Source organism: Aspergillus viridinutans (genome assembly GCF_018404265.1).
Source record: "Aspergillus viridinutans IFM 47045 DNA, scaffold_8, whole genome shotgun sequence".
Taxonomy (NCBI): Eukaryota; Fungi; Ascomycota; class Eurotiomycetes; order Eurotiales; family Aspergillaceae; genus Aspergillus; species Aspergillus viridinutans.
Window position 1 is genome coordinate 1153813 of NW_025091224.1, and position 70157 is coordinate 1223969.

General features: G+C 36.0%; 13 protein-coding genes across 13 annotated transcripts; 6 read left to right on the forward strand and 7 right to left on the reverse strand.

The window, feature by feature from the left end:
- Positions 1–10932: 10932 nt before the first annotated feature.
- On the forward strand, positions 10933–12319 carry Aspvir_009438 (fatty acid desaturase; the record flags this gene model as incomplete). The annotated part of the gene is made up of 3 exons (XM_043272582.1): positions 10933–11040; positions 11090–11953; positions 11999–12319. The coding sequence occupies 3 exons, from the start codon at positions 10933–10935 to the stop codon at positions 12317–12319; spliced, it is 1293 nt and encodes a 430-aa protein (XP_043128517.1).
- Positions 12320–12935: 616 nt separating this feature from the next.
- Positions 12936–13898, reverse strand: Aspvir_009439 (uncharacterized protein; the record flags this gene model as incomplete). Its single annotated transcript, XM_043272583.1, has 1 exon — positions 12936–13898. The coding sequence occupies one exon, from the start codon at positions 13896–13898 to the stop codon at positions 12936–12938; it is 963 nt and encodes a 320-aa protein (XP_043128518.1).
- Positions 13899–16902: 3004 nt separating this feature from the next.
- Positions 16903–18900, forward strand: Aspvir_009440 (putative transcription factor; the record flags this gene model as incomplete). The annotated part of the gene is made up of 4 exons (XM_043272584.1): positions 16903–17305; positions 17381–17808; positions 17893–18227; positions 18339–18900. The coding sequence occupies 4 exons, from the start codon at positions 16903–16905 to the stop codon at positions 18898–18900; spliced, it is 1728 nt and encodes a 575-aa protein (XP_043128519.1).
- Positions 18901–19319: 419 nt separating this feature from the next.
- Positions 19320–21797, forward strand: Aspvir_009441 (Ankyrin and HET domain protein; the record flags this gene model as incomplete). The annotated part of the gene is made up of 1 exon (XM_043272585.1): positions 19320–21797. The coding sequence occupies one exon, from the start codon at positions 19320–19322 to the stop codon at positions 21795–21797; it is 2478 nt and encodes an 825-aa protein (XP_043128520.1).
- A 141-nt stretch (positions 21798–21938) lies between these two features.
- On the reverse strand, positions 21939–22279 carry Aspvir_009442 (uncharacterized protein; the record flags this gene model as incomplete). The annotated part of the gene is made up of 2 exons (XM_043272586.1): positions 21939–22124; positions 22181–22279. 2 exons carry the CDS (start codon positions 22277–22279, stop codon positions 21939–21941), a joined length of 285 nt encoding a protein of 94 aa, XP_043128521.1.
- Positions 22280–22309: 30 nt separating this feature from the next.
- Positions 22310–22954, reverse strand: Aspvir_009443 (uncharacterized protein; the record flags this gene model as incomplete). The annotated part of the gene is made up of 2 exons (XM_043272587.1): positions 22310–22725; positions 22789–22954. The coding sequence occupies 2 exons, from the start codon at positions 22952–22954 to the stop codon at positions 22310–22312; spliced, it is 582 nt and encodes a 193-aa protein (XP_043128522.1).
- Positions 22955–23851: 897 nt separating this feature from the next.
- Aspvir_009444 (uncharacterized protein) lies at positions 23852–25069 on the forward strand (the record flags this gene model as incomplete). Its single annotated transcript, XM_043272588.1, has 2 exons — positions 23852–24415; positions 24476–25069. 2 exons carry the CDS (start codon positions 23852–23854, stop codon positions 25067–25069), a joined length of 1158 nt encoding a protein of 385 aa, XP_043128523.1.
- A 1814-nt stretch (positions 25070–26883) lies between these two features.
- Aspvir_009445 (aminoglycoside phosphotransferase family protein) lies at positions 26884–28646 on the forward strand (the record flags this gene model as incomplete). Its single annotated transcript, XM_043272589.1, has 5 exons — positions 26884–27189; positions 27255–27472; positions 27545–27705; positions 27757–28354; positions 28412–28646. The coding sequence occupies 5 exons, from the start codon at positions 26884–26886 to the stop codon at positions 28644–28646; spliced, it is 1518 nt and encodes a 505-aa protein (XP_043128524.1).
- A 446-nt stretch (positions 28647–29092) lies between these two features.
- Aspvir_009446 (uncharacterized protein) lies at positions 29093–29576 on the reverse strand (the record flags this gene model as incomplete). The annotated part of the gene is made up of 2 exons (XM_043272590.1): positions 29093–29503; positions 29559–29576. The coding sequence occupies 2 exons, from the start codon at positions 29574–29576 to the stop codon at positions 29093–29095; spliced, it is 429 nt and encodes a 142-aa protein (XP_043128525.1).
- Positions 29577–31765: 2189 nt separating this feature from the next.
- On the reverse strand, positions 31766–32801 carry Aspvir_009447 (glycoside hydrolase family 43 protein; the record flags this gene model as incomplete). Its single annotated transcript, XM_043272591.1, has 2 exons — positions 31766–32394; positions 32441–32801. 2 exons carry the CDS (start codon positions 32799–32801, stop codon positions 31766–31768), a joined length of 990 nt encoding a protein of 329 aa, XP_043128526.1.
- A 748-nt stretch (positions 32802–33549) lies between these two features.
- On the reverse strand, positions 33550–33849 carry Aspvir_009448 (uncharacterized protein; the record flags this gene model as incomplete). The annotated part of the gene is made up of 1 exon (XM_043272592.1): positions 33550–33849. One exon carries the CDS (start codon positions 33847–33849, stop codon positions 33550–33552), a length of 300 nt encoding a protein of 99 aa, XP_043128527.1.
- Positions 33850–35029: 1180 nt separating this feature from the next.
- Positions 35030–36845, reverse strand: Aspvir_009449 (putative MFS hexose transporter; the record flags this gene model as incomplete). Its single annotated transcript, XM_043272593.1, has 5 exons — positions 35030–35526; positions 35577–36011; positions 36071–36432; positions 36486–36617; positions 36673–36845. The coding sequence occupies 5 exons, from the start codon at positions 36843–36845 to the stop codon at positions 35030–35032; spliced, it is 1599 nt and encodes a 532-aa protein (XP_043128528.1).
- A 10895-nt stretch (positions 36846–47740) lies between these two features.
- Positions 47741–49155, forward strand: Aspvir_009450 (phosphotransferase enzyme family protein; the record flags this gene model as incomplete). The annotated part of the gene is made up of 2 exons (XM_043272594.1): positions 47741–48188; positions 48248–49155. 2 exons carry the CDS (start codon positions 47741–47743, stop codon positions 49153–49155), a joined length of 1356 nt encoding a protein of 451 aa, XP_043128529.1.
- Between the last annotated feature and the right edge of the window lie 21002 nt (positions 49156–70157).

The following is a 70157-nucleotide window of genomic DNA, read 5'->3' on the forward strand; positions in this document are numbered from 1 at the left end:
CTAGCCTACCCCCTACCCTTATACTCTTTAAAGACTCTACATCCTTAATAATAATAAATATCCTATCTAGTAGTATATCTAGATTAAGTAAATATATAATACTTAATTTCTAGGAAGGTTTAAAACCTCTTATAAAGAATTAATCTAAATTATAATAGCTTTAGTCTACTAACCCTTAGGAATATTATTAATAATTTAACTTTAATAAAATCTCTTATATTAATCATCCTTAATTTAATAGAAAATACCTTAGATTAATAGTTTTTAATCTTCTTAGACTAATTAAGATATCTAAGAGAGTAATAATTTACTATTAAAATATCTTTATTAACTCTTCCCTATAGTAATATTATAAGTTATGAATATTATAGGCTATTAGAGTCTTTTAAAATAATAATAGATATAGGATTAATACTTTAACCTTAAAGAAAGATAAATTAGAAGTTATTAAAGTTATTTTAATAAGTTTAAATTAATATTAATAATTATTAATCTAACTTCTACTCTTAATTAGATATTATTCTTTACTTAATAAAATAGATAATATTAAATCTATATCTTTTAGTATAGAGACCTCTTAAACCTAGGCTACTAATTATAGTAATAGCTTTAAGATAGAATATCTTTAACTCTAATAATAGTTTACTCTTACTACCTAGGGTATAAATAAAGATACCTAGACTAAACTAATCTAGCTATATAAGTAGTTAGTTAAACTTCTCTAAGATTAGTATAACTAGCTAGATTATATCTATTTAAATAAGGCTATAGAAGCTATAGCTATTACTTCTAACCCTAATCCTCTCTCTACTATTATCCCTAAAGTACTTAAATTATATTAAAAGGTTTCTAACCTTAAACTAATCTCTATATATAATAGTAAGTATAGTAAGGATGCTATAGTAAAGTAGCTCTAATAGATTAATAAATATTTTTATAATAAGTAAACTCTTACTTAGAAGAAAGCTACTAAACTTAAAAAGATTATAGTAATTAAGTATTACCTTATAGGCTAGGCTAAAGAGTAGTAAGATACTTATAAGTAGAAGGCTAAATATAATCTAATAGCTACTATAACTATCTTAGATACTTTTAAATAGTAGATCTAAGATTATTTTAGAGAAATTAGAGGAGAGAATAAATATTAGAAAGAGTATAAAAGATATATTTAAGAAAATTAAACTATATAATCTTATACTACTTCTCTAATTAAAGCTGCTAAATATATTAAATCTAGAATTCTAGATAATATATTAATCTAGAAGTTTATTACTAATTTAAAGCCTGTTCTATATACTTATTAGGTAGAAGATTATAATAAGCTAACTACTTTTAATAATATAGTTTATTATTTTATTAAGTATAAATAGGGAGTGGCTCTATATACTTAGGTATAGCTTTAATCCTTTAAGGAGATTAATAATTATTAAATAGACCTAATAGATATTAATTTAAACACTATTATAGCATCCCTTAATTAACCTAAGAAGGGAATATATAAATAAAAGGTATAGTATTAAATTAATTAAGCTTACTTTAATTATAGATAGAAAGGCTATAATATTTAAGCTTATACTATACTAAACTAGCTATAATTAAATTATAAAAAGTAGTTAGGAAAAGTAATAGACTACTAGATATAAAAGTACTAGTTAGTTAACTATTATAGATTTCTAAAGTTAAGGAATATAAAGTATTTAATAATCTTAAACTACTAAAGGATTATAATAATTCTAATAAGAATAGTAATAAGGAAAATTAGCTACTATAAGAAGGACTATTTAATATAATAGARRTAGAYTTAGARYWAGAAGAYTATAATARTATTAAKRCTTATYTAAATACCCTTARATCTAATATTCTCTATTTCTCTACTATACTTAAAGCTTCTTAGATAATAGTCTATCTCTAAGCACTATTAGACTATAGCTTTAGTTATATATTTATATTAAAATATCTAGCTAATTCATTACCTTCTTTATAATTTTAATTTTAATAAATATCTAAATAACTATGGGTTTATCTACTAAATAGTAGATTTATATATATATTATATTAAGTTTAAATTCTACTTAAGTTAAATAATTAGTGCTATATTATCACTCCCTAGGTCTTTAAAATAATAGAGTATAATATTATCTTAGGTTAAGACTAGCTAAAATACTTTAACCCTAATATTAATTAGGTTATAGGATAGATAGTTATTAAAGGATATAGAATAAAATATATAACTATTTACCCTATTAATCTAAGAACTTAAATTAAGATTAATAAAAAAATATCTCTTAATCTTATCTCTATAAAATAGCTTTAATATACTCTCTAAAAGGGTTAATAAAAAGCTTAGTTATATATTATTTAAGAATAAGAGAGGAGTAAAGAAGTATTAACTAATTTATAATAGTTAAATCCTCTTCTAGCATAGTATAAAGATATATTTAGAGAAAAGTTAGTTATAGGAATACCTCTAGTTTAATTATTAGAATATTATATTAATATAGGAGATTTATTACTAATTAATATTAACTCTTACCTATAGTTACTAGAGAAATTTAGTAAGATAAAGAGGTAAGTTAAAGAGCTTTTAAAGAAAGTAGTTATTTATTTATTAGCTAATACCTAGGACTTTCCTATTATAATTATCCTAAAGCTAGATAAAAAGTAGTAATTTTATATTAACTACTACTTACTTAATAAGGTAACTATTAAGAATACTTATTTACTACTAAWAATTTAAGAACTTCTAGATTAAGTAGATTAAGCTAAGTATCTTTTAAAGCTTAATCTCCTCTTAGATTATTAGTAGTTATAAATAGGTAAATTATTAATTCTAAAGATAGCTTTTAATATATTATTTAGTAAATTTAAGTAGTTAGTAATACTATTTAGACTTTATAATACTTTTATAATATTCTAGATAATAATAAATAGTATTATATAGGATCTTAACTTTATAGTAGTATATCTTAATAATATCTTAATTTTCTTAGACTTAGAAGAGGAATATTAGAAGCATGTTTAATAGGTACTTAACTAACTCTAAGAATATTAGTTATATATAAAACTCTCTAAGTGTATATTTACTAAGAGAGAAATATAATTTTATAGTTATATTATTAGTAATAGACTAGTTTAACTAATGCCTGTAAAAATAGAGATTATAAAGATATAGCTAAAACTAATAAATATTTATAAAGTTTAATAATTCTTAGGACTAGCTATATACTATTACTAATTTATATATAAGTTTATAAGGATTATAGCTTCTTTTTATAAGCTTCTAAAGAAATTAGATATTTTACTTTATAAGAAGAAGTTTTAACCTATAGTCTAGAATACTTAATATTAGTAAGTATTTATAATACTAAAGAATATAATAGTTTATATACCTATTCTTAAGATTACTAATCCCTTACTACTATATTAAATTAAGACTAATGCATCTAAATAGGCTCTTAATATAGTATTATTATAATAAAATAAAAAGGGATAGTAGTATCCTATAGTATTTAATAGGTAAAAGCTTAATAATACTAAAAAGAACTATCCTATATATAAGAAGGAACTTCTTATAATTAAGGAAGTACTCTAATAATAGGACTACTATATTAATAATAGTTAGCCTATTATAATTATAATAGATTATAAAAGCCTTTAATATCTCACCTATATAAAGATATATTTAAAATATCTTRTATATTAGATTAAAGAGTTTTAAATATATAATCTAGTTATTAAGTATTATAAGGGAACCAAGGCAGTTATTCTTAATATAATAAGTTATTAACTAGACTTTATTAAAGAAGGTCTAGTAAATCAAGTATAAATACCTACTTTTAGTCTATCTATAATATAGTTATAGTAGATAACTAGTAAAGAATATCTTTATATATTATTATATCTCTATAAATTAGAATAGCATCTATTAATGGTCTTATTCTTAAAAGGTAATAATTTAGATGTATCTAATAATATTAAAATAAAAATTAAGATATTAGTACTAAACTTTTAACTAAAGGTAGAGTATATTAATAGATAACCTACTAATTAACTATATTATATTAATAAAGGTACTAAAATACTATATCTTAAAATTCCCTTTTAAAAGGACTTTATATTATAGCTTTATAACTAGTTTAGCTATCTAGCTTATCTAGCCTTACTTAGAGTAATTTATACCCATGCCTAGTAGTCTATAATATAAAAGGATATCTAAGATATTACTAAGAGCTATCTAAATTATTAAATAGTAAAGCCTTTAAGACTAAATCTTAAATATAAAGTTATACAGTACTTAGTGAAGAAGGGTATTTATCTATTTAAATATTAGGGAATTAATCTTATTAGATATCTATCTATAATACTAAATAGTAATTAATAGATTATTATAGCTATTAATTATATAACTAGTTAGGTTATAGTAAAAGCTATACCTAATATAAAAGAGGATATATTAGCCTATTTTCTCTATAAAGATATCTTTATTAATTATAGAGTATTTAAGGAACTACTCTTAGATAATAGTTTAAATCTTCTATCCTAAGTTATAGCAGTATACCTTAAGATTCTTAAAGTAAAATATTATATAATAACTCTAAACCATCCTAGAACTAATAGCAAGAATAAAAACATGAATAGCTTACTAGGTAAGATATTAATAAAGTATTTTATAGGTAAACTAATATATCTATAAGATAAATACCTATCTCTAGCTATCTTTATTACTTAAGTATATATCTATACCTAGATAAAGTTATTACTATTCTACCTTCTCTATAGCATATATCCTTTGTTACCTAGTTATCTATGAACTAATTAACTAACTATCTAAGATATTAAAACTTAATTATAATATATTAACCATGTGTAATCCCTAGCTAATAAGAAGCTATTAGCACATGTGATTAAATAAAACTTAATTTAAGATAGTAATATAAAGAAATCTTATCCTATAAAAGATTAATAGGTCCTTATTTAGAATAAATCCCCTTAGAAGTTCTAATATAAATAGTTTAGTCTATATAAGATTAAATAATTATACCTACTTAGTATATAYACTATTTYAGAACCTAATAGATATATAGTAGAGAACTTAATTAATAGCTAATAATTAGTAGAAGCTAATTTTAATAGTAAGCTAGAGAAACTATAGATATTAGCTATACTAATATAATAACTATAGAAGATAGGATTATTACTTTATATACTAATTAAAGTATATAAGATGCTTAAAGAGGTTAAAGAACCCTTATTCTTATATAATAAATTTTTAAGAATAACTTAAAAGAATTAAGAATCTACTAAATATCTAGAAGTATATTTAAAGCAGGCAGAGGAGGGTATCTTAATAAAATAATATACTTAATAAGTAAAGATTTAAGAATATATTAATAATATACTAATAGGAACTAGCTAACCTATATATTATTAAAAGGAGTTAACTCTAGGAAGTAACTAGAGTAAAATTAACTTAACTTCTTTAGATAATAAGTTAAATAGGGGAATACTATATAATTTATTAAGGAATAATTAAACCTAATAAGATACTAGAGGAAGAGATATAGACTTTAATAAACCCTTTATAGTAGTAGTTCTAACTTATTAGGAGTAATTAGAGAAGGATAAGTTATCTAGTATTATAAGAATATTAAGATAGAAGAAAGAAGACCTATTTAAATTAAGTTAAACTACTTAAAATAGTTAAGTATAAAAGAAACTAATTCTAAAAAGATATTAATAAAATAACCTAGCTTCTTTAACTTTATTAATTTTATTAATAGAAGCTATACTTAACTATCTTAGTCTTTATCTTAGTCTAAAGGTTATTAAGATTATCTTTAATATTCTTTTTAATAGTAGAAGTAACCTTACTCTAAAGGGCTATATTAAGATTATCTAACTTTTCTTTATTCTTATTAAGAGTAGCTTACTTTAAAGCCTCTATCTTAATAAGAACCCTAATCTACTTTTTAAATATCTTTTTAAAATAAATTAGATTATAGTATACTGCCTGGAGCTTATATAAATTATTCTAAATATCTCTAGTAATTAGCTAGGGCAGGATATTACTATTAAGAGGATTATTCTTTTAATATTTAATTAGAGTAGATAAAGAATATATAGATAAAAGGTAATACTTTCCCTTATTTATTAAAGGAGTTAGAGGTATAATATTTAAAGTAAAAGGATAATTATTCTTTACTATACTTAAAATTAAAGTAATAGAGAGAGTATAAATTACTTCTAGAGTAAGCTTAATAGTAGAAGAATCTTACTCTACTTCCTTATTAGAAATAAAAGAATTATTAGAAGAAGTAGGCTAGGGCTAGAGACTATATCCTATAAAGAATATAAGATTCTCCTATATCTAAGCCTTCTTAATACTAGTTTAGTAGTATTTAGTACTAGATAAAGGGGTTAAAGTAGGTATTATATAATAACTAGACTAATAGAGAGTAGGCTTCTTAGAAGCTTCTTTATTTATAGTAAGAGAGAATACTATAATTATAGGCTCTAATCTCTTAGGAGAGGTAGTTAAAGAAGCTATAGACTTTCTAAAGAATCTTTAATTTAAGGAAATTAGCTAATTCTAAACTAGTTCTCTATTATTAATTACTTTAAGACCACCTTATTATAAAATAGGACTATATATATTAGCTATACCTAATATTAATTAGGAGAAGGAGAGATATATATCTAGTTTAGTATCTTAGAGAGATACTTTACCTAGGTAGAAAGTATATTATAATTCTTTATTATATTATATATAATTCCTATATATACTAGTATATAGTGCTTATAATTTATTATTTTTATTAGTAAATTCTAGAGATAAAATATAGATCTAGAAGGTGCCTTAACTATTCTTATATTAATTATAAGATAAATACTCTTTACTATAAACTTAGAGGATTATAGTATCCTAATTATTATATAACTTAATTAGTTTCTACATTTCCTTGCCATTTTGAGTTAACTAGTTAAGGAGATAGATAGGATCTAAAAGGATTATATATAATTACTATATACTAGTTAAGGACTAACTAATCTTAGCTTTAGTAGTATAAACTATACCTACTCTATCTATAATATTAACTATAGTAAAATTAATAGGATTAGTATTACTTTCTAATAACTAGAGGAGATAAATATAATAGAGGAATAAAAGAGATTATAAAAGTTCTTTTATCTATATAAAGAGTAATAGGGCTAAGGAATAATATATTAAGGCTTACTCTATAAAATATTATATATAATAAGTATAAAAAGTTAAGGGTATTTATACCTAGATTATATATACTAGTAATAAATACTTACTTATTTATCTATACTTATTAGTTAATTCTACCTTTATTAATTTAATTATTTATATATATATATAAATAGTAATATTTACTATAATTCTTTATATACTACTTAAAGATTATTAATTACTTAGATAACTTACTTATTAATATTACTAAGTAAGATAATCTAATTACACCTCTTATATTATAAATAAAGAATATACTCAGCCACCACTATAGTAATTTTAAAATAATAATATAAAGAATAATTTAGTTAATTCCATGGATTATTAATAAAGAAATAATAATATCTAATACTAGATCTGGAAATTAATATATCTTAGTAACAGTTATATCTATATAGTTAAATTACTAGGTGCTAATAAATTTCCTATAATATTAGTTAACTAAGAACTCTACAGACAAAGTTTAATTTAAGCAGGGGAGGATATGATATTAACTATAGGTATATAGCTTCTAAGAAGCTATATTAGGTATGTAATAATATCTAGTAACTAATATTACTATTTTATAGTTAGTTAGACCTTATATTTATTCTTAGCTTAGATTAAACTATAAAAGACAGCTGGAATCCCTTAAAGTAAAGGAGGTATATATAGGGCAGCTACTGGCCTACCCCCTACCCTCATACTCTTTAAAGACTCCACATCCTTAACAATAACAAATATCCCACTACTCTAGGATTATAGTAAGATTATATATATTTCCTAATATACCCTCTAAAGTCTAGCTAGTTAGTATACTTATAAAATATAAGGAAGGGATATATATAATTAAGTAAGTTATATAATATTTAGAATATTACTTATATAGTATTAACTTAATAGTATTAAGGGTGTAAGGAATCTTAAATAATTCTTTATTATTAATATTAAAATTATTTACTATAGTATATAAATACTTTAGGTACTATATAAATAATAGCTTTATAGATATTATATATATAGTATATACTAGAATATATAGTAGCATGATATTAATAAGTAGTCTTAATAAAATAACTATAAGAGTAATAAAGTCTAATAAAATAAAGATAGAAACCTTAAGAAATAAGGCTAGAATAAAGGTGTAAGATAAATAAAGTATTAAATATAGAAAAAAAAGAGAGAAGAAAGAAAATAAAGAACTAAACTACTATATAAAATAAAGAAGTAATATACTTTAGTTATTTATAATAATTATATTATTTATATTAATATTATTAATTATATAATAAAGAGCATACCATAACAAAGGCTTTATACTAATATAATAATATTATATTAATAGTAATTCTATAATATTACTATACCCTTAATATGCCATACTAATAGTTATTACTATTTTAAGAAATCTTAAAGCTATATATAACTATGGATAGTTATTATAGTAAGAAGGGGTATAATTTATAATAGATTAAGTATAGCTTCTATATTATTTTTCCTTAATTTATATTATACTTATAGATAGCTATATTAAGTATACTATTTTTAATTACCTATTTTCATACCTTAAGATGCTTATAAAAGACTACTATAAATATAATATATTATTAATAAAGATATATATAGACCCCCTTATCTGATAGGTTAGGAAGATAAGAATTAGTCTTATTATTAACTAATATACTATTCTACCATACTATTCTAACTAAGTACCCTATCCTTTATCATTTCTAAGAGGCTTACCTAGTTAACAGGCTTATCTACCCTGTCTAGTGGATTATCCTTACACTAAGATAGTTTAATTTTATTAAATATATTTTTTTTCTTTCTTTTCTTCTTTAGAGTAGAGTTATTAATAATATCTTTATAATAATATTTTTCTTTTAAGTCTAAAGGACTAATAAAAAAAGACTTAATCTTCTTAAAAGTAAGAGAAATAATATTAAGATAATAATAAATTATATCTAGCTTATTAGCTATAAAGTAACTAAACTAAAGAAGATTAAAGATATTATAATTATTATTAAAAAATATATTTATCTTTAATATAAATAGAAAAGAAGTAAAGTTTATTATAATCTTATTAATTTTTAAATATATTATAGTAGTAGGGCTAGAATTACTAGGTAAGAATTCTATAATCTTTTTATAAAATATTTTTAAAGATATTAACTTAGACTTAATAACTTCTCTATTAATAAAAAACTAATTAAGAATTAGACTTCCTTCTTTAAAAATTATAAGTAGATTATCTTTTTTAAAAATTATTTTACTCTAGTTAGTAGTATATAAATAATAATAAAAAGAGAGAGTTTATATATATTAAATTAAGAATTCTAGCCTTAATTTCTATTAATATAATATAAGTAGGCTATAGCTTTATTATTCTAAATATAATTAATATAAATATCTATAAAGAAAGCTTACTATTAGTTATTAACTAAAAAATAAAAGATAAATATATATTATTAAAATATTCTTATATTATATTTATAGGATTTACACCCCCCTTTATACTTAATTCTATATTAATAGAGAAGAATAGTATTCTAATAAATCTTAGATATAACTTTTTTCATAATATTAATATTATTTTAAGATATCTACTTAATCTCTTAAATAATATTTAATAACTTAATAAAACTTAACTAAATCTTATTTAGAGTAAAAGTGTAAGATCACCTACTAAAGGTTGATATCAACTGGTATTACTTCTAAAGTAAGTAGGAAGAGTTCTAAAGACCTTCTCTTTAAAAGAAGTATAGTCTACTAGACTTTTAGCTTTAAGTAGTAGGTTCTACTATCTTATACTATTTTATATAGAACTAATTAAAAGTCTACTCCTTCTAGGAATAAATAACTAGCTTAAAGGACCTTATATATTTTTAATTTAATTATATTATACTATTACTAATTCTATTATCTCTAAATAATTATTTTCTATAATGGGCCTCCAGCATATAAAGATTTAGAATTAACTTAGTATAATCTAGATAAATAAATTAGTCTATATCTATATGAATAGTAGGGTGTTGGATAGGCTAGATAAGGGGTAGAATACTAAGCTAGATAGTAATCTACTAGATAAGATAGATATTAAATAACACCACTAAGCTATCTAATATGAGGCCATCTAGGAAGCTAATTTAGGGCTGGAAGATAAAGAAATTCCATATATAAAGATCTTCTAAGATAATCTATAGCTTGATATTAATGATGAGGGTGATTTAGGAGGTAATTCTAGAGAGAAATTAGCTAATTAGCTTACACTACTATAGTAAGTGCTTGGAAAACAGCCCTAAGAGGTGTAAAATTAGATTCTACACCTAAGATTTAGTAGTATTCTATGTTTTTACGCGTTGAATAGCTTCATATTTGAATTTTTTTTTGTGTTTTACTAGGGGGGCAGCTGTGTTGCTAGATACCCTAGATTACTAGTAAATTACTAGTAGAAGTGGGTCAAAATAACACACTTTTTTATGTTAAGAAAAACACCCAGAAAACCGTGACATTTTAACATTTTGACATTTTAAATACCACCCCTACCTCCATCAGCAGGACCCACTCCGTCTCCTTTTCACTTTCTCCGAAAATTGCCATCCGTGTTCTCTCCGACGAAGTCAAACGAGCCAAGTCTTCCTTTCTACAAACCACAACCCGATCCTAAATCATACCGAGCATCTACCGGTCATCGGGACGAGATGGAACCCGTCAGCTATGTTGACCCGAATCTGACTCGGTCGGACCTCCTGGTTCTGCAGACCCTGCTCTCGGACATTCAGGCACAATCATCCGGCCCGAAACCCGCCGTTCAAGGTAGACATTCCCTTTCCATGTTCGAAATTATGATCCGCTGAGACCCTCAAATATGTCCCATCCCAAAACAACTCGCAGTGCAAATCTGTCCCTGAGCAACTGGAAGCCTTCAACAATCCTCAGCATGTTGACTTTGAGCCTACCGTCACCATGACCTGGGACGCTGCTGATCTCAAGGCCAAACTCCCGTCTGCTGTTAACCATTGGCTCCTCCAGCCATACATTCACCTGGGACGAAGAGTTGTCCGGGTGGAAACTGACGTCGTGATGCTCACTCATCTCATCCTGTACTTTACCACGTCCGTCCCCAGTGCACTCTACCTGTACTATCACTTCACTTGGGTCCATGGCGTCCTTCACTGGATCATGCAGTCGTACTACGTGGGAACCTACACGCTCATGATGCACCAGCACATCCACATGGGCGGAATCCTAGCCAAGCGATTCTGGCTCTTTGACTCGCTCTTTCCCTACATCACCAATCCACTCATGGGACATACGTGGAACTCGTACTACTACCATCACGTCAAGCATCACCACGTCGAAGGGAATGGACCCGGTGATTTATCCTCGACAGTCAGGTACCAACGAGACGAGTTATACGACTTTCTGTGCTATGTCGGCCGATTTCTATTTCTCGTGTGGTTCGAGCTTCCAAGCTACTTCTTCCGAAAAGGCCAGTTCTTCCAAGGTCTCAAGGCGGGTTTCTGGGAGATAGGAAACTACCTCTTCATCTACGGGATGTATCGCTTCGTGAATGCTCATGCAACGCTCTTCGTTTTCATCCTTCCCTTGTTTCTCCTCCGATTGGGCTTGATGATCGGGAACTGGGGACAGCACGCCTTTGTTGACGAGACAGACCCCAACTCGGATTTTAGGTCTAGTATCACCCTGATTGATGTTCCGGTACGATTGCCTGTCTCCCTTGACTACCGCCGCTAACAATAACAGAGTAACCGCTTCTGCTTCAATGATGGCTACCACACCTCTCACCATCTCAACCCCCGCCGTCACTGGCGCGAGCACCCGGTGGCGTTTCTCAAGCAAAAGGACCGCTATGCGAGCGAGCATGCGCTGGTCTTCCGCAATATCGACTATCTGATGATCACCTACCGGCTCATCCGGAAGGACTATATGCATCTGGCCAAGTGTCTGGTCCCGATGGGCGATCAAATTTCCATGTCGGTCGCGGAGAGAGCCGCCATGCTGCAGAGCAAGACCAGAAAGTTTACCGAGGCGGAAATTGCGAGGAAATTTGGAGTGAGTCGGTAGACATCTTACCCCGGTCGGTCGCTATCCCGGCACCAGCACCAGTCCTGTATATGATGGTTCCTCGGCACAATCATGTATATATTTAATTTCTCTGGTCCTTACCTATATTTTCAGCTTTAGATAGACTTAGCACGACAGTCAAGGAACTGTACATGTCAAACCAGCGAGACAACAAATAGAATCGATTGCTGTAAGCGATTGACTTGTCCCTGTTGATCTCTAGTCTATCTGTCTAAGAATGCTATGCACACATTCGGCAGTTTAGATGAAGTATAAAGCCGAAGTCCAATCTATTTCCCTCCGTAGTTCGTGGATCTGTTCCCTGGCCACGCACGCGCAACGGACGGTGACATGCATACCCGTCACTCCACACAGCGTACGTGAATAGCTCAGCCCGACATCCCACCTTCCTCACTCCGAAGGGGAATCTTCCTCCTCCTTGGCTGGCGCAGGTGCCTGCTGCATCTGCATCCGCCTCATCATCTCCGCAGCCTCGAACGCATACTTGCATTTCATCCGCAGCGCCCCACCGTAGCGATACATGACAAACGGGAAGGGCATGCAAGCCAATGTCAAAAAGGCCGGTAGAGAGCTCGCCCAGTGAATCCCGAGACTGTCATACATCTGGGTAGTAAACAAGGGAAACACGGCGCCGACGATCGAGCGGAAGATGGCCGCGGCTGCAAGGACGGAGGCGTGCGTGGATGGTGTAAGCGTCAATCAAGTAGTTAACCATCGGCAGGATGACGAGAACGCAGCCGAAGCCGAAGGGTGCGGAGAGGATGATGCTGACGGACCAGTGGATGCGGGGGTAATTGGTCCAGGCGAAGCCGAACATGCCGACTGGTAGGGCGACAGCGATGGCGGGTGGGAGTCGGGATTCGGCAGTTGCTGATTTCGATAGCAGGAGTTTTGTATAACGTCTGTTGTTGTCGTAGATGGCGTAGACTAATCCGATGATGATACCGGCTGCAATACCCATGAAGGCGAGCCCGCCGATGCCCTCGCTCCAGCCGCGTTGTTCGTTGTAGACGATGGGCATGGCGCTCATGAACATGTATACGGTGCCGTAGATAATGGCCATGTAGAGTGAGGCAACCATGACGATGGGCTCCCGGAAGAGCAGGACCCAAGGCCGTATGAGAGCTCGCTGGAAGACCTCTGACGGCTTCTTCTTGCCTTGGTTCTTTTCGAGAACACTGATGTAGACCTTACCATTAGCCTTGGACAGTTGGTTTGCCCTCCTGATCAACAGCACCGGGCCATATGTCTCCGGGACGAAGATGACGCCGATGATACCTATCACTCCGATAAAGATGCAGCACACCCCCTGGACCCATCTCCATCCAACGTTTTCGGAGACGAACCCGCCAACGATCGGACCGAGGATGGGACCAAGAAACGGTGCGACACAGTACAGTGTCATGGCGAGGCCTCTCTGAGCCGGGGGGAAGAGGTCTGCGATGGCACCGCCCGAATTGACCAACGGTGAGCCACCGAATGTGCCACTGAAGAATCGCAACACCAGGAGGGTGGCGACGTTTCGACTTCCAGCGGAACCTCCGGTGAAGGCCACCATGGCGACGTGAGAGACGATCCAGAGAGCTTGTCTTCCGTATAGTTCGGATCTACAAGGCACAGTTAGGTTGGAAGTTACCTGCGTATGGCAGATAAAAGAGACTTACTAAAGAGGAACAGGTTGTCAGCTGGTGTATTAAGGGCTTCAAATAGAGGATGCGCTTACCAAGGGACCCCAGACTGCTGGGCCAATTGCAAATCCCAAAACAAAGAGGGAGAGACCAACTGTAAACACCTCTGTGCTGATGTCGAAGTCTGGAATGAGCTCGTTTGCAGAGTATGCCGAAGATGTAAAGGTGATGGCAAAGACAGAGAAGGTCACAATCGCCGTGATGAACCATTTCCTGAATTGAGACCAGTTCATCAGGTTTCCTGGATCATCCTTTTGGAATTCTACTATGAAAGGGTCTTCTTGGGTGCCTTGACCATTATAGACGCGGGTTTGCTGGACCTCAGGATCCGCGGCTGTCTTGGAGTTGGCACTGGATCAACCTGGGGCGCCTCCCTGGAAGCTATGCGCGCAATCTATCGCGGCGTAGTTATCCCGCAGCTCCTATATAGGGTAGCAGCATGGTTCAGCCCTGCCAGCAGGCTGATCCCAGCAGGGGAATAGACTAAGGTCATTAATGAATTCACTAAGATCTAGAAGCGCGTAGCTATTCTGATTAGTAATGCCTTCTAAGAGACTGCTGCAGCTATGCTAAACATGGAACTACACCTACTACTAATCCACTTATAGATGCAGTAGATCATTAAGGAAACTGCTATCTAAATCTAGATAGGACTATACTTTATGTGCCCGCAAGGACTTATAGGAAAGCTATAACTAACTAGAGAAATATAGCAGAGTGGCCTTACCCTGCTAGAGGTACTTAGGAGGTAAGGTAGCCTGCTAGCCCCTACCCTAAGATACCTAGAAGAATAGGAAATATAGATAGTATATATACTCCCCCTATAGGAGCTACCCCTCTATTATATAATTAAGAATCATGAAGCTATACTAATAACCTATAATAAGATATATAAAGAGGTAGATAACTAGTATATAATTATCTATACTAATAGCAGCAGCTACCAGGGCTATGTAGGCACCTTAGCTATCTATCTCTATAACTAATAGATCTGCTAAAACCACCTAGGCATAGAGATAGACTTAACTATATATACTACTAAGCTAGATAGAATCTATATAGTAATAGATATAGCTATAGAACTAAGCCTCTATTTACTCACCCTCTTTACTAATAGCTAGGCTACTATCTAGATAGTCTAGAATCTATATCACCCCTCTAGCTAATACATTCTGTATACTATATATAGAAGTATACAGGCCCTAGGGGCATGTGGGCTACCTCTAGAGAATATTAAGATATACTAGATCCCTGCCTATATAGGTGTGGCAGGGAATAAGGCTATAGATAAGATAGTAAAGGAGGCTACTATATAAGGTAGTAAGATTAAATTAAGCTTAAAGAAGTAACTAGAATAACTAATTATCTAGCTTACTATAGTAGCTAAACAGGCTGTCTATTAATAAACCTAGTAATACTAGAAGAAATAGTGGGAGATAGAGAAGAGGGCTAAGCTAATATAGTAGCTAATTAAGGCCCCCTATAAGAAGAATCTAGGGCTCTATAAAGGCCTACTAAAGCTGTATATATTAATTATTATCTAGATATAGACTATATAGATTAGTCTATAATACTTTCTCTTTAAGATTAAGGCCTATAACTTAGACTAGTATAGCTATAGAGAAGAGTCCTAAACCCCTAAGTATATTCTCCTATAGTATTTACTATATATAGAAGCCCACAGGAAGATAATTACTAAGCTATATAATATAGAGGGAATCTAGGGGAAACTATTAGACTATAATATACTTATATCTAATCTATAGGCAATCTACTATATTACTAAATTTATGTACTAAACAGGCCTGCTTAGCTAGTTTTACTATGCTGAGATAACAGAATTAGTAGAATTAACAGGGCAGGACCAGGAATATAGAAGCCTCCTACAAGGCTCTAGAATAGATATGGAAGATGATGGTTAAATAGACTAAATAGCTGCCTAGGAAGGGTCTTCCTAGGCGCGGAATCACACTATGCTTAGAATAACTACATAGAATAAGGTGGGATAGGTATTACATTAGATGGCATAGGGGAGATGTAGCTAGGTGGCAGGCTACTTTAGTTATATAATCTACTTTTAATATAGCTATATACCAATTTCTTATGTCTTCTCCACATTTATGGGCTTTATGGATAGGTATTTAGTTACTAGATTCCTGCTTTATTTGGTGAAGCGCCTGCATAGCTAATTACTTCAATAGATAGGCTATATCAGGTTAATAGAATCTTGATTGATTGATTGATTGATTGATAGTCTTGGAGTCGGCTTGTTGAGACATGCTTCAACACTTGAGCGTTCAAGGTTTATGAAAGGAATGTCACGGAAGAAATGAGTGATAATAAGCATGCAGTATTCCATTTATAAATTGCTCTGGTCTCCAAGATTTATAGCTGATGTGACAGTCTCAAAAAATGTATAGAGGCGGACCTCTGTTTCATTGGCTGTCATGCTTGCACTGTTCAATGCGCGGAAGTAAAGCTGACTGGCTGAGACATTCACTTCAGCCAGTTATATAGCTTTCCGCTACGGAGATACGAGTGAGCGGATAATAACATGATTGGTAGCTAGTTTAATGCATTGGCTTTCCAATGTCTTCGTGTTGTCTGAAGTGCGGACATCTCCAACTCCACTGCCTTTGTTCATGTAAGCTTTAATGCTTTATCTATGGAACGAAGCAACTGGTGAAGTTGATGTATTGAACAAGTCTCGCAATATGAGAAACCATCAAGAAAACATATCGAAACCATTACGCAGGGAGCGGTTGAAAACCTCCATCGCTTGCCAAGCTTGTCGGATGAGAAAGTCGAAATGCGATGGCAATCGTCCGGGTATCCCTGACCCATTCATAGTGTCCTCCTAAAGACTGACTGACAATGTCGTACGCAGCCTGTACTAAGTGCCTGCGACGAGAAAAGCCCTGTACGTACAGCATTGATTCCAGCGCCATCGAGCGACAAACAAAACGCAAACCCCTTGTCCCAAAGGTGCGAACAATCCGCAGTCACATTCCCTTTGCGGCCTCGTCTCCAAATATAGGAGCTTACCCGCTTGCGACTCCGTCGACCTTGTCCAGATCAGAGCATGTCGAGGAAAGCCAACAGCCAGAGCTTGATCGGGATCAAAACCGTGCGTACTACAGCACCCATGGACAGTTTGCTGGCGAAGTCGCAGCCGCAATAGATGTGAGAGCAGGACTCGTCCCGGCCGCTACTTCGAACCTTGTTCCATTCGTGGATGCGCCGTTGTTCGGGGTGTTAGACCTGCACTCTCCGTATAGTGTTCTAATTTCGGCCACGGAATTGCCTACCCGCGATCATGCTGATAGCCTTGTCTGTGTATATTGGCAATAAGTCGATCCCTTGGAGCCGGTCTTGAGTAGAGAACGCTTCTTACACGATTATGAGGCAACGTACTCTCGACCTGATGCACCGCTCCACGCGGACCGTGATATCTGGCTCAGCATACTCAACGTTGTCTTTGCCCTAGCAGTGCAGAGACAGGAATTCATTCCTCCACAGCAACGTGACAAAGAAGGGAATCGCTTTTTCCAGCGCGCCTGGGCTCTTCTCCGGCCCGAGACAATCCTATGGAAGCCTGGAACGCTCGAGCTGGTCCAGTGTTTGATGCTTATGAATCGATACCTCCACTGCACCAGCAACCAACTGAAGACATGGATGACAGCGGGGTTGGCAATCCGGATTGCGCAGAGTATGTGTTGCCATCTGCCCGAGGGGTCTTCAGCCAAGCATTCTTGCAATGACAGGATGTTGAAACAAAAGGTATGGGCTAGTTGTGTAGCCCTAGACCGGTAGGTTCCCCAGATATAAACAAATGTAGTTTCGAGTCATCACTGACTCAGCCAGATGCGTTTCGTGGTCACTCGGCCGGGCATCGGCGCCGTCCTTGATCCCCTTACCGAACAGGCTAAGGCCATGTCTACACGGGGAAGCTACCTACAGGGCGGTAATCATGCTGAGCATCTTTCACGAGAGCTTCATGAAATTGGCAACCAGATTCAGTTGGCACAGACACAGACTCGCAATGCTCTCGCTGCCAGGTTGGGACTGCCTCGTCTATATCAACAGGACGACTACCACGCTGTGGCGGTGCAGCTAGACGCCTGCCTCAACAAATGGGAGAATGGTCTTCCCAGCGACTGGAAATTGCAGAATATCAACAAGGTTGTCCACAGGATATCGTGAGCAGAGCGATATCTGCTTCACCTTCGGTATGCCACTGTTCCACTGTTTGTTCGTTTCAAGGTTCAGTCAGTAAGTAGAGAAAACAACCTGACTAACACCGACATTAGTCTCCTTCACTCTCGAAACGTTCTGTACAGACCTATGATCGCACGCCTCTACTCCATGAAACCCCACCAGGCAACAACCCAGCCACAACCCAATCCTCCAAGCCTAAGCGATCGTCTCCTCAGAGAATGCGCCGCAATGTGCCTGGAAGCCGCGCAGAAGCTCACCTCGCTGATCATCGAGACCCTGGAGCCAAACGAACCAATGGGTCTCCTGCCCTGGTGGTATCGAATCTACTATCTACATATCGCAGGGACCAACTTTCTAGCGGACCTGTTCACCACGTCGGTGTCGCAATCCTGGAAAGAGGTCCTGTCAGCCCTCCGCGCGCATGAGCATTTGAGCATGTATGTTCAACAGTGCATCCGGACATTTGAGATGCTCTCGACAAGGATCTTGGAGACGCAATATACCACCCCGGATCGAACTGGGGGGATGCCGCTTGAGGAGGCGACATCTGGGTCGCTGTTCGATAACATATTTCAGGATTTAGGGTTTGATTGCGATGGTTTTCTCTTTGGAATGGAGCATTTTACTGAGGGCATACGACCTAGTTCGAGCTGATAAAGATAAAATGATGAGATTTTGTGGTAGACATAGCATAAACAGCAATTCCTATACAGTACCCGTCGGAGACGGTGAAGGACACAAATAATCCTTTAACTGGCTGGTAAGCCTGGTAGCTAAGTCTTTAGGACCACATACTGGCTCCATCACATAATCCAAAACATTTCGTATCGAATACTTGAGAATAGCTCTATGAGAACAAGTTCGGAACAGTAACTGTCCCACCGTCAACATGAGAAAGGATCTAAACCAAGACAGGTCTAGATGCTTCGCTTGGATCTTGAATCTCGTATTCCGTCCAGCCGTCAGACCCGGGTCTCTTTCCCCTCAACGCATATTTGGTAGTTGAGAAAGATAGTGACCTCCAGTCAAAAAGCAATCCGGGACTAAGAGACAATATCGCCGGCTGGAATAGGATGTCTCACATCACTCCCAAGACCCAGCAAGCATATGATTACGAGCCTCTGCCCAACCCCACATCAATCCGACTCCTACGAGTGGACCAGAAAGACCCCGATGGCTTGATACACTGCACCATCAAATCCGTCGATTTGAATGATGAGCCTCTGTACCATGCCATGTCCTACACCTGGGGCAACCCGCACAGCGAACTCGCCCAGGCCCAGGAAACTCGCGACAGGTACTCAGAGAATTATCCCCCAGAACACAGAGAACGTATATCTGTCAACGGAAAGTTATTATACATCACGCGAAATGCGTATGACGCGCTCGTCTCCATCCCCAGAGACGCATGGGCGAAATGCTGCAACCGAGGTAATCGGAGGAAACTTCTCCGGACATCGCTTCATTGGGCGTCTATCGCGGGGAAGGAGGAACTGATTCAGCCGCTTTTGTGCGCTGGTGTGGATGTTAACGTCAGTGATGAATGGTGGGTTACGCCGTTGAGTTACGCGGCGCAGGTGGGCAGTCGCGAGGGCGTGGACTTGCTGCTTTCTGCTGGTGCGGATGCGCGCATTGCGGATAATCGGGGGAATACTCCGCTTGACTATGCGAGGCAAGGTGACTATACGGAGATTATCCGGTGTCTGGAGGAGGTCGAGCAGAAGGGAGGGAGACTCGAGCCGCGAGCAGGTTGGCCCGAAGGGCCCGAGAGATGGTGCTGGATCGACCAGATTTGCATCAATCAGAAGGATATCGCGGAGAGAGGAGCGCAGGTTGCGATCATGGATCAGATATACAAGAACGCAGCTTTTACGCTTGTCTGGCTCGGACCCGAAGATTCCTACGCCGATATGGCCATCAAGACCATCGAGAAACTGGATACCGCGGCAGGAGACTTCATCCGAAGCACGGAGATACAACCATATAGAGAGCAGCCTGAAGAGATCTACGATGCTGCAAAGATACCCTATGTTTCGATGGAAGAGTGGACTTCGCTCGCCGCCCTCTTCCAACGTCCATACTTCAGACGGCTCTGGATCGTCCAGGAGAACATCCTCTCGGACATCATCATGGGCTACTGCGGGAGTCATGAGCTCCCGTGGAAAGCATTCCACACCGTGGCACAGCAGATCTACTTTCGACAAAAGTTGCTGGGTCGACCGACGTCAACTGCGTTTATTGCGCCCCATCGGCCAGTGTCAGCTCTCGAAAGCGAGATGGTATATCTCACGCAGTGGCGGGAGCGGTTGCAGGAGGGAGACAAGGCCACCGTTCCTCGGGAGCTGTCGCTGGAGAATCTCGTCTTCGACACCTGGACCTTCAACGCAACCGATCCTCGCGATAAAATCTTTGGGCTTTACGGTCTACTCAGTGAGGGCGGTACGGTCGACTGGCATCCGGACTACTCTCAGTCCGTAGGAGAAGTGTTCGCCCAAGCGACAAAGGAGATTATCCAGAAGGCAGGCGAGTTGCGCATTCTATCCGCCGTTCACGACGAGTCCCTCCGAAACATCGTGGATCTACCCTCTTGGGTTCCGGATTACAGCGCGAACTTCTGCAATATGATGTGCGCCAATCATCGTGCAGCTGGAGTTACGGCCATGAGATCCATCCTCGGTAGCTCGTGGAACAAACTTCCCGTGACTGGTGTCAAGTTTGACTCGGTTCTCGCGATAGGAAACACCACCAGCGGACCAGGCCAGATGTCCATGTTCTTCGATCAAAGGTGGCTGGAACTCGCGCTGCTTCTCCCTGTCCCATGCCACACCGGCCAGACGAGGACAGAGGCGCTGTGGCGCACCCTCTGTGCGGACCAGGCGCTTGATGGCTCAACGCCAGCTCCTGCGTCCTACGGGGACAGTTTCAAAGCAATGGTGTGCAGTCTCGTCTGCGTCAAAGCTGCCGAAACAGCGCGCGCGGCGGAAAAGGATCCGGAGAATGTCATTGATCTCCTCTCGGCTTCATACCATGTCCGGAAGACCTGGTCGAGCCCACCTCTCTCGGAATTGTCGGTGGAGGAGCTCACGCGTGCTGTCGCAGACCCGGACACGAATCTCAGTCAGCCGGATCGCCAAACATTGTCTCACTTGTTGTATAAGTTGCAGTTTCTTGGAGTTGCTGAAGACAAGTGCTTTACACCCTCTATCGATGAGGTTGAGAAAGTATACTACAGTTCCTCATGGCTACCCTGGGATGAGAGCGAGACATTACAGCTTCCTAGAGAGGGACAAGAGTTTTACAATGCGTTGAGACAGAAACATGGTCGACGGAAGCTATTTGTCACTGCTAATCGATACCTCGGACTGGGACCGGCCTCGATGGTGGTTGGGGATGAGGTGTGGGTTTTGGCGGGCTCGGGCGCCGCGATGGTGCTAAGAGGAGCTGAGAGGGAGCATGAATTCCGTTTGGTTGGGGAAGCCTATGTGCATGGGATTATGAATGGGGAACAAGCTGGAAATGATATGAAGTTGCGGGATATTAGTCTAGTATAACAAAGTTGGATAGATTTCACTCGATAATCCCAAAATGCAAGTTGACCATATTCCAGACCTTTTCATGATCTCGATGTAAGAGTACGTCGACGCTACGTTTGTAAAGCCCACCTCCCTTCACAATATGGGCTCAGGCAGTATCTACCGGGCATGCGCCGGCAGCCGAAACCCTAGAAATGGGAGGTATTTCCCCGGATGCCAGGAGACGAACAATGCCGCACATGGGAAGATTGGCAATGCATCAAAGACATACAGGCACCACTCGTGCAGATTAATATATCCGTCCTTGCTTTCAGTAAATTCGACCAGACGGTAGACCGAACGTATCTGCAGACAATAGTCAGTGATAGTCCAACATGAGAAAGAAGCTGTATAACACTCACAAGAATCATCAGAGTAGACAGGTTGACTACTCTCAGCAGAACATTCCAGTTAGCACTCTTCCTCGGGCCACCGGATCTTGCACCGCTGCTCTCAAGCATTTTGAATTGCTCGCCAACAGACTTGGCGAACTATTTCGACGTGAAGTTGAAGCGAAACGCAGCAATGGAGAAGAGCCCAAACGCGATCAACTGGACTATGACACCAATCAGTGCAATGGTGCGACCATGGTTGAACTTATCCTTTGCACTACTGCTGGTACCGTCGGCAGATGTGATCAAGACTGCACCGCCTAGCTGAAGCAGCAGGGCCACAATATCAAAGCCCACGAAGATCGGGGTGATAAAGCGAGGAGGAACCCAGCAGAGTTGAAAAGTTCGTGCTTCAGCTGGGACGATGAGGAAGAGGATACGACCGAAGAGGATATAACAGCAAGCGGCCATCAGGACGGGCGCGAGGATGATAAGAGAGAATTGAAGTACGTAAGGGGAGCGTTCAGAGACGTGCTGGGCCGATATAGAGCGGGAAATGAAGCCTATTGCTTCCACTTTGATGTTTTAGTTAGGATAGTTGCCAATATCTGGTGCCTTCATCGCAAATATGCACTTACTAGCCACTGCAATAACCATGATGATCCACACCCAAGCTCTGTATCGGATCCATTGAAAAACAGCCAGGACAAAGGTGACCGAGTACAAGACTGCAAACACAATGGCAGCACCTAAAGAAGGGCTGTATTCGTAGTAGGACGCCTTGTACTCCCGTGGCAGATGCATTGGTATAATAGGAAACATCCGTTATCGAGTTCGAGTGTCAGAAAATAGACTATACTGTCTCTGATGTTCCGTGTTGCGGCCTCCGCTGGTATATATAATAGCTCCATCATGAACTAAATGCCGTTCAAGGATCGGCACTCGGACACAAACGCGTAGTCCGAAGAAAGGGAATGTATTTCGGGACACCGCCACACTTTTCAGTCTTTAGGCAGCTATTATCTCTGTCTCACAATCAAGTCTGTCCCCCTGAAGAATCCTAAACTTCAGATGTTTGATGAGACAAGAGCTGCACTGAAGAGGACAATCTTCCAGCCAATAAAAGGCATTTTTTTCCCATCTCGGTCAGCGGACTTCGCTTGGAGAACCAATTATACGGAAGGAACTATCCTGATTGGGCTAGCGAGGACGAAATACTTGCCTCATTTGGCAAGCGCGGTGGGCGCCTCGCTACTGCCTAAAAGGGTTAGGGTCAGCATCGCCTCTTTCATCGGTCTCTGTCTACGGAGATGTTTCATGTCATCATCTACGACATTCAAGCTTAGGAAAGGAGTCTCCTTTCCGGCAGTCGATGTGTGGCTGAAGATGATGCTTGATAGTGTGACATCTGCGGCTCTCAAGCAATAAGCCTAGATCGATCTTTTCCACACATCCAAGATCTGGCCGATCCACGTCTTCTAAAACTATCCAGTTAAATCTAATTCATCGGCAAATACGGATCTAATCTCCTAAACATCTTTCATTTAATCAGGGAGTACATCGGTCCGTCAACCGTGCAGCGACAAAAATGCCTTTTTGTTGTCGTCCAAGCAAATTTTGTCTTGGGTGCCGCCAGGGACGCATCAAAGTAGGCGATCTTTCGCAGCAGGGCAAGGAACCATACTGACCTGACAGTGTGACATGGCCGTCCCTGCCTGCTCCCAGTGTAGAAGAGCTGGCAAGGAATGTGTGGGCTACCGAGATGAGCTGCCTCTGTTGTTCAGAGACGAGAATGCTCGCACCATCAGACGAGCTACAGCTGCCAAGGTTCGATCCAGAGCTCAAAGAAAGGATGCAGGATGCGATTCCACTTCTTCACCTGGTTTGCAGCTTATGAGGTCTGGTCATGGGACTATCACGGCTACCTCATTACCCTCAACCTTGCCATGCCTTGACATGGACAATCTTGGGCTCCAATTCTTCGTCTATCATTTCTCCACTTACGCCTGGGCCGGCCGATACCCACCTCAGCCCATTGCATCTCCTTTTATGCACCGAGTCAGTGAAGACGAGATGCTAAGAAGTGCGGTCGCTTCGGTCGGTTTAGCTGCCCTCTCGAATATTCGAAAGGATGAGGCGATCTTACGTGGAGCACGCCAGCAGTATGGCCAAGCCATCAGAGTAATCCAGAACGCATTGCGATCTAAGAAGGCTTACCTACTGGAGGATACCATGAAGATGATTTTGATGGTGGCTCTATTTGAGGTAGGAGGCAGCTACCCATCCCCTTGCAGGGGATAGTGAATCTGATCGTCGTCAATGCAGATTGTTGACGCCAGCCCGACGTCAAAGTTATCATGGATTGTGCATTTGCAAGGTGTAGCAGCCTTGCGGAATCGGTCACCGCGAGACTTCTTCCGCAAGAACCATCGTGTTCATATCATGTTCACATTTACTTTGATTTTCAAATACTTTCAGACCGGAGGACGGTTTCCATTGGAGTTAGAAAGTAGGTCGGCGCCGGATATACCGGTTGAGGCCGACGATGATCTTCCTGCCGTCTCACTGATCGAGATCCTCCTCAAATTCATCCGTCTGCGGGCCTGTCTCGTTGATTACAATGATCAGCCAATAGGTAATGCTTTGACGGAGGCACTGGCCTGCGAAATGCAACTCGAGGTCTGGTCAACTAGCCTTCCTGCCAAATTTGGTTGCATGGAGAAAGTTTCAACAGACACCTCGCAATACTTCCATGGTCGCTTCCACCTTTATCAGGACGTCTGGGCTTCGCGAATTTTAATCTATTATCGCGTGGGCCGTCGCCTGGTGAACGAGCTGATATTACACCTCGCGTCCAGATGTGAGACCTCAACGGAGCAAATACTAGAGACGGCTCATGCCAGAAATACGATTATTTAGATGGCTGTCAATATTTGCGTAGCTGCCGCAAGTCAGCCTCTGTTTCTGGATTATATGAGTCTCAACAAAAGAGATTATATGAGCCTCAACAGAAACGACGCAATGCCTCCGCTTAGTGGTGTCTTCATGTTGATGTACCCCCTTGCGGTGGCTGCATCTGCGAGTGGGGTGTCCGATGACCTCCGTGAATGGGTGTTGCATACTCTCGATCATATTGGTCAGACCATGGGTATCCGTCAGGCTTTGTTGATGAAGGCCGAGGTAGCACAGTCCTATCAGCACAGGGTCCAAAGTCAAATATACTGCCATCCTACGGAGACTTCATCGAGCCTCTGAAATTCACGCGTGTAAAATCGCGATGCATGCTTAAGCTGACTGACACACGTATAGACCGGTCCCGAGAGCGCTCTCGTCCGTCTACATTGTCTGCAAATTCACGTGAAAAGGGCGGCATTTTCACTTAAATCAGCACGACGCTCAAACACATTATCATATTCTCAAGTCTGTTTTTGGTCGCCTGTTGAAGGGCTGCTCTTATCAATTCCGCATACAGAAGACGGGTAAGGTACAATTTGCAAAACTGGCTGCCTGTCTCCACTCCTCAGCCCTTTTCTTAATAATAATGGGTCCATAGCATGTATGCTTTTAGCCACAGACCTGCCAAACAACGTTGATACAGGGTCGTTGGGTGTATAATATTCGGGTTCAGACAAAGGGGGTAACGAAGGCTGAACAGGGCAAGCAAAGAAAAAGAAAACATACGGCGGACTATTTGTACAAAAGGGACTTTTGGATTTTTTTACTGTTTACCGCATGTATTACCTATTGCCACTACCTCCACACAATATTAAAAGTTATATCAATATCAAATTCTCATATAGTAGGGATATCAAATTGAATCGAATAGTATCAATATTAAATTCTTATATAGTAGGGATATCGAATCAAATTCTCATATAGTAGGGATATCGAATCGAATAGTATCAATATCGAATTCTTATATAGTAGGAATATTAAATCCTTATATACTAAGATAGTGCCCCTATATACAGAGTAGTTAGAATTTATATATTTAAGACTTAGGGTACACCCTACCACTTATACTACATATTCAGAATATATATAAGTATAGTGGTATTTAATATCCTACTACTATACCTCTATAAGAATTATATATTACTACTATTCGATTCGATAACCCTACTATATGAGAATTCGATTCAATATTGATCAATTCGATATCCCTACCATATGAGAATTCGACATTGATACTATTCGATTCGATATCCTTACTATATGAGGATTTGATTCGATATCCCTACTATATAAGAATTTGACATTGATACTATTCGATTCGATATCCTTACCATATCATCATATGAGAATTCGATTCAATATTGATACTATTCAATTCGATATCCTTACCATATGAGAATTCGATATTGATACTATTCGATTTGATTTGATATCCCTACTATGTGAGAATTCAATATTACTGCAGTGCGTGCAACTGTAGGGAGGGTAAGTGTAGTGAGATGTAATCATTGTAAAAAAACCAAAAGTCCCTTTTGTACAAATAGTCCGCCGTAAAACATACAACAGCTAAGTTAGCTGGGCCTGCTGAGGTAATCAAAACAATCATCTTGAGGACTCTTGCTAGGCTTTCATCAAAATTGTCTTCGAACATTACATTCGCAATGCCTATAATATCCCGCTTCTTGGTCAGAGCACAAACGGCCCTTCTAACGTCAGCTAGAGAGACTCGGTCGCACTTTTTAAGTCGACGTTGTTCTCGTCGACTTCCGGAAGGCCAGATGGCTACTATTGTCGGGGATCCGCGTGATTTCTTCAAATATACAAGTGGACGGTGGATCTGGGATGAAGAGGAGCAGCTCCGGGAAAGATACCGTGAATTTGATATACTTGAACTGCAGAAAGTCGCGATGGAAGCCACGTCTGGTGCGTCTTGTGTCAGCATGGAAAAACTCAGGGAAGGGTCATACAACAAAGCTTTCCGACTCACTATGGCCGACGGCAAGGCGGTTGTCGCTCGAATTCCGAATCCGAATGCTGGACCAGCCTTCTTGACGACAGCATCAGAGGTCGCAACAATGGATTTCGTGAGCAACCTATCGACTATGCACGTTTCCGCGCTCATGAAATACTAATTTAACGCGACCCCTAGTTAAGAACAATACTCCAAGTCCCAGTCCCCAAAGTTCTTGCGTGGAATGCCACAGTGGACTCGGCGAACCGTGTAGGGGCGGAGTACATTATCATGGAGCATGCTCCTGGTAAAAACCTCGCAGATCATTGGGCTGATATGGACCTTGAGCATAAGGTCCAAACGATGAAGGATATTGTAACTATCCAACAGAAGTTGTTATCAGTGAGGTTTTCTGAGTAAGTACGGCTACGAGTCAATAACTAAAATCCTCTATCTAACCAAAGCAGATACGGGTGCCTTTTTTTCAGTAACGACGCGCCGCCGGGTTCTCATCCTGCAACAGTCCAAGGGAACGAATTATCACATGGAATTAGAGAAAATATTGCGGAACAATTTTCTATCGGACCAGTGGTCGACACGGAATTCTGGCGTAAAGAGCGAGGCGATATGGATATTGATCGCGGACCATGTATGCATGCCTGGCCATTTGTCTTTGACCCGAAACTAATTATTTATCAAGGGGCGTCTGCAGTGGACTACTTAAAGGCTCTTGCGCTTCGAGAAATAGCTTGGATCCGGAAACATGCAACTCCACGCTCTCCCGATGATCCATTATTCGTTTCACCCAGCCAGAACAACCCCACTGAACATATCTCTCTGCTCCACAGATATTTGTCTGCTGCTCCTCATTTGCTTCCCAAGGACGAAGACCTTTTGGGTTCTTTCTTGTGGCATACAGACCTTCGGACGCCAAATATTTTCGTCAACGACACCGGCAATATCACCAGCATTATTGACTGGCAGAGCACGTGGGCAGGCCCCTTGTTCCTGGAGGGCCGTCATCCCCATTTCCTCGACTATAACGGTGAACTACTATTAGAACTGCCTGAGAATTTCAAACAGCTTGACGAGAATACGCAAAATACCGTTAGGGACCAAGTCACCAAGTCTATCTTATTATACCTGTACGAAAAATACACGGCAGAAAGGAACCCGGTGTTGAACAGAGTTCTGCGGTATCCGAACGGCAAGATATTGACCGATCCGGTTCGGTTTGTTGGGAACACATGGAATGGAGACATCCTGCCATTACGAGAGACATTAATCAAGGTACAAAAGTGAGTACAGCAGCTGACCCTATTGTATTTTGATCGCTATGCTGAATATACTGGAAGAAAGTGGGACCTGTTAGATGGTACCAATGAGTGCCCGATCAGCTTCTCTCCGGAAGAAATTCACCGACATTACGAAGATGCAGAAGGTTGGAATGAAGTACAGGACTTTTGGGACGCCATATCAGGAATCATGGGCAGGGACGGCTGGACATCGCATGAGACATACGATCAGGCCAAGGCCATATATTCCGAAATTCAGGGAAAAGCAGCCGCTCAATCGAATCACGATGGGTAACTCGCCCCATGATCCAATGTCTAAAAACCCCCACTTCCCTGTCGTGCACATGGATAGCTTTTCCAGATATCTAGTTAGCTTTACATAATCGGTATGATGGGAGACTCTACTGGGTGGTCACCTAATAGTTCAGCATTCTCCGTCCTATCCTAACTAGTTCTACGTGCACGGTTATAATGCAAAGCCAATTGAATAGCACTAATGAGCACACAATAGCCAGGATCGAAACTACAGGGGCTATCACGATGGCAGCTCCAAGGAGGATCCTCCCAGCGAATCCACTAACCCGCTCCGCAGTCCATGGATGAGAGCAAAGAATGGGGATTGATTTGAGGACTGGTGGTTATTATACCGTAGTTCGGGGTGAGTTACTGGTAACCTCAATCTGGATCATAATTCATAGGTCTGAATAGCAAGGAACAACCGGTTCTTCAGTTCCTTTTCACCTAGTCTGAATCCATCTCCTGCCAGTCCAGGTACCCCGGTGCTGCCTTCATCTGCTCCATCAACGCAATTTCTGCCTTCTCTCTCTCCTCCTCCAGATCCTCCTCTGTCTCCACTTCCTCCAGAACCTTCATCTTGATTGATCTCTCGTTCTCGTCAAATATCTTCTTCAAAATCCCGTCAAGGGTCGTCGGCTTGATAATCTCGAGAATAGACCAGGCCAGATCGTCCGTGAAGTAGTACCGCCCCCCAGCCGATATCAAGCCGTAGTGCTCCCCTGACTCCGGGGTGGTGCACATGATGGGGACTGGGTTTTCAAGGCTGCAGCGCTTTGCCATCTTCACCCAATCTCCTTTGACTAGATATGACGTGAAGCCAGGGTCGGTAGTCCATCCTTCGGGGACTTCTCGGAGCTAGATCCTATTAGACTGGATAGCATAGACCTAGGAAAATGAAATCATAACTTACAGTTGGAGAGCGGCTCATGGTTGTGAGGTAGTAGTCTTTAGAGCTAGAGGTGAAGTAGAAAATAAAGACAGATGAAATATGGACAGGAGATAGTGACATAGTGTGCTAATATAAGCACTCTAGTCACATGAGTCATGACACTCATGTCCTTCACAATCAAAGCCCTAACGCAGCATGATGAAGTCCATAATCAATTATTTTTATAGAAAGATATGCCCTCTATTAATCATTGAGTCATGGATAACTGCACTAAAGGGAGAACTTACTATTACATAATAAATACTGAATAAAGCATGTTTGTATAGAAAGCTTAACTATGTATATATACCAGAGCTTATAAGACATAAAGATCACTAAACCTGTTATGTAGTTTCCCTGCTGATATACATTTATATTCATTCTCATTCTGCATAGATACTCTACAGCATGGTTTTCTGACCCTTCCATGCATTTTGTGATGTTTAATTCATAAGACACCTTCAGAGCCTTGGTCTACAGGCCTACTTCTCTACATAATATGTATTCTCCCTCCAATTCAGTAGTTAGGTAATAGTGAATGCTAAGGAGCAGTGAAAAACTATATGGATAATTTTTGCAGTGAATTTGCTGCATTCACCATATCCACTTTCTAAGCAGTATATTCACCACGTAGCATCCTTTTTGCCAGTCAACACTTTCTTGCTTTTCTGCTGAGCACTACTTACAACTCCTCCTCTCTACCGACATCGACACTTCCCTCCGACTCCTAATTCTGGTTGATCTCACACATTGTCTGCTGTCTCTCCTGAACCTTCAAATTCTCTATACCTTCTTTTGCGATAATCGCAGCCGAGAGAACGGACGCTAAGGCCTTATCGGTAGACAGCTGAATTTGAGCAGTGGCACCAGTTTTCCAGGCAACAAGTACATGAAACAGCCATACCATTTGCAAGAACTTGGGAGCTTGCTAACTATGAAATAGATCAACAACTTTCTAGACAATGTTCAGGCGCATCCTATCACGTTCAGCGCACTGACGGCAGTCACTACCGTGATGCGTCGTTGCGGCCTCGCCAACATGTCCAAAGGTCTTTGCATCCATACTGGCCAAGCCAGTATATAGCGAAATTCTATTCGAATGTCGAGTACTGGTCCTTGGCAGACATGCTGGGGCTGTTGCTGGGCCTTCTCAAGCGCAATTTCTATCTGCCACTCACGGCAATGCTCGGCAAATGGTGCCAGCGACTTTGTTCGATATGTCCCGAGTATTTCAATGTACTTGGAGTACTGCGGGAATGGCAGGTACTCGCTGGGAGCTAGTATGTCTGGATACAATGCGGAGAAGACCAGAACTGGGTCTGGCTAGCAGTGCTCAACCGGGCAAGATTCTTGGTGATTTCAACAGAGCGTTTAGACTCAGTGGTTGGTCGCAAGCCTGGTCACCAATTATTCACGGGCGTGGGAAACTCAAAGGCATACTGTTTGGACGCTGTGCCGAGACGTACCCTCTCCGTCTCATGCTCAGGTTTGCATAATCTATCCTCTTCACTAAAGGTCTAACTGACTTAGTTTAGAGACGCGGCCGACAAGCGCTCCATACACGGCTTGGCATTGTATGCGCAAGGTTTGTACGGAAGTGACATCTACGATGACCATCTCTCCGGTCCTATATGGACAAACACGTGGCACCCTTGCTCTCTGCAAGGCATTGATTGAGAATATGGGAGATTCGGTTGCAAATTTCAACAAGTACAACCGTCGGCAGGGTGCTCCTGGTTACAACTTCCCAAATTAGGATCGTTCGACATGTCTAACGAGAAACAACCGCGGGTACACTAAGGCACTGTGAAAACGAGAACAAATTGTTAAAATATAATACCACTATGACTATGGATATGAGACCCTAGACTGATGAGGATCATGCCCGGACGCCTTTTTGGCCAAGTGGTATTATAATTCAATACAAATCCTCTCGCTATCAGCCTCCAGACGCCCAACCAAACGCTGCGGGTTACGCGAGGAGTCATATTGATGGCGTGGCACTCAAAGGACAAATCTTTTGATCAATTCATAAGGTGGTGTAGAAGATACCAATTCATTGTCCTCTCTTACGGAGTACTCTGCGGATCATAAATCATACCTCCACATCCATAGATAGAAATCTTTTACCCTAGCCCTCCAGAGGCAGCTCCGCGACTTGTTATGCCATCATCCTCCATTCCAATCCCCTATTCCCCACTCGGCTCACTATACACATGGCCGAAAGGCACCGGCGTCCCAAAATTCGGGCTCCCATCGCTATGCGTCCCGAGCAACTGGACCATCGTGTACCGCGAATCATCACAAGCACCAGCACTATTGTTCGTAGCATGGTACGCGATCCACGTCTGCGTGGTATCCGGGCTCTGGAAGAACGAGTTGTGGCCCGTGCCATAGTTTCCGTTCGCTGAGGACAGCACACAGCCATTATGCTTGGTCCAGGCACTCGCCGACGTCAGGTTGGTCTCCCCGTCCCAGGTCAACAGACCGAGGCAGTAGTACGGTGTCCAGCAGTACGAGGCGGAGTAGGCGATGTAAGTGACGCCGTTGAAGTAGAGCGCGACGGGGCCTTCGTTGACGGGTGTGCCGTGCGTCTCGAAATCCAGGGTGGGCTGCGAGATGACGTGGATGTTGCCGGTGAGGGAGACATAGTCCGTGCCTAGCTGCTGCAGGCAAATGGACTGGTAGGTTACGCCGTGGAAGCAGGAGAACATGAGGAAGTTGCCGTATGCGTTGGTGCGGAGGACGGAGGCGTCGATGGACCATTCGGTTGTTAGTTGGCCGGTGTAGGCGAATGTGTCCCAGGGAGTGGAGCCGCCTGAACTGTTAGTTCTGTTGAACGGGAAAAGTATATGGTGTCTTACCGGTCAGAACATGGAGCCGTTGGCCGTCGAGATCAGTCGTTTCGCCGGCCGTGTAGTAGATGTACCACTTGCCGCCGAGATAGTGAACCTCGGGAGCCCAGAGATTGCAGCATTGTGAGGCAGTCGAGGTGGAGTAGACCACTTTCTTTGTGGCGGTCTTGAGACCCTCGATGGTGGTTGCGCGTGCCATCTCCACGTCCGTCCATGTCGTGGTCATCAGGTAGTAGTAGCCGCCAGTATACACCATGAACGGATCACTTCCTCCGGGGCTGCGTATGGGGTTTGTGAACGCAGAAGCTGCGGGAGCTAGAGCTAGGAGCCCTACGAGGGCCGTGACGATCTTGGAGAAGATACTCGCCATATTGGCGTTGCGTTATCGCGGATGATCCGCAGTGTATAGTCCTCATGCTGTATGTTGGTGCAATATTTATAGGACGTTTGAAGAGTCAGTGAGCTGCATCTAGGCAATTTGATATGTTCATAGTGTGGCTGGTCGATATTGACCCCCGCCGGAGAGTAGCTGCTTTGTATATGTTAGTCTCCGGATTTACCCCGGGATTCGTCATGAGGACCAGGGCCAAGCTGTGCCACAAGACGCTACGGAAAATCTACGCGGATTCGTTTTATCTTGAAGAGCTCTACTGGCGTTGACAAGGTCTGAATTGGTTGTGGCAGTCTTGGTTGCAGTAGTGGAGGTCCAATTCATCATTTCGCGAGCCACGATTAGAGGAAATATTGCTAGCTGTCTTCTCGGCTTATGCTAAATTATCTGCTGGGGCAATGGTGAATAATAACCAGAGGAGACGTCCGGAAAATGGTGGATTCGTGCAGTGGGTAATTCTATTCCGTTGACTCCATGACAGGCAATGTAGAATATCATCAACGGCCATGTACTGAACCACCCACTATGTATCAAAGCTAATAGCTGCCATTGCGGTTTGACCAGTATTGGTGACCTTATAAAACTTTATATTGATGGTGATTTGATACAGCATCCACACACCTACACACGTCCCGTTCCAGTAGCTCTATTGTAATGCGAAGCGGGTTCTATTTCCATCAGGACAGATCAGAAACCACTATTGGTCCATTGGCATACCAAACAATTCCTACTTCAAATCTCCTCGCTTCGTGTCGGGCTCAAACTCCATCACCTGGAAGCTCTTGATATCCGATTCCAATTGGGAGGAGCCGGCCTCTCCGATGGAGAATTCAAACTTCTCGCATTCGTCGTCCGAGAAGAACATAACCTTCTGATTCTTTGGCAGGTCGCTGACGGTCACTTCCTCGCCCTTGGCTAGGTTGGCAGAAGTGCAGTAATCGGGTTCGGAGCCGGCCCAGTATCCGGTGGTGACTTTCCAGGCGCTGGCAGCGAGGGGAAGGGCGAGAAGGACGGCGGCGAACTTCATGATGATATCTTGGTTTGAAATTGGTTCTGACAAGGTACGTCAGGAGAGAGAAGGAAGTGAGTGGTAGAAATACGTGGTTGATGAGCGGGAAAGGTGTTGTTTATATATATGGTTGGCATGGGGAGCCACAGCTGGAATTGAGATGTGGCTAGCTGAGAACATGCATAAAGATCACCCGAAAAATGGGAATTGTCTCAATGAGTCTGCAATGTACTTAAGTAGTTGTCATGTAAGGGATCATCATGTTACACAGATCCATAACCAATCACAATACCTTCGAGTGTGATCTTCATTGGGTTGTTTGTTCCTGCAGTGGTTGGCTGAATAGTTAATAGATTTGATTACCAGGCTGAGACTTGCATATGGCCCTCTTTTGGGCGTTTGATGCCTATAAAACATTGGATCTTGCCTGCTGGTAGAGTGTTTGGAAACATGACCCTGATTCACAGCAATTATTCCACCATCTTCTAAATCAGTGTTTTTAAAAATCTCAGCAACCGAAGAGCGCACGCAGAGCCGAAATGTTCATAGTCTCATAATGAAGCATGTATGTTCATTCCCAGGTTCTTGCTAGGCTCGAACGGTTCGGGAAACATCTACTTAATCACAGGCGTTCTCTTGGTCAATGTTCCTGCAGTTGTTTTAAGATGCAGGTACTAGTAAAGTAAGAGATGAATATTTCACCTATCAGAGCCCCCAATTTGCAGTCACGAGGCGAACTCTTGACCCTAAAGACTCACTTCCATGCAAGGGGTGGATTCTGCTATGTTGGCAAAGAATGAAAAGCCCGTCGGCTGGGTGGACATTCCTCGGGACATATATCCCACAATGCTATTTTATGGATAATGAGCCTCAATAAAGACGGGGAAATCCAGTGTTGGTGGAGCTTAATCTGCTGGCTATGGAGTTGTTTATGTCAGAAGGTTTACTATATACTGATGAATTGTTCTAGGTATCGGGTATGGGTTGGGATGACGGAAGAAGTGACTATTTCTGCCTTTCATTTGTGGGTGAAGGTTTTGACAAATGTCTAGAAGCGACAAGACTACGCCGACTACAGCAAGGATACGGAAGAGATTAGACTATGATCCTTGAAGACAGACTTCAGTATTAAAAATATAGCTAGAACAAACCCAACACCACATCCACTACATCAGACGTTACTTGTCAAAGACAGAGATCAAGCAGGCGACTTGCCAGTAACGGTCTCGTGGTACGTAGCCTCAGCCTCGACCTCCTTCTCGACCTGGTGCAGATCAATATGCGCAACGGCGTCCTCGCCGTCGAAGATCCGTGCCACCTCCTCAAGGGTGTTACCCTTGGTTTCGACGTAGAAGAAGTAGACAAAGGCCAGCTCGCAGAAGTTCCAGAGGGTGTAGAACAGCATAAAGTTCCAGTGGTGGGGGAGGTTGGTCCAGGCGACCATGTTGGTCTGGTTACCGAGGGCAAGAATAGCCTGGACGGTGATGTTCAAGATCATCATACCCTTGGCACGAAGGTGGAAGGGGAGGACCTCGAGGCCGTAGGCGATGAGCAGACCGGAGAAACCAATGTCGTAGAAGACGCCGAAGAGCCAGATGAAGACGACCTGTGCGTAGCCGGATCCGCTGTTGGTCTCGCCGGAGTTTTCGTAGACGGCACCGGTGATGGTCCAGCACACGAAGGCGCCGACCATGCCTGCGACGGTTACTTTGATGATGGAAAGGACGAGTTCAAGGGAGACAAACCGGAGATAGAGGTCAGGAACAGAGGACGACGACCGAAGCGATCGACCTGCGTGGCGGCGGTGACCGTGACAATGATATCGAGGAGGGTCTTGCCGGTGCTCAGGGCCAACTTCTGGTTCTGGCTGGTGATGCCGGCACCATCGTAGATCTGGTTCATGTAGTTGGAGAACAGAGCATTACCCGAGTACTGCGAGATGACACCCAGAGAGACGATAATGGCCAGACGCCACAGGTTACCCTTGGTGCGGAAGAAGTCAATGTAGCTGCTCGCAGAATTGGCCTCCTTCTCCAGGCGAATGGTCTCCTTGATCTCACGGTATTCGAACTGCACGACGGTATTGAGCACGTCGCCACCACCGTGGTATTTGGTCAGAACAGCGAGGGCCTCTTCGTGGCGGTCCTTGTCGATGAGGTAACGAGGAGATTCGGGGATCCCTAGAGGTCGCTCCGGTTAGCAATACTCTACGAATAAAGCGGTACAGACGATGGGTTACAGTAGATAAAAATGAGCTGGATGACCGAGGGAATAATCTGCAGCAACGTGATAGACCGCCAGGACCACTCGCTCTGGACGTACGAGGTACCCCAACCAATGACGGAGACGAGCAGAGCACCGGCGTTCCAGAGACAGTTGTAGATGGTAGTAACGGGACCACGGTGCTGAGGATGAACGATCTCCACGAGCAGCAGGGGAGAGCACATCTGGGCCAGGGAGTTGCCGAAACCCAGGATGAACCGACCAGCGATGTACATGTTGTAGCCGGTGGAAGCAGTGCCGACGATACCTCCGATGATCATGAAGATGCACCCGATGATGATGGCGATTTTACGGCCAAAGCGATCGGCAATGTATGGACTGGAGGTTGGCGTTAGAATTTCCTGCTCATGGCCGGGGGCTGGAGAACATACCTGATGAAGAGACTGATAATGGAACCAATATTGAACATGTTGACCAGGAGACCCAGCCAGTTGCTCTCCTTCACCTTGGGGGAGAAGAAGAGGGTCCAGTTGTCCATCATCTGCGAAGTATTGACAAGCATACTATCATTGAAGCTGGTTAGTTCTGTAATTGCTTTGTCCCCAGCGGAGTACATACCCATCGTAACCGGTGGTGGCCGAAGCAACCATCAGCGCCGCCGTCAACAGGTACAGACTGCGCAGGTGAGGCTCCCTCTTCCAGTCGACTTTCTCGAACTGGGGAGCCTCAGCCTGGGCGAGCTGCACCTTTTCCTGAGCGCCCTTGGCGCCAATGCTGGCGATCTGAACCATTGTGACTGTGTTGCAAGCAAATGCACCTCTGGGACGAACACGAGAGAACTGATCAAGAGCGAGAAAATGGCGGGGTAGCAGCTACATATTATAGCACTGAATGCTGGGGAGAAACACGAGCATGGAGCACGCTGCCCTTGACCCGGCTTGGTCAAAGCTTGGGACGAAGCAAAGCATAACAAAAGGGCTGCAGGAAAAATATGGACGCCACCAGGTGGCATGAGTGATTGGTGTGATGAATTGAGCCGGAGACTACCTTGTCTACAGTGTCTAGCGTGATATCCGGGGAACAGCAAGAACGAACTGGATAAAAAGGGTGTTGCCGACTGGGATCAGAAGAGACTAAGCGAGCAGTGCCCATGAGGTGATTGGATTGATCCAGCAAGCCAAGGAGCGCCTGGACAAGCTAATATCATGGCCAGAGTGCTTGGCGTCTCGCTTGCGTTGACAGGCTTTCGGCTGGACGGGCCGCATCCTTTTCGTCCAGCTCTGTCAGTCTGTCTGCTGTTGAGAAGTTTGTGTGATTGAGAAGTGCAGGATACAGGTCAGCCGACCCTTCAGAAAAGTTTGCATAAATTAAAAGTAGGTTAGATTAAAAGTGGGTCAGCTGACCCTATACTAGATAATAGATAAATATCCTACTTCTTAATAATAATTTTATATTCTATAATAATTTTTGAACTTTTACATACCTTATTATCTTAACTAGTTAGTAACTAGTTCAGGATGTCATCATTAAATAACTTCTATAATCTTAAGAATAATCTAATATTAATTAATTCTCTTCTTAATTTATCTTTACTTACACCTGAATCAGAGTTTAATAAATTATCTAATAAGATAGATAAAGATATTTTATATAATTATAATATTATAAGTAGTATTATAGAAAAAGTAGTAAGAATAAATATATATATCTATCTATATCTAATTAGTTTAACTAGTTACTAACTAGTTATAAGCCTTTAAAAGTTATTCCTATTATATATAGAGGGAAAAGGCCTGGAATTACTACTTAATCTATTAAGTATAGTAATTATTTACTAGAATACCCTTAGTCTAATGAAAATAGCTATACTTATATTATAAAAAGTTATAGCTAGAACTAGAAAACCTTTAAGAAAGCATTATATAATATATATACTAGTTACTAACTAGTTACTAACTAGTCAATAGGAAAATGATTGCATTATCCTCTTTACTAGAGAAGTGTTTTACTATATTCTAGATTATCTAAAGGCTACTGTATATATACACCTTACCTTTTTTTTAAAGACTAGTTCTAGACTAGTTACTAACTAGTTTTTTTTAGGAGGTATACTCTTTATTAAATAACCTTAAGAAGCATATCTAGAAGATATATAATAATTATAAGGTTAAGGTGTCTAGTAGTGGTCCTCCTAAGTTTAAAAACTAGTAGAAGGTAATAAATAAGTCTCTTCTTAACTAGTTTCTAATTAATTACTAACTAGTTATAGAATAGTATAAAAAGCTATATAATAACTATCTTTATAAGGAGGATAAATCTAAGCTCCCTCTCCTCTCCCTTAAGAAGGATAGAACTATAAGTACTCCCTACTAACTAGTTATTAACTAGTTTATAACTAGTTACTAACTAATTAGGTATATATTACTAATATAAAAAAGGAGGTTTATAACATGGATATTATAGTCCTATATAATAAGTATAAGAATTAGAAGATAAGCAAGAGTAAGTTTTATTATCTATATTAACTAGTTATAAACTAGTTACTAACTAGTCTCTAGAATATTATTCTAATATATCTTATAACTAGTATAGTCATTTTGACCTCTTTACTAAGGAGGAAGGAGATGAGGAAAGTAAGAGTAAAGAGAGTAAGCTTACTAAGAAGGAAGTTAATAAAGAGGAAGTTAGTAAGGAGGAAGCTAACTAGTACTAGACTAGTTAGGTTTATAAATTATAAATTATAAATAGAGTTATCTTTTTACTTACTCTAAATCTAAAGTAATCTTCCTTAAAGCTAGATATATATCTATAAGTCTTAAGATAAAAAAGTATCAGGGTAGCTACTAAGATGACTAGTTTATAACTAGTTATCTTTATATATAGTAATTATCTAGTAAAGTCTATAATACTAAGGCAACTAGTTTATAACTAGTCTATAACTAGTTATAAAGTATTAGTGATAGTTATATATATATAAATATATATTAAAGGAGTAGAATCATTAATGTAAGTATTATATTCTAGAGGAATAGTCTATTAACTAGTTACTAACTAGTTAGCTACTATTCTAAAACCTCTTTTTACCAGATCTAAAGCTAGAGTCTTCTTTCTTTAAGCTAAACATAATTTACCTTAAGCTAAGCCTGTCTTTCTTTAAGTTAAAGACACCTTTTAAGCTATTAAAGCTTACATTCTTCAAGCTCTATCTGTGTCTATTATATCTGGAGATTCTGGACTTGTAAATTAGAAGTAGCAGTTCGCTGCAGTTGCCTAAGATATAAGGCAAACTAGTTTATGACTAGATATACTTACCGTGATCTTGAGCATGGGGTTGGTGTTCTACTATAAGAGCTACCTCTTCTTCCTCTCTAAGAAGGTATTCCACTAGAGGAATTTAACTCAAAGAGGATATTATTAGGATCTATAATATCCCCTTTATTCTAGTACTTCAGCTTCTGACTGTCTAGGGGATGTTAGTAACTAGTTACTAAGTAGTTTAGGACTAGTTTATACTATGCTAGGTAATATTATTCTAGTATTATATTACTATATTATTTAATTAATATAAATAATAGGTACCATGGGCCATTTATGCCTAATACTAATTAATATTATGTTAATTAATAATATAGGATCTAATATAGTTAGTTAAGTATAATAGACTAGTTAATACCTAGTTAGGAACTAGTTTATAACTTACCCCTTTACTACCCCTAATAGTAACTTATAAACCCCTATAAAATAAGATTTATAGTGGCTCTGCTCAATAGCATTAGTAATATTTTAAATCTATTTAAAGAACTCAGGAGGTATTAATAAGCAGGCTTTATTTAAGCTAGTTATAATAATATAATAGTATTTATACTTAGCCTAAGCTATAATCTCTGGTAATTTATATGCTAGAACTAGTTAGTAATTAGTCTAGTATAACTAGTTTAGAACTAGTTCTTACCTTAAAGAAGGTTAATAAGCTAATAGTATTTAGCTTCTATTTTATAATTAAGAAGGCTTCTTATCCTTATAAAGATAGTATAAGAAGGATGCCCTAGCTTATTTATATCTCTAGCTATTCTAAGTAGTCTTAAAATAGTTTATAGAAAATATATATAATAGAGAATTAAAATATTCTTTAATTACTATTACTATGGTTACTAAGTATTATCAATAGAGGTAAGGTAATATCTAAGACCTAGGATTTATTAGTAACTAGTATATAACTAGTCTAGGACTAGTTAGATATACCTAATATCTACTTTATATATATATTAACCATAATACCCTTAAACCTACTATTATAAAGATAGTAGAAGTTTACTAGCTTCTAAGTAATTTTATCTATTAAGCTAAAGACTTATTTAAATAAAAGTTAATAGCTTTAGGCTGTTTCCTAATTAATAAATATATATAAGAGTATAAGAACTTAACTAGTTAGTAACTAGTTAGGAACTAATCTACTTACTCTTTCTATATTCAGGAAGAAAGATTATAAAGATCACCTTATTAAACTCTCCCTTAATCTTTTTATAGGATATATTAATTTCAAAGCTGTTAAGAGAGCTTAGGATCTAAATCTACTAATTAAATCTATAAATAACTATAATATAATTATCCTGGGTGTATACCCTCTAAATATAATTCTAGTAACTAGTTATTAACTAGTTAATAACTAGTATATATATTATATAATAATTTCTTAAAGGTTTCAAAGTTCCAGCCATAACTTTTTATAATATAAGTATAGCTATTTTTATTAGACCTTAGATATTCTAGTAAATAATTACTATACTTAATAAATTAAGTAGTATTTCCAGGCCTTTTCCCTCCATGTATAATAGGGATAATTAGTATAGGCTATAAACTAGTTAGTAACTAGTTAAGGACTAGTTAAACTTATTAGATATAGAGAGATATCTTTATATCACCTCCTCTAGATCACTATCTATAGTATTATAATAATATAAAATTACTTTATTAACTTTATTTAATAATTCATCATACTCTAATTCAGGTGTAAGAGAAGATAAATTAATAAGAGAATTAATTACTATTTAATTATTCTTAAGATAATAAAAGTCATCTAATAATAATATTATAAACTAGTTTAGAACTAGTTAGTACTGTAAGATATAGTTAAAAATTATTATAGAATATAAATTTAGATTTAGATATAAAAGGTCAGATAAGCTTTTATATTTATATTATATAGGTCAGCTGACCCACTTTAGTTAGCTGAATTCCTTAGTAAAGGTCAGCTGACCTGTAGTCACAAAAAGGTCTCACTTATCTTAGCCATTTCACTTCCCAAGAGCAGCTGCCAGCACAAACTTTGTCTTTGCCTTCTCCTTCCTGTGTGGAAAGTGTGGCCATACTCAGTATGGCAGAGATCTGATTATATGATCTTGCTTAGTAGATAGCTCCTTCCACTATATAATAGTAAATATAGATTTATATATATAATAAATTAATAAAATATCTTTATATTCTGAACCTCTCTCTGCTTATTCTATAGGTTATAAGCCTAGAGCCTCTTAGAGAGCTCTAGAGAATTATTCCTAAGCTCTTTTCTTAAGCTATTTTACTACTTTTTACTTTTAAAAGCCTCTTTTAGCAGATATTCTACCTAAAATATTTATCTAGGCTAGATATTCTACCTAAGATAGAAACTATCCTTTTATTACCTTTTATTAATAGGGCCCTGTAAAAGGTTCTTATATTTAAGAATTCTTATAGGTGCAGAAGCCTGGTAGTTACTCTTAGATATATCTAAAATCTTATTCCCTTAAGGGATATATCTAAAACCTTATCTCTTTTATTAAAACCTTTCTTTAAGATACCTTAAGTAGATCTCTATAAGTTATTATTACTTATAGATATAGATTCCTATTAAATATAGTCTAAAGCTATAAAAATATATCTATATAGCTAGGGTGTTTAGTAGACTATAAATAGAACTTATAAGAAGCTAGAGCTGCTAGAAGCAGGCTATTAAACTAGATTATTAGATAAAGCTAAGCTTACTAAGTAGTAAGAGAGAATTAAAAAGATTATTTAAGATTAAGAGAAGATAGATAATAAAGCTTATAGAGCTATTTATTCTACCTTATCTTATACTATTAGATATGAAGTAATTAATTTAGAATTATCTAAAGCTATTTAGGACTATCTTAATATAAAATATAATATAATAGTAGATATCCAGTCTTTTAAGGGGCTATAGACAGCTATAAATATAGTATATAATAGCTATAATAGAATCTAAGATTATATATTAAAACTATTATAAGTACTTAATAAATTTAATTATAGCCTTAAGGAAGGTAAGTAGCTTCCTAAATCTACTAAGATCTAATTCTTACTCTATAATCTTAGTAAGATATAGGAGATATTCCTTATATCTTATCTTAATAGTTATTATAATAAGAAAACCACTACATTTGATAGTATTATACAGATTCTAATCTAAGAGGAGATATATATAAAGTTTAATATATTATCTATAAATATTATAAAAGCATAGAAAGGGAAGAAGCTGGCTTAGAAAAGTAGTAATTCTAAGGATAAATTAAACTAATTAAATTAATTAAATTAGTCTAATTCTAATTTAAATAACTAGAAAGATTCTAACAGCAAGGTTCCCTAGGAAACTAGGAAGAACTAGAAGTATTATTATTATAGTAAAATAGGCTATAAGAAGCCTAACTACTAGGAGTTAAATCTAGATAAGAAGCCTGATAAGAAGTCTTTATCTAATTAATCTAATAATTATAATTATACTCATGTAATAGGCATAGATAATAAGATACCTAATAGCTAATATTTAACTATCTTAATACTTAAAGAAATAATACTTACCTTCTATACTATTAATAATAATAATAACAGAGTCCTTACCCCTACTAATAATAATAATTTAATTAATAATAACAGTATCCTTACCTCTGAACTAAATAAATAAGATGTTAAAGATATATAGATAGTAATTATTAGTTTATTACTATTAATCTAGCTCTATGCCTACATACTAGTGCTAATAACTAGATTATTAACTTAGGAGCTACTAAATACTTTATTATAATATCTATAAACTTTATAGACAGCTTAAGGAAGCCATGTAAACAGGGTATTAAGATAGTAATAGGGCAGGTTATATATTCTAATTCTATTAGAGATATTATCTTATATCTTACACATCTAGGTAGATATACTAGATATATTATTATTACTAATATTCTCTATATCCCTGAAGTGGTAGTTAACCTTCTAGGCACTATTTAATTAGGCTATAAGGATCTAGGAGTTAATCTTCTACTAGATAGTATTATCATTACTTACTTATTAGATAAAATAATTATTAGATATAGAGATATTATCTAGAATACCTATATTCTTTACCTTATAGGAAGCAACGCCGCGATTAAGGCTAATAAGCTAGTTAAACTAACTAAGCTAGATATATTATTTAAGATATAGTTAATAGTATTCCCTTACTATCCTAAGAGAGGTAATAATTAACTATTCTCTTAGTAAGATTATATACTATAAGAAGATTGCAAGTAAGCTAAGTAAGAATTAGTAAAATCTTATTCTAATATTAAAACTTATATCTAGACTAGATAAGAGGTCTTAAGTAAGTAATATATACTTATTTTAGATCTACTATATAATAATCACACTAGTATTTATATATTAAAGAAAGATAAGGTTAATTTAATAACTTAGCACTATTATTTTATATATTTATTAATTCCTAATGTCATCTATGTGTMTAAAATAGTTGATAGAATAGATATTAAGGGACTATTAATTCCTAAGTATGCCTATAAATCTTATATAGTAGCTAATATAATAGTCTATAAGGGGTATATTACTATATCTTCTATTAAGTAATATAGAGAATGCATCTTTATTAATATTAGTAGTAGCTATAATAATATACTAGATAACTATATTACTAAAGCTTACTACTAGATAATTATTATAGATTAGTTTAATAACTAGGTTACTATCTAATTACTTAAATATAGGCACTAAGTAATACTGCTTATTAAGCTCTTTATTAAAGAAGAAGAGTATATAGGTATTAAGGTATAAATTATTTATACTAATAATAAAGAAGAATTTATTAAGAAAGAGAATTAAGCATGGGCTAGAGCTAAATTAATTAAATAGGAATTTATAATATTATATACTTATAGTTAGAACCCTATTATAGAATGCCTTATGCATACTATATTAATAAAAGTATATACTATTATTAATAATAAGACTATTCTATACAAACTCTAGGGAGAAATTATAAAGGAAGTTATTTTAATTAAGAATATCTTACCTATTTAAGATAAGAATATAACTCTATATAAAATATACTTTAGTAAACATCCTAATATTAGCTCCCTGTAGATCTTAGGTTTAGTTAGATATCTTACTATTACTAATAAAATCAAATCTAAGTAGGGTATTATAAACATTAATCTATATATTATTTACTACTGCTTAGTTAGCTACACTAGCCTAGGTAAGTAATATATTATCTAGATACTAATAATTAATAAAGTTAAATATACCTATAATATTATTTTTAAAGAAGGAAGTAATCCTAATCTCTATAAAGATTTAGATAATAATTATAGAAAATTTATTAATCTACTAGCTATTCCACCTACTGACTATAATCTAAATAAGGTTATTAGTAATAATAATTTAGATTAAGATATTATTAAAGGCTGGGATCTAATTATACCTAATCTACCTAGACTAGAGGACAGCATCCCTATACTATAAATATATATAGAGGTAGGTCCTAGTATTACTAAGGATATTAACTTCCTATATAGAGGCCTTTTTAGTAAGCTAGTAGAAGACCTTCTAAAGCATTCCTAGCTAGAAGTAATTTAGTTTATAGAATAGGGGGTGCATTATATTAATACTAAGGCTATAGAGAAGTATATATAAAATTATATTATTACTAGGTATATATATATTAGTAATAATTATACTAATATTATTAAGCCTTCTTTCTTCTATGAGGTAATTAACTCTCCTAAAGTAGATAATTAGTAGAATACTATAAAAGTAGAAGTAGATAATCTTATTAAGTAAGATATCTAGGTACTTAAGGCCCTACCTACTAACTATAAGGCTATTAAGGGGTATTAGATCTATAAAATTAAGATTAGTACTAATAATAAGATTATCTAATTTAAGGTAAGATAAGTTACTAAAGGCTATACCTAAATACTTAGAGTAGACTTTAATTAGATATTTTCCCTTACTATAAAGCTAGCTACTATCTGCCTATTCTTTATACTTATAGCTATCTTAGGCTATTATTATATTAAGATAGATATTAAGCTTATATTCTTATAGGGTAAATTCTTTAATAGTAAAGTTATCTATATAAAATAATTATAAGGTTTTAATAATAAGTCTAGCTATATATATAGACTATTGCTTTCTTTATATAAATTAAAGTAATTTATATAGGCCTAGTATCTTATCTTCTATAGTAGAGTTACTAAGATTAGATTATAGCTATCTAAGATTAATAAATATCTCTTCTTTAATGCCCACAGCATGCTCCTTATCTTATATATTAATAATATAGAGATTACTAGACCCTCTAAGCAGATTACTAAGGGGGTATATAAGGCTATTAGTAAGCTATTTAATATTTTACTTATTAGCCTAGCTACCTATTATCTAGGCATGAAGATAGATCTAGATATTAAGAAAAGATAGGTTAAGCTATCTTAATATACTTACCTTTAATATCTTATTAATATATTTAATCTATATTTATTTAAAACTATAGTAATACCCATAGAAGAAGGTGCTTAGCTAGTTAAATTAGATAAGCCTATTAGATATAATCTTAAACTTAAAGAGAGATATAGAGCAGGAGTTAGCTTAGTTATATATTTAATATTATAGACTAGGCTAGATACTGCCTTTGCTATTAGGAAGCTAGCTAGATATACTATAAATTCTAATAAATTATATCTTAAGTATCTTATTTATCTTATTTAATTCTTCTATTAGACCCTAGATATTAGAATTATCTATAAGCCTTATAACATAAAAGATATTATATGCAAGCTAGGCATTATTATTAGCTATATTAATATAGATTATATAGGATATATTAATACATACTATTTAACTACTAGATATATCTTTATATTTAGTAATAGGCCTATTTTATAGACTTCTAAGCTATAATTAGTTATCTCTTTATCTATATATAAGACTAAATATATTACTATTATTTATACTATAAAGGAAGCTATCTAGCTTACTTATCTCCTTAAAGATATTAGCTTTAATAGTATATACCCTATATAGATTAATACTAATAGCTAGCCTACTATAGACCTAGCCTATAATACTTAATTCCATGCATATAGTAAGTATATTAATATTAATTATTATTAGATTAGAGATATAATAGTTAAGAAGCAGGTCTTCCTATAGCATCTTTTAATAGATAAGATAATTATAGATCTTATAATAAAGCTACTTAGTTATCTAAAGTTTAATTAATTCTTTAAGGTGCTAGGCTTAGCCTAGCAGAGCACTATAAATAGTAGATCTTAATACTATAATTATAGATTAACTACCTAATTAGGAAGTGGCTACAACCTTATTAATTAAATCTAGGGGTATATAGCTATACTCAGTATAGCAGAGATCTAATTATATAATCTTACTTAGTAGATAGCTCCTTCTACTATACAATAGTAAACATAGATTTACATACATAATAAATTAACAAAATATCTTCATATTCTGAACCTCTCTCTGCTCATTCTACAGAAAGGTGTTCCATAGTCCAAGCACAACCCCACTTCAGCGGCAATGCTTTAACCTCCAAGGCTGACAAACTTCACCTAGTGTCAGATGTTGGACGTGGGGATTTGAACTTCCCAACCATAGTGAGAAGCCTAGTAATGAATCTAACTTTCTGCTGATGAGCTGCCATTTTCTCTGACAACTTTTCTGCCTCAAGTGCCTTACAGTAATCCCCCACTTTGGTGGAGCTTTTGTTCCAGTCGCAAAACCAGGCGACCAAATACGCCAAAAAAGGCCATCATCCACCGCTCGGAAACAAATCTTCTGAAAGCGGTGTCAGCCAACGGGCATGTGGCTGGTGCCGGTTTGTAAGCAACGGTGTGGCTGGGTGAGGTAAATTGAGCAACTTGGGCGCGCAAGTCTCAGCAATCCTTCACTTGCAGGGTGATTATTGAGGCAGTCACCCACATACTCAACAATATAACAATATAACATCATCATAGATTATTCGAGCCTTTTCCATGGCGCCTCTGAAAACTCTGAGAAGAGCAATAAGGGCGACACTACCCCGATTTCATCGCATGCTCCTTTCCGCTTCCCACTCGAGAACCTCAAAACCTCCCCATCCCGGTAAGTTCGTCAAGATAAATTTGGTTGGCTTTTACTGAGTTTGTTCTTCTAAGGTATAATCCACTCAGATCAAGATAGAGCCGACACTCTCTTTTCTTATACCTCTGGACGCTGGCTATGGGACGAGGCAGCCCAGCTTCGTAAACGGTACCAGCCCTTCAATGTCGAGGAACTCAAACAAACAGCGGCCAGATCAGTTAATGCGGAATTCTGCGTCAAAATAACGAAATTACCCGAAGGCTCATACAACAAAACCTTTCTATTGACAATGGATAATGACGTTCAGGTCATTGCGAAAATCCCCAATCCTTACATCCCTCAAAAATTCGTTACAGCCAGCGAAGTTGCCACGCTTGACTTTCTTCGTAACGAGCTAGGTATACCTGTCCCGCGAGTCTTTGCTTGGAGCAGCAAGAAAGATCAGCCTGTGGGAGTCGAATATATCATCATGGAAAAAGCTGCTGGCAATGAGTTGAGCAAAAGCTGGCCCACTATGGATATATCGGATAAGGTGGACATTGTGTCTCAGTTGGCCAATATTCAAGCCAAAATAGCCGCTGTCGACTTCGGTTATTATGGAAGCTTGTTCTATGGAGAGGATATTGAAGGTGGCATTGATGTCCCTGGAATAGCTGATCAGTTTTGCATCGGCCCCAGCTGTGATATACGATTTTGGGAAGAGGAGAGGAGATTGATGAGCGCTTTTAGGGGCCCTTGTAAGCCAACCACCTAACCATAATTTAGGGATCCAACTAATGAGACCGAGCAAAATTAGGGTCGTCGTCTGCGGCGTATGCGATAGATATCGCCAGGCGAGAGAAAGAATGGATCACCCGGTTTGCAAATCCTCGTCATCCGGCAGACCCCTTGAGACAGTCAGATAGCCAAGAGTCTCCCGATTGTCACATTAAACTCCTCGACAAGTATCTGAAAGTTGTGCCTCATTTGATACCATCACATCCAGGTCAAAATCGGTCTGTACTTTGGCACTCTGATTTACACTTTGGGAATATATTTGTAAAGGAAAATCAGATTGTCAGCATCATTGATTGGCAAGGCTGCTCAAGTCTTCCCGTTTTTCACGCCTGCAGGATACCGAAATTCCTGAAAATTCATGGGCCTTTACTTTTCGACCTTCCATCAGCCACGGGCCTCACGCCACAAGAAAAAGAGGAAAATTTACGGAGATACCAGCTTACACAACTACAGAGGCTCTATATTTCCAAATTCTGCGAAATTGACAATGACGTCTTCTCTGCTCTGTCGTTTCCTCAAGCTTTAACGCGACAGCAGCTCATCGATTTTTCAGGGTACACATGGGATGACGATGGATTGTTTTTGTTTCGAGAGATGATGCTTCGAACGTGGCGCGAATGGATGGAATTAACTGGCCAGCCACAGTCCTCTTGTCCTGTGACATTCGGCGCCGATGAGCTTGCGTCTCATGTTGCCGAAGGGAAGAGCTGGGAAGATCGCAGGGAGCTCTTCGGTGCCCTTGGAATCCCCTTTGACGGCTGGGTTCATCTTGAAGACTTCGAGGAAAAGGTGGAAACAATGCGTAATCTAGTGAGTTCGGTCATAGACGCCGCGGATGACAAGGATGGCGTAAAAGACGCACTAAGAGCTTGGAAACTGTCGGAGTCAGGGCCTGCCAGCCTATCGGGTAATCTGATGGATATCTAGAGGGCGTTTCCTGAAGTGCATCCCTGTAGAATATTGATAAGCAGTTTCATTGCCTCTTCATGCTTTACACTGGTCATGCACGTTGTCCCGCACCGTGTCCTGCTTCTATCAGGTGATGTAGGCAATTTTCAGTCAGGCTTACTATAAAGGCGCCTCCCGTGGCACTTTAGGATTGTTGTAGTCAGGTCCTGTTGCTATCTGATTGTCAAACCCCAAAACAGTAAGTCTACAAACCAATCGACGTTGTTAGCATCGGCTCTAAACCTTACAGGAAGCCCGTTCCAATAACATGTCGATTCCGAAAAAGGTGTTAGAGAAATTCATTCAAAATTTCAACATACCTAAAGCAAAATCGAAACTCTCCGCCGAAAATGCTGGAGGAAGGCTCTTTCCGTCGAGAAATACCAAAAATGATGCAGCATCCAATTTTCGAGCCGACCAAGGGTCTCCGTACACGAACGACCCTAACACCTTCTCGGTCAACGTGCAAGCAAACGCGAACGCCTCAAATACCTCTGTCAGAAGATTCGCAGAAAAAAATCCGGACAGGAAACTCTTCGCATTTCCTATGAAGAAGGACGATACTGATGAAGATGTGAAAAAGAAAATGATTGACGCGGCAAAATCTGGAGGGTATTTGTAGCTGGAAGTTCTTGCGTCTCCTGCTGGCTGGCTGTGGGCTCAGGATTAAGCTTTGCAATGTTGTGATTAAGTGCGCTACTATTGATGATGATTTTTTCAAACCAAGTTTTTAACCCCCCTGATCTGGTAACTCGTCCGGGAGTGCTGAGCGCCAATATAACCGTTTTGGTATATCCTCTTTTCGTTCGTCACCATAGTTTCTGGAAATCCCTTCGTCAGTTCCAAATGGGCCTTCGAACTCCGCTCACATACACAAGGGTTAGAGGATTTGCATGCCCTTGTGCAGTATGTTTCTCTACTTCATGCCATATGCTGTAAATGTATAGCGTCCAAAACGGCACCCCTAGAATTAGAAAGTATGGGCGTTGAAAATCCATGCAAGTCAGGGATCGGCACGAATCCAAATCCGTAGGATTTTGAAATATATCACTCCGACTCAAACGAACTTCAAATAGTGCAGGGGTCTGAAAGGACTGGTTCTGCTTCTCGGTTCGAGGCAAGCGAGGCGTCAGGAGCGCGACCGTGCTGTAACCTACGCCGCAAAATAAGACCGCGTAATCGTCGACGCATAGTGCTGCCAGCAGAGTTCGTTCGGAACGCATAATAGGCTTAGCGCAGCAGATGGCGAGGTTATTAGTTTTAATTGGGTGATTGGTCTCGGATATAATTGGCTATGTTATCGATTGGTCCACGGCTGTAGGGGAGCCCCTGGAATTTTTTGTGAGGGAAGCTGGTCGGCCAATGCATTGGGTTGATTAGGCTGGTTGGATTTGGTTTCCGCTCAAGGGCGAAGTAAACGACGGGAAGGCGAAGCTAATCTCACTCGCGCTTCCCTAGGTCATGGTTTGCCAGATCGGACCAGAGAGAACAGAGACTGTCATCTTCACGATCAGGTTTAGCATTTCACTAGTTCGTACACGAGCAGAAGATACTTAAGTAACATTATTCCCAAAAGTGTTAATCCGGGTTTTCGCTGAGAGTCGTACGCCGGAAGACCTGTATAGCGTCTTGTCTTCTCCCTGGATACTGCTTGTTTGAGCCCAATAATGCACGAGAAGTCGATCTCATCTTGTTGCGGTGATGGGTTAATCAACTCACATCACATGGATCTCTGCTAGAAGTGCCAAGCGTTGAGGTTTCTATTTTTGAGGCAACCCAACGTTCGACGGCAGAACTCGATTGGGTGGAGGCGCCCTCATGTTGATCGAAGGTCATCCTGGCTCAGGCGCTTACACGTCAGAATAATTACGAGAAATCAGCTCCCTATTATCGAGTTGGACTTGCTTGAGCGGACTGCGGGGCATGCTGAGACGACTATCGGCAAAACAGATTCCACCTGGGTCAACTCACATAAAGAATTCCTCCTCCTCAGAATCAACCTATATGCTGTTCGCTTATTGGCACGTCTTGGTTCGGAACAATTCAAAGGATATGAAGGAGGCTGGGTCCGAGTAGAGTTACGAGTGGGTGATCTATTGTGAGTCATCCTTTATCTTCCTATTACCTTGCCTGATATTTAGTTAGGATCATGCCCCCGTCATGCCCACACGCTGTGTTCACACCGGATGATTCGTTAGTTGTTGGCGTCCACTTTTATATCTCGGCTCACTTGCCATCCACCTTGGAAGGGCTTAGATTTCTTGAGGAGCACCAAAACATCTCGAATGGATCGTTAGAGAAAATGATCACGACAAGACGCTCGCGCAGATCTTTAAATCGTACGACAAACTTGCGACACCGGTCAAGCGTGCCTGGGTAACTTGCCCTCTGTTCCTTGACTCGTCGAACAAAGACCAAGCTTCCAGGGGGGCCCGCGCCGGTTTTATAACCGCTCTAAAGGCTTTTTGATAAGAGGGTAGCTGAAATCTTCTCGAATGAACCAGAGTAAGCAGTGATAAATGGCACATTCGCGAATAACCCTCGCCTCACGATAAGTTTCAGCGACAGGATTGCTACCGGTCTGACTATCTGAGGGAACTATAGGGCCGTGCGAGGACACTGAGGGACCTCGCTTGTCGACATTGCACCACCGCTGTGGTACGGAGCACCGGATGGTTAGTTCGTAAGCTCACTCGCGCGCAAGCCAAAAAGACCAAGAGCGCTTGCCGCATTTTACTAGTTCGTTCATGATCAGGAGATAACTAAAAGACCATTATTTCTAAAAAACATCAACCCGCTTTCTTGTTAAGTCTCGTACACCAGAAAACCTGTATCGTGCCTTGGCTTCTCGCTGGATACTGCTTCGAGAATACCCTCGTCACCTCTGGCCAAGGTAGACCCTCGTCCTTTCTCAGCTTCACTAGAAGGTCCGCCTCTTCCGCGGACCATGGCATACCCTTCCTCGAGCTTCTTTGGACCCTCCTGCAAACACCTGGACTTTGTTCGACCTCAGGTTGGGGACTCGAGGAACGGGTTGCCCGTGCCTGTCCGGGTAACCATGGCATCCCTTTCCTAGACTGGCGCGTCCCACGATCATTGCGAGCTTTGGGGTTGGCCGCATGAATCTTAGTCCGATGGCGGGCTAAACGGACGTTTCGTCTCTCGAGCGCGGATGCTTTTGACGGAGGGTAGGTGGCCTGTTCAGGGCATGACGGTTGCTCAGAACTCACCCCAGGCGAGTGAGGCAGTGGACGATCAACAACGTCTGGAAGGAACGTAAGGAAATATGCGTGCCGCGGGCCATGAGGTTAAATACGGATGACGCCGCGACCGAAAATCTCCTGTGCCTCACCCTTTCCAGTGAGAAAGCTAAGTCCGGACGGGGCCTGAAATGCGCCTATACAACCCTCGGTGTGACTGGTTGAAACTGATATGTTTGGAGCAGTGTCTTTCGAGCATAGGTTCCGCCGATGTCTTTTCTGCGAGCCTTCTTCTCTCTTGGCGGAAGATTCCCTTGCTGGCAGAGCACATTTCTTAGTGAAATTGCCTGTCTGCTGACCTTCTTCACTGTCGTAATTCGCACCGGCTCGGGGTGATGGATGCACAAGAGACCCCTTGGAAGTTCCTGCCATCGACCTGGCCGATCGATGAACCGGGATCACTACGGCAATAGAAGGTGACTGATCTGGCAGGTTAGACTCTGTATTGACTCGAGGGCGAAGAACACGGCTGGGTGATAAGGTTGTTCTCAATTCTTTCCCCTTAAGTTCTGGTTGCTAGCTTGGAAAAGGGAGGATAGAGATGCTGTTTTCCTCACGCTCAGTACTAGTGTCTTGGCTTGAGGTGATGCTGGGAGTGGCGGTCCGCATGCTAGCTATACTACCCATCAAGTCTCCAGACTGACCTCCAGAGCTTGCTGCTTTGAGCGGCAAGTCCTCAAAAGTGCTTTCATGGTGGGGACTAGGTTGATTGTGACACTTGTCTCCATGGCCTGACGCAAGGTTGAACAAGGTCAGTGAAGGTGGCTGAGAGTCATGACAATTTGGAACTCCGTCTATTGTCAGCGTCTGATTGCTGGCCTTGCAGCCAGATAATGACAACTGAAGGCTGTCCAGATCAGCTGGTAGATTACCGGCGGCCGTAATAGTTCTCTCTACCATGCGTCAGAGACCGAAAACAAGAGAGGTATGGGCCACACACCACTTGAGGAGTCCGGGCCTGCTTCTGTTGTTGTTGTTGCCATCGGAGCAGGGGAGGGGACAGTATCGCCTGGTGGCCATGTGCATGTGTCTGGCAGGTCCTGCAAGGCACCCTTTTGGGTGGCTGATTGATTCCCGCCTCCCTCCTCTTTTTCACCACTATCGGCATCTCCTGGTGGATTCGGCCGCTTCTATGTCATTGAAGTAGGTGCTGCGCGGAGCATTAGCAGAGTCCCCAGATGTCGAGCCCCGATATTTCTCCAACGTACCAAGAGCAGGAGAAGTATGCCAGCATCGAGCACTGAGGGCATCCCTGTCCTGTTGGGACCCGGTTTAATGGTCCACCGCCAAGTCGACCTCTCTCTCAACTGGGCTTTTTTCCCAGGTTGAGACACTCTCAAGCTCAATATCAAATATATTAGGAGATGCTGCAGTGCATGGGAAGCGGCCTTCGATTGTGGGAGGTGCGATGGTTGCTGTTACAGAGGTGGGAGGTTTGGCGGGAAGGGAACGTGAAAGGGATTGGGGAGCCAAGGGAACATGGTACTTCCAGCCAGAAGACAGCAAAGCGTGCCTGGGAGATTTGGAAGGTGGTGGATTATTGTAGAAATTAATATTATCAAGGTCGATGTACATGACTTTTCAAGATCTTCGGAGGGGAGAGTTTTGGAAGGGATTCAAGCAGCAGGAAGCTGATGCTGGGAAAAAAAGTAACCAAGGGTGGTTCGCTCCAACACAGAATGAAGGGAGCGGATATTGCTTATATGTGACAGGTTGCACTGGAGCTTGACCTTGGAGTTTCTAAATATCACAACCAGCGCGGCACAGGTTAGTGGTAGACTAGGAGGAAAATATGACCCCTTCATTGGAGAACCGGCAGCTTCTCTGCCTCGCACCCTCCTGACATGCAAAGATAGACTGGGACAGCTGACAAAGCATAAACACGCCAAAGTCGCGTCCCACGCACAAGCTGAAATCAGCCCACCACTTCACTACTTCCGGACGATGGGGCCTTTGAATGGACAGAAAAAAGAAAGTACACAATGCGGAACACGCAGTTAGTGGAGCTATTATAATTCCATGGCAGAGGCATCCCTTACTAGTTAAAGTCTGCATATAACCTCACTAATCTAGTCCACTAATTATTAATGGTGTCGCATTGTAGAGGAGTGATAATAACACTGGGAACAGGCCTGCTATATTATCTCTAAATATGAGGTATTTCTACTATTAGTGTAGGGGTTTTCCTACCCAGGATAGAGGATAGGAAATAGAGCTACTGTTTAGCTAAAGCACCCTAGCATAGAAATATGGACCATTACTAAGGGATACCTAGTTCCCCCTAACTAGGATCTGCATGGGCTGTGCATTAAGGACAGCAGGCTAGCCACAGTGATTATCTTATAGCTTCTAGTGGGATTGGTCCACGCGCGTCTTAGCCCCTTAGCTGGTGGAATTAACTAGCTCAGGCAGCTAGTCAGGGTTGCTAATAAAAGGGAAGAGAAGAGAAGGGGGCTAAGCACTTATTTCTAGATATAATAGTAATTAGGAAGGGCCTGTAGGCCGTGTGACCTGTGTAATAAATAAGAGTTATGAGGGCAGTAGTAGATAAAGGAGGGAGGGGACTATGAGGTAATGCACTAGTAGTTATATATAGTTAGGAGGTAGTAATAAAGATAGTGTAAGATAGTAGTTCTACTTTAGGGATAGTATTATATACTAAACCTAATCTAATATGAACTAAATTATATCAGGGTTAAGCAAGACAGGTGCTAAACTAGAAGAGGGTAGTTACTAAAAATAGTGTCCCTTTAGTAAATATAAATTGTCCTCTATTATTTTAAGGACCTAGGGAGTAATAACATAGCACTAATTATCTAGCTTAAGTAGGATTTAAACTTAGCTTAATATATATATAAATCTATTATTTAGTAGATGAATCTATAGTTAGTTAGTTATTTTTTAAAATTAAAACTATAAAGAGGGTAATGAATTAGCTAGATATTTTAATATAAATATATAACTAGAACTATAGTCTAATAGTACTTAGAGATAGACTACTATCTAAGAAGCTTTAAGTATAGTAGAGAAATAGAGAATATTAGACCTAAGAGTATTTAAATAAGTATTAATATTATTATAATCTTCTTATTCTAAATCTACTCTTATTATATTAAGTAATCCTTCTTATAATAGCTAATTTTCCTTATTACTATTATTATTAGAATTATTATAATCCTTTAGTAGTTTAAGATTATTAAATACCTTATAGTCCTTAACTTTAGAAGCCTTTAATAATTAACTAACTAGTACTTCTATATCTAGTAATCTATTATATTTCCTAACTACTTCTTATAATTAGATTATAGCTAGTTTAGTATAGTATAAGCTTAGATATTATAGCCTTTCTATCTATAATTAAAGTAAGCTTAATTAGTTTAATACTATACCTTCTATTTATATATTCCTTTCTTTAGTTAATTAGGAGATATAATAATAGTATTTAAATTAATATCTATTAGATTAGTCTAATAGTTATTAACCTTACTAAAGAATTAAAGCTATACTTAAGTATACAGGGCTACTCCCTATTTATATTTAGTAAAATAATAAATTATATTATTAAAAGTAGTTAGCTTATTATAATCTTCTACTTAGTAAGTATATAGAACTAGCTTTAAATTAGTAATAAACTTCTAGATTAATATATTATTAGGAATTCTAGATTTAATATATTTAGTAGCTTTAATTAGGGAAGTAGTATAAGATTATATAATTTAATTTTCTTAAATATATTTTTTATACTCTTTCTAATATTTATTCTCTTTTCTAATCTCTCTAAAATTATCTTAGATCCACTATTTAAAAGTATCTAAGGTGATAATTATTATAGTTAGATTATATTTAGTTTTTTATTTATAAATATCTTAATACTCTTTAGCCTAATCTATAAGATAATACTTAATTACTATAATCTTTTTAAGTTTAGTAGCTTCCTTCTAAGTAAGAGTTTATTTATTCTAAAAGTATTTATTAATCTACTATAGCTACTTTACTATAGCATCCTTACTATACTTACTATTATATATAGGGATTAGTTTAAGGTTAGAAACCTTCTAATATAGTTTAAGCACTTTAGGGAGAATAGTAAGGAGAATAATAGAGTTAGAAGTAATAATTATAGCTTTTATAGCCCTATCTAGATTAGTATAACTTAGATAATTATACTAATCTTAGAGAAGTTTAACTAGATAATTATATAGCTAGATTAGCTTAGCCTAAGTAGCTTTATTTATACCCTAGGTAATAAGAGTAAACTATTATTAGAGTTAAAGATATTCTATATTAAAGCTATTACTATAATTAATAGCCTAGGTTTAAGGGGTCTCTATACTAGAAGATATAGATTTAATATTATCTATTTTATTAAGTAAAGAATAATATTCTAATTAATAATAGAAATTAGATTAATAATTATTAATATTACTTTAAACTTATTAAAATAACTTTAATTATATTTAATTTATCTTTCTTTAAGGCCTAATTATTAATTCTATATCTATTACTATTTAAAAGGCTTAGATAGCCTATAATATCTATAACTTATAATATTACTATAGGGAAGAGCTAAGGAAGATATCCCTATAGTAAATTATTATTAATATAGATATCTAGATTAGTCTAAGGAGATTAAAAACTATTAATCTATGGTATTTTCTATCTAGCTGAAGATGATTAATATAAGGGATTTATTAAGATTAATTATTAGTAGTATTAGAGAACTATAGAATAATTACTTTATATAATCCTGCTATATTCTAGATTAAATCCTTTATAAGGGGTTTTCAAACCTTCCTAGGAATTAAGTATTATATATTTACTTGATCTGGACATGCTACTAGATGGGATATTTATAGTTATAAAGGATATAGAGTCTTTAAAGAGTATAAGGATAGGGGGTAGGCTAGTGGCTGCCCTATATATATCTTATTAACTTTAAGGGATTCTAGTCTTCTTTTATATTTTAACCTAAGCTAAGAATGAATGTAAGGTCTAACTAACTATATAAATAGTGATAATAATCACTAGATATTATTATATATCTAATATGGCTTCCCTGAAGCCATATGCCTGCTGTTAATATCACAGATTAAGAAGTATACTAATCTAGCTATAAAGCTATTAACATACTATTATAACTTTCTAGAGGTATTTAATTAGAAGAAAGCTAATAAGCTACTACTATACTATCTAGGGGTGGACCACTAGATTAAGCTAGTTAAAGATAAGAAAGGGAAGATAATAGAGACCATATAGGGGTGTCACACCCTGGGATCCGTCTCTGCTGTTCTCTGCTAGTCAACTACTTTGGGAATAGGGTGATATAGTCCCTAGACTATATCTAATACTTACCTAAGGCCTACCCTTAGTAGTAGCCTACTATATACTAACCTAGGTATATAGCATTACATAATGCAATAATCTAACTAAGATCTAATATAATCTAAAGGTATAATAATCCTATCTAGGATTAAGGATAATAAGAATAATAATAGTAGAGATAGAAGTAAGGCCTATTAAGTATATATATTTAATAATAAAAGAGTAACTAATAAATTAGACTAGTAATCTTTATACTTAAGTAAGATATTTATATTAAATATAAGAAACTAAACTAAGAGTACTAAATATAGTAATAATAAGTATTCTTATATAGTTCCTTCTCTAATTACTAGTCTTACTACTATCTTATAGTAGTTATAAGTAGTAGTTATATACTATCTATTATTACTAAGCTAGGGTATATAGTAATTAATTATATATTAAATATAATTTCTTTCTAAGTAATTCTAGCCTAGTGCCTCTAGGTACTATAGAGTAATTCTAGATAATAATAGAAAGACTATAATTATATATAGCTCTTATACTAGAAACTATAGTCTTCCTATAGTTTAGTAATTAAGATTTAGTTAATTATTATTATTCTAGGATTCTATCTATTATATCTACCTAGTATTAGTATAATTATATTAGTATTATAATATTACCTCCCCCTCCTATAGTATTTTATTCTTAAAACTAGTTATAAGGCTACTATTCCCTCTAGTAGGTCTTCTAGATTCCTATTCTTTTTATTATGTCCTCCTATTATACTAAAGTATAATTATTACTATAAGTTTAGCCTTTAAGCTAATAAGATTAAAAAATAGAGTATTCCTATTAAGAATTTATATAAATATTATCTTTATTATAACCTTCCTTATATTATAGATTTAAGAGTTAAAACTGTGCTGCATATACTTATTATAGTTAGAAATATAAAAAATATTTTTATAGTAAGGGTAATGTTAAGGGCTATGGCGAACCATAAAGCCGCCATATACAGCCAACACTAATAGTATAGAGGGTTTAGACCTAGTAAATCATATGATCTACTATATATATCTCTATAATTAGCTGAGTATTCTATAACTTAGTGATTAGTTCTCCTTACTTAGGTAATACATAGATATTTACTCTCTTCATGCTAATCTTACTAGTTGATATTAATCCTTAGTAGGTGATCTTATAGTTCTAATTACTCTTAAAAATCTAATTAGCCTATTAGAATACTATAAGATGATAGTTAATACTAGATCTTCCTCTAGAACTCTAAACTCACGCAGTGAATCTACACCTATAGTGGAAAGGATAATTCTAATTTATAAAGAACTAACTAATCTTATAGAATCTATAACTAAATAACTAGATAATAGTTATAATAGTATTTACCTACTATATATAAATAACTAACCTACCCCTGAAAGGGTGGAAAGGGTAAATATCTCTATAAAATTAGAAGCCTAGCATATAGAAAAGGGGAAGTAACTAATAAATACTAGCTCTAATAATAATAATAAGATTATCTATAAGCTTCTAGAAAGAGAATACTAGCTTAAGTAAAAGCTTAGGTAAGTAGAAATTAGGAAATATATTTAGGAGATAGAAACTTAACTATAGGAAAACTATAATAAAGATCCTGCACCTATACTATACTAGGAGGTAGATAACCTTATTAGGTAAGAAGTAGGGAATACTAGACTACTACTAGAACTAACTATAGAGATTAAGATAAAGATTACTAGATTAGAAAGACTATAGAAGCTAATAAATATTAAGTAATTTACTATATATTCTATATAGGAATATATTACCTTCTTTAACTGCCTAGAGGCATACTTTGAAGAATATCTAGACTAGTTTAAGAATAAAGAAAACTATATTTATATAGCTTTAGCCTAGCTTATAGATATATACTATAATAAATAGTAGACTTATAAGGCTAAGCTTATTAAAATATCTAGATAGTTAGACTTTTAAGATTTCTACTTATATCTAGTTTCTGCACTAGAATGACTCTATAAGAAAGCAGTAGTATGATATTTCTCTACTATCTAGCTAGAATACTAAAGTATATAGGAATTCTCTATATTTATTAATAGAATCTATAGCTAACTAGCTTAACTACTACTAGATTTCATCTATAAAGACTTCCTCTATGCCTGTGTTTTACTAATTATCTAGAGTAAAGCTACTAGATTTACTAATCTACTAAAACTACTAGAGGTATATATCTCTTACCTAGCTACTATTAAAGATAGAATCCTGTTATAATAGGATGCCCTATGGAAATAATGTAATATTTAATATAATAACTAGTAGAATTCTAAACCCTATAGTAATTAGTCAGGCTGTACTAAGGACTATTAGCCTAGGGGTAATAGATATTCTAGTAATAACTATAGGTTAGAATCTAGGAAGTAGAAATACTTCTACTCTTTATACTAGGAATGCCCTAGGCTGCACTATAATAGATATAGAGAATATAGCTATTAGCTAAAATACTATACTAAACTATAGATTCCTAAGTATTTAAAAAACTAAATAGGCCTGTGCTGTGTACTACTATAGTATTAGGTATTAGAAGAAATTCTGATAGTAGCTAGGCACTAGCTTACCTAATGAATATTCTTATTAAGGAAAGCTATTACTAATGTTAAATATTAATTAACTATAGGGCTAAATAAATATTTATTAATTAGTAGTAGGTAAAAGAGTTCCTACCTAATATAGAAAGCCTACTATAACTAGTATAGATAATTAATAGCTATAAGATAATATCTTATAGATGATAAGACCTAGAAATTAAAATTACTAACTCTATAAGAAATATCAGAATCTACTAACTAGCTGCTGAGGTAGTTAATATAGTAGAATATAATCTAATTCTAGGAATAGACTGGCTAAAAGCTGTTAATCTAGATATTAACTAGAAAAACCTTACTTAGTACTACTATCCAGGATCCTCTAATAGTAATAAGGAGCTAAATATTAAGCTAATATCTACTACTATAGCTATAGAAGAACTATAAGCCTATAAAGTACTATTTTACATAATTACTATATCTATTAGGATAGAAAAAACCATCTATCTATAGACTACTATAAATAGTATTAGAGATATACCACCCCTACCTCTAGAATATATAGAATTTATAGATATCTTTAGTAAAGAGTAAGCTAGTATCCTACCTAATAATACTATATATAATTATATAATAAAACTTAAAGAGGGAACCTAGCCACCTTATAAGCTACTATACCTACTATTATAKGAAGAACTCTAAGTCCTTTAGAATTATATTAAGGAATATCTGTGGAGAGGATAGATTAGACTATCTAAGAGTTCTATAGGTGTCCTAGTATTATTTATACTAAAGAAGGATAGTAGCCTATAACTCTATATTAATTACTAAGGCCTAAATAAAATTATAATAAAAAACTATTACCTACTACTACTTATAAGTGAGCTAATAGACTAATTATCTAGTGCTAAGATCTATATAAAGCTAGATCTCTAAGATACTTACTACTGAATCTAAATTTAGAAAGGTGATAAATGGAAAATAGCATTCTATATAAGATATAGATATTTTAAATATATAGTTATACTATTCAGCCTAGTAAATGCACTGGCCACATTCTAATTATATATTAATTAGGCTATAAGTAATCTATTAGATACTTACTATATTATGTATCTAGATAATATTATTATTTACTCTGACACTAAGGAAGAATATATCTAGTAGGTCTAGGAGGTCCTAACTAGACTCTGTAAATATAGACTTTATACTAAATATAGTAAATATAAATTCTACACTATAGAAATTAATTTCCTAGGGTTTAATATTAGCATGGAGGGTATTAAGATGGAACCTAGCTATATTACTACTATTATAGAATAGCCTAAACCCTAAAATATCTATAAAGTATAGTAATTCCTAGGCTTTATTAACTTCTACTAGAGATTTATTAAGTAYTACTCTAAGATTACTACACCTCTAAGTAACCTAACTAAGGGGTATATAATAAAGAGTAGAAAATAATATACTTAAGAATCTCTAAAGGGGGAAGGGGAATTTCTTACTATAGAAGCTAGAGAGGTATTTAAAGAACTAAAGTAGAGATTTACTTCTGCTCTAGTACTATACTATTTTAATCTAAAAAAGAAAAGCTATATTAAGCCTAATACCTTAAAGGCTATAGTTACTAGTATCTTTAGCTAGCTCTAAGATAATGGATAATAGCATCCAGTAGTATACTAATTATAGAAAATATAAGATATTAAAACCTAATATAATATATATAATAGAGAAATGCTTACTATAGTGGAATATATTAAGTAATAGTACTACTATATTAAAGGTAATAGTAATACTATTAAAATTCTTACTAACTATGCTAACCTATGGGCTTTTCTAATAATAAAAATACTTAATAGGCATTATATAAGATGGGCAGAATTCTTATCTATATTTAATATCTAAATTAAATACTACCCTAGGAAGAATAATCCTACAGATATACCTAGCTATTATCTAGACTATACTATTAATCCTAAAGAATATGTAGCAGACTCACTGCTAGAGAAACTATAAGCTAAAATATAGGATAGTCTATTAATCTAGGAAGAGAAACTAATATAGATTAGAATGCTAGTATAGAATTAGGAGCTAATAGTAGACCTAATAATTAATACCCCCTAGAGCTATGCTAATGATGATATAGATATTCTAGATATTCTAGTATTATATACTATAGCTAAAGCTACTATGCAGCATGAGGCTGCTTATACTTTAGAATTAGAACTAACTATAGTAGACCTACTATATAGGGTATAGGCTAAATGCCTAAGATATATTAAGGTACTATATAAAATAGTAAAAATAACTCTAGAGTAGTAAGCTAGCTTACCCTAGTTAAGATCTAAAGATAGACTTCTCTAGATTAGGAATTATATATTTATACTAAAGGTGCCTATAATTTAATAAGAGATTCTCTATTAAAACTATAGTAATCTATAAGATGAATATTTTAGAGAGAATTATATCTTAAATACTATCTAAAGCTAATATTAGTAGCATGGTATTACTATAGATATTAAGGAATATATCTAATAATATATAGTCTGCTAGTAAATTACAGTGCATAGATATAAGCTATATAGACTTTTATAACCCTTACTAGTCCTAGAAAAGCTAATAGACTATGTTAGCATGGATTTTATTATAGATTTACTACCATCATAGTAGGAAAATAAGGTTTATAATTTAATTCTAGTTATAGTAGATATATATACTAAATATACAGTCTATTACCCCTCTAGGAAGGATATAACTATAGAAAACCTTACTAAACTAATCTATATAAGATTTATATCATACTTTAGAATACTACAAAACCTTGTTAGTAACTAGGGATCCCTATTTATATTAATATTTTAGTCTAGCCTATGCTTCCTACTAGCTACTAAATACTGCTTATCTATGGCATTTTATCTATAAACTAATAGCTAGATAGAAAGATAAAACTAAATATTAGAGTACTACCTCTATACCTATATAAACTACTATCAGGATAATTAGATAAGATAGCTACTATATACCTAGTTTATCTATAATAATTCTAAATATTTAGTACTAGGAATTCCACTAGTACAAGCACTTATGGGCTATAAACTAGAACTATAGATTAATATTCTATAAATAATTAATAATCTTAACCTAAATGCTATTACATGCGTAGAAGATCTCTAAGCTATAAGGGAATTCCTATTAAGTTAACTAAATATAGTAAAAGAAGCTATAAAGTATTATTATAACTAGAATTATCTTAATATAATATTCTATATTAGTGAATAGGTTATGCTATGCATAAAAAATATTAATATAGGCAGACCTAGTAAGAAGCTAGACTACTAGTAAATAAGTCTATTCTAGATTAGTAAACCTATTAGTAAATAAGCCTATAAACTAAAGCTCCTACTATAATTCTATAAGCTATATCTAATATTCTATATTTTACTACTTAAACTATTCTAAGGGGACTCTAATATAGATCTAAAGCCTGGATCTATTAAGCTTAATAGATACTAAGAATAGCAGGTGGAAAAGATCTTAGATAATTAATTATATTATAGAAAATACTAATATCTAGTTAAGTAGACTAGATAGCTAGATTCTAATAATATATAGAAACTAGAAGAGTATATTATAGATATAGAAGCTCTTAAGTACTACCTTATATCTAAAACTCTATAATCTAGGAGTACTACTATAAGGTAACTTAAATAGTATAGGAAAAAGTCTTAATTTAACTACTATATATATAGAAAAATAGAAAAGTAGTATATAGGCTATGTAAATATATCCTCCTATCTATCTAGCCTATATACTACTTAAAAACTAAGCTAACTAATTATATAGTAAACTATGGAGGACCTTAGAGCAGAGAGGGGTAATATAATCTATAGAGGTAGAGTAATAAACTACTCTAGAGAAGGAGATAGTAAAGAAGCTAGGGCTAGGGGAGATAGAGTAGGGGCTAGGACTATAGATATAATAACCTAGACTACTAGTATAGTCTATGCAGCTAGTATTACTAGAATATAGTCTAAGGTATTAGTAATTACCTTCCTTTAGAGGGGGGGGTAGATATAAAATATTATATAAATATAATACTATTTACCTAAAGGTATCTATAAACTATTAGTAAAATCTATAAAAGAGGAATTATATAACCCTAAAATCTAAGAGGAAAAGTTAAATTTAACTTAGAATTACTAAAGAAAGAGTAGATTCTATAGAAATCTATAAGATATAACTATAATATAAAAGAAACCTATAATAAAAGACTATAAACAGGCTAAATACTAATAAAATATAGCTAGATTAGTAGTAATATAGAAGAAGGGGATACTTATATAGATATACTTATATTTTTTTAGAGTATAGTAATTACAGGCCTTCTATATATAGCTATTTACTATAAAATAGTTATAGTAGTGGTATTAGGGGTTATAGAGCTTTGCCTAAAGGTATAAAATATAGGAAACTCTATAAGATATTATTAGTATATGATTTTATAAAGCCAGGGTCTTACTAGTATTAATAATATTAATTCTCTCTTTTATAGACTTCCTCCCTTTTATAATAGGGAAGGGAAACATGTTAATAAGTAAAATTATTATTATATAATATAAAGAACCTATATCTAATGAACTTTAGATAATCTTAACTATAAAATAATAGAATTATAAGATAAAGGAAAACAATGAGTTATATTAAGATAATAGAATTATAAGATAAAGGAAAATAATAAGTTATGAGATAATAGAATTATAAAATAGAGGGAATATTAAATTATAAGAATAATAGGATTATAAGTAAAAAAAGATATTAATAAAGCTATTTAATTTAGATAAAGAATTACTAAACACATATAAGAAACTATTTAATAAAGGGAAGTAAGACCTATAAATCTAAATTATTATTAGCCTAATCTATTAAACTAATTACTTAATATAGAACTTACTATCTAAAATTAACTATTTAGCTACTAGATATAGGCTAGTGAGTAATGAATAGAGTAAGGAAGCTATAAAAGATAAAGAAGAATCTATATTATTAAACTAATTAGGAGATCTTACTAAGCAGGCATCTTAATGGTGCTAATAAGAGAAGAGAAGAAGGAGAAGTATCCTAGAGATTTATAAATCTACTTATATTATAGGAAATATAATATATCTTTATAGGTCTATAATAATTACTATTAATTATTTACCTATAATAGAGCTGAAATGAACACTGCAATCTATAATAGTAATAGAATATATTATCTACTAAGGGGAGATTCACTCCTGTATTTAAATAATTATAGGAAAATGATATTAACCTAGAAAGGTGAAGCCCCTTATATTTCTAAATTAGGAAGTATTATAGCTTTAGGGGTGAAGCCTATAAGGAAGAGAGGTAATTATTAAGGGCTATAGTAAACTATAAAGCTGCTATATATAGCTAATACTAATAGTATAGAGGGTTTAGACCTAGCAGGTCATATAATCCGCTGTATATATCTCTATAATTAGCTAAGTATTCTATAACTTAGTGATTAGTTTTCCTTACTTAGGCAATATATGGATATTTGCTCCCTTCATGCTGATCTTACCAGTTGATATTGACCCTTAGTAGGCGATCTTACAGGTAAATAAAAAAGATTAAATTATAATTATAATACTTTATCTATATAAATTAATAAAACTAAAAATTAAATTAAGGCTTTATTTATAAAGTTAAAAAGTCTTAAGACTTATTATAAATTTCTTAATAATTATAGTAAAAAGATATTAGATTATAATACTATAGTAATAGATTATTTAAATAAAGAGGATCCCCTTAGTCCCTAGGATCTCTAAGAACTAAACTATATTACTAATAATTATAAGGCTATAGTTCTTACTACTATAGAGTATCCTAGTCTAAGTTAGTTATAGAATAATACCTTATTCTAGGTGAATATTAATTTTTCTATAACTAATATTATTAGATAAGTTAGTAATAGCCTATTAGGTTCTTAATAGACTTCTATATATTTTCTAAGGTATTATATCCTTTCTACTTTATAAGGTAGTATAGCTTTTTACTAACTTATCTATAATTTAGAATTTCCTTAACTTTATATTCTTATTTAGTATTATTATTAATTTCTATATCTTTAGTAATTTTTATATTTTTTAGTGCTGGTTCTAATAATAAAATATAAAATACTAGATAAATTTATAATATACTTTTTAGTAGTTATAGTTTATAATTAACTAGTTCTTTTCTTTCTTTAATTATAAAGGGTCCTATTTTCTAATAGTCTAGTTTCTAACTTAGTCTTTTTATTTTAATATTTCTATAGAGTAGATAAACTTTCCTCTTCTTTTTAAGATTTAGAGTACTTCTATACTTCTTATTATAGTAAATTACTATTTTAAGGTTTATAAATTTAATATCCCTTAAGAGCTAAGTCCTTAAATATTTAATAATATTTATTAATTCTATAGCTTCTTCTACTATAGGTACTTTATTTTATAGTTCTCTAATTAATATAAGATTATACCTATAGTTAGTAAAGAATAGTGTTTCTCTTATTATTAAGTAAATAGTATTATTATATATAAACTATACTATTAGTAGGTAAACTACCTAATTATCTTATTAGTAATTTATATAGTGTGATATTGACAGTGGGTATATGGCTTCAGGGAAGCCATATTAGGGGTGCAATGATATCTAGTGACTAATATTACTATTTATATAGTTAGTTAGACCTTATATTTATTTTTAGCTTAGGTTAAAATATAAAAGATAGCTAGAATCCCTTAAAGTAAAGAAGATATATATAGGGTAGTTACTAGCCTACCCCCTTAAATTCTTACACTCTTTAAAGACTCTATATCCTTAATAATAATAAATATCCTATCTGGTAGTATATCTAGATTAAGTAAATATATAATACTTAATTCCTAAGAAGGTTTAAAACCCCTTATAAAGGATTAATCTAAACTATAGCAGCCTTAGTCTACTAACTCTTAGGAATATTATTAATAATTTAACTTTAATAAAATTACTTATATTAATTATCCTTAATTTAATAGAAAATACCTTAGATTAATAGTTTTTAACCTTCTTAGACTAATTAAGATACCTAAGAGAGTAATAATTTACTATTAGAATATCCTTATTAACTCTTCCCTATAGTAATATTATAAGTTATAGATATTATAGATTATTAGAGTCTTTTAAATAATAATAGATATARGATTAATAATTAGACCTTAAAGAAAGATAAATTAGGAGTTATTAAAGTTATTTTAATAAGTTTAAATTAATATTAATAATTATTAATCTAACTTCTACTCTTAATTAGATATTATTCTTTACTTAATAAAATAGATAATATTAAATCTATATCTTCTAGTATGGAGACCCCTTAAACCCAGGCTACTAATTATAGTAATAACTTTAAGATAGAATATCTTTAACTCTAATAGTAGTTTACTTTTACTACCTAGGGCATAAATAAAGATACCTAGACTAAACTAATCTAGCTATATAAGTAGTTAGTTAAACTTCTCTAAGATTAGTATAACTATCTAGGTTATATCTATCTAGATAGGGCTATAGGAGCTATAGCTATTACTCCTAATCCTAATTCTCTCTCTACTATTATCCCTAAAGTACTTAAGCTATATTAAAAGGTTTCTAACCTTAAACTAATCCCTATATATAATAGTAAGTATAGTAAGGATACTATAGTAAAGTAGCTCTAGTAAATTAATAAATATTTTTATAATAAGTAAACTCTTACTTAGAAGGAAGCTACTAAACTTAAAAAGATTATAGTAGTTAAATATTATCTTATAGGCTAGGCTAAAGAATAGTAAGATACTTATAAGTAAAAGGCTAAATATAATTTAATAGCTACTATAACTATCTTAGATACTTTTAAATAGTAGATCTAAGACTATTTTAGAGAAATTAGAGGAGAAAATAAATATTAAGAAGAGTATAAGAAATATACTTAAGGAAATTAAACTATATAATCCTATACTACTTCTCTAATTAAAGCTACTAAATATATTAAATCTAGAATTCTTAATAATATATTAATTTAGAAGTTTATTATTAATTTAAAGCTAGTTCTGCATGCTTATTAGGTAGAAGATTATAATAAATTAACTACTTTTAATAATATAGTTTATTATTTTACTAAGTATAAATAGGAAGTAGCTCTATATACTTAGGTCTAGCTTTAATCCTTTAGAGAAATTAATAATTATTAAATAGATCTAATAGATATTAATTTAAATACTATTACTATGTCCTCTAATTAACCTAAGAAGGGAATATATAAATAAAAGATATAGTATTAAACTAATTAAGCTTATTTTAACTATAAATAGAAAGGCTATAATATCTAAGCTTATACTATACTAAACTAACTATAATCTAATTATAAGAAGTAGTTAGGAAATATAATAGACTACTAGATATAGAAGCACTAGTTAGTTAACTATTATAGGTTTCTAAAGTTAAGAAATATAAAGTATTTAATAATCTTAAACTACTAAAGGATTATAATAATTCTAAAAATAATAGTAATAAGGAAAATTAGCTACTATAAGAAGGACTATCTAATATAATAGAAATAGATTTAGAGCTAGAAGACTATAATAGTATTAATACTTATTTAAATACTTTTAGATCTAATATTCTCTATTTCCCTACTATACTTAAAGCCTCTTAGATAGTGGTCTATCTCTAAATACTATTAGACTATAGCTCTAGTTATATATTTATTTTAAAATATCTAGCTAATTTATTACCTTCTTTATAGTTTTAATTTTAATAAATGTCTAAATAACTGCAGATTTATCTACTAAATAGTGGATTTATATATATATTATATTAAATTTAAATTCTACTTAAGTTAGATAATTAGTGCTATATTATTACTCCCTAGGTCCTTAAAATAATAGAGTATAATATTATCTTAGGTTAAGATTAGCTAAAATATTTTAACCCTAATATTAATTAGATTACTAGATAGATAGTTATTAAAGGATATAGAATAAAGTATATAACTATTTATCCTATTAATTTAAGAACCTAAATTAAGATTAATAAGGAAATATCTCTTAATCTTATTTCTATAAAATAGCTTTAATATACTCTCTAGAAGGGTTAATAGGAAGCTTAGTTATATATTATTTAAGAATAGAAAGAGAGTAAAGAAGTATTAACTAATCTATAATAGTTAAGTTCTCTTCTAGCCTAGTATAAAGATATATTTAGAGAAAAGTTAATTATAGAAATACCTCTAGTTTAATTATTAGAATATTATATTAATATAGAAGATTTATTACTAATTAATATTAACTCTTACCTATAATTACTAAAGAAATTTAATAAGATAAAGAGGTAAGTTAAAGAGCTTTTAAAGAAAGTAGTTATTTATCTATTAGCTAGTGCCTAGGGCTTTCCTATTATAATTATTCTAAAGTTAGATAGAAAATAGTAATTTTATATTAACTACTACTTACTTAATAAGATAACTATAAAGAATACTTATCTACTACTAAGAATTTAAGAACTCCTAGATTAAGTAGGTTAAGCTAAGTATCTTTTAAAGCTTAATCTCCTCTTAGGATATTAGTAGTTATAAATAGGTAAATTATTAATTCTAAAGATAGCTTTTAATATATTATTTAGTAAATTTAAGTAGTTAGTAATATTATTTAGACTTTATAATACTCCTATATTATTCTAGATAATAATAAATAATATTATATAAGACCTTAACTTTATAATAGTATATCTTAATAATATCTTAATCTTCTTAGACTTAGAAGAG